The 72,089-nt window shown below is 40.8% G+C and overlaps 1 protein-coding gene across 2 annotated transcripts; it reads right to left on the bottom strand.

Annotated features, from left to right (window-relative positions):
• Positions 1-17,900: 17,900 nt before the first annotated feature.
• lingo2b (leucine rich repeat and Ig domain containing 2b) lies at positions 17,901-65,047 on the bottom strand. 2 transcript variants are annotated; one of them, XM_080513356.1, is made up of 3 exons: positions 64,766-64,780; positions 64,225-64,297; positions 17,901-22,198 (listed from the first exon to the last, which is right to left on the bottom strand). In XM_080513356.1, the coding sequence occupies exons 2-3, from the start codon at positions 64,242-64,244 to the stop codon at positions 20,287-20,289; spliced, it is 1,932 nt and encodes a 643-aa protein (XP_080369482.1). In that variant the 5' UTR covers positions 64,245-64,297; positions 64,766-64,780; the 3' UTR covers positions 17,901-20,286. The 2 variants fall into 2 exon arrangements, with proteins under 2 accessions (XP_080369482.1, XP_080369483.1); XM_080513357.1 differs by lacking the exon at positions 64,225-64,297 and having other exon boundaries at positions 64,766-65,047.
• Between the last annotated feature and the right edge of the window lie 7,042 nt (positions 65,048-72,089).

Below are 72,089 nucleotides of genomic sequence, written 5' to 3'. Positions count from 1 at the left end.
CGTGTGTGTGTGTGTGTATGTGTGTGTGTGTGTGTGTGTGTGTGTGTGTGTGTGGGGGGGGGGGGGGGGGGGGGGGGGGGGCACAGAAAAACAAAACATGGTCAATTAAACCAGGCTCCAGAAGAAAATGCTCACAACATAAAACACTTCTTTTCACAGTTCCACACACTATTTGCACGAAGCGGATGAAAATGCTCCCAGTTTGCTACTAATTATCCTTTTAGCTTGCGCTTGACCTGCAGAAATATACCTCTGACACATGACGAGGAACATATTCCCGTGATATATAAGGAGGAGCGTTCCTGCTTATTTTCCAGAATTGCACTATTCATCCCATAGCAAACATACTGGACTGTAATTTACCTATAAAGGTTCAACTTAGTCCTTACTAGTGGTAGTCAACTGATTGAGTATCAAATGAACAACCGTGAGTGAAAATCAGGCTCTAGCCACATCATTTTACACATTTTTAAACACACATATCACAATTTCAAGCTGTTCAATAATGATGACTCTCCCAATAATTTGCCAAATAACAATGAAATGATATAGTTGTACAGGCCTCTGTCAGAACCACAGGTTTTTCTTTAGCATTCACATCTTGTTTTAACAGATGTGGATAAAGAAATTTACAACTTACTTTCTTGTCTTGCGGCCAAAATACGTACCGTGCGTGCACAAATCTATGTACCCATGGGCATGTAGGGTTAAAATGAGCAATCAAGCACATGAATGGTGTAGCTATATCTTGAGGCAATATTGGGTAAATTAATTTCTGACAAGCTGAAACCTGGTCTTAAGATAATATTGCAGTATTTTCCTCCAAATTGAATGTCGGTAATATTTTGTTCGCATAAACCTGTTGCTCATAATTTTCACACACTCTTGTTGCACACAGGTGTTTTTGCCAAAACATGATTTGGAGCTGAAGTTGTGTTGGTTGCGGGATGTAGTTGATACTGGCATTATATCGCCCCGTCACTTGTAAATAATACCTTGAACTTCTTCACCAAGCGGAGATTCTTCCTTTTTTTTCTACAATGATTTCAATGTGCTCATTCAAAACCAGTCACTTCATCATCAGGTGTGAAACTAATCAGATCAGAATGGAATTATTCTATAAGTCATTTCCGTAGTGCAGATCAAAACATGTCATCACATTTTACAGAAAAAAACATAACCCCATATAAGGAAAAAGCCGTAATGGTCAATCGCAACAAAACAGACAGAGGACAACTCCAGAAATTGATCAGAAAAATTGCAGTCCCCCCTAGAAGATGGACCATAAGACAAGAACTAACATACGAATGCATATATGTGAGACTGGTTTGACAACTTACACACTTTCCGTTTTCTTAGGTGATGAAAAATGTGCCATATATGTTTCTTTGTTAGGAACTCTGCAAAGCTGAAGAGAGCGTTAACAACGTAAGATCCACAAGACAATTGCATGGTAGCATCACCTCAGTGAGAATGGTCACACAGTACTGACACTGAGATTCACTTCTGTCTGAATAGAACCTCAGTGTACTGCTTACGCAACCATAGCCTTTTTAAATCAATGTGAAATTTCTCATTAAACTGCGAAAGGCAGTAATTATGAAGCATCAATTTTATTGCATCCTGTTCTACGTCTTTTGATAACAATTAACAATATATTAAACAAATTCAAATAAATTACCCCTCATTATTGGTATGGATGTTAATTTTCTTTTTCTTGATGAAGACGCTCTCTCGTCACCTAATAGCATCCCGGTAAAGTCCTATCAATAGAACCAGTAATGTGTTCTGCACAGTAAATATCTTGTGAATTGCTAATACGGTTAATTGAGGCTTTTAAGTGCGACGACGTAAACTGGATGACTGAGCAGTGATCTCTCCTGAAAGCTCTGAGGTTACAGAGTGTGTGGCTGTGCCTCTGTGTCTGTAGTTCACTTCATTAGTGTCACTGTTTTGTTTTTTTTGCTCAGAGAGAGATGTGATTGAGAGCAGTGACATCCCAGCATCTCCTCTCATCTGACATTAGACAGACAGACGGGCTCCTGTTGCTGTCCACCGCCAGCATCCATTAGGTTCGCTTTAGCATCAGCCTTTTCCCCACTAACCTACATGGCCATGAGAAATGGGGTAAAACTGGCCTGGGAGCAGCCTCCCGGGCCTCCGTGAAACCCAGCTTTCCTCAATCTGCCATCACAGTCTGCCCTCGTTGTGAATCAATTCCAATTTTTTTTTTTTCTACACACACCAGAAGTTACAGCTGAAAATAGACTGCAACTCCTTGTTGAAGTATGGTACAAGTAGCTGATTTTCTTTATAAAATTCACAGCAGTCACAATTTCTGAAGTTTCAAAGAGCTTTTGTTTTAATTTGTTACTTTTGCCATACAGCTGTGGAGATGAAATGTTCATTATCTTACGTAAAACTTTCATAGCGTTTCGGATGCTTGTCGATAGGACAATGGTGCCCGGAGTCACTGGACTTTTTGAAAACGGCTCCAAAGGTAGAACTTTTTGACAACGCTCTGGCTCTGATCTCTGGCGTTTTCACTTGAAGCGTAACCGAGGCCTCAGACGTGTCTTCTTGGTGGTAACTAATTCATTAAACTCCCATTTAGAGGAATGGAAAGGCTTCAATACAAACCTGTATCCATAGTAAGCATGACATATTAGCACCCTTAAAGAAACACCAGCTCCTCTTTATAATCACTGTCTGCATGTTGGTAGTTTATCTCAGCTGTCTTGTTGCGCCTTCTTGTCATTGTCATTAGGTCAATAAAAATCTTTAAAGAACAGATAAAATCTTGAGCAGCGTCCCACAAACTAAACCGAACTCACACAGTGAGCTCTAAAGTCATACTCTCACATTGGAAATCTTGTGTGTTGCGCTAAGTAGTAAACAATTATATTATCATCAATTATTAAGAAAGTAACAGATGCTAATAACGGGCTAATAACACACCTGATTGGATAAATCACTTCTCTGTATTTAACCCATACGATCCATAGTCTGATCCACATTATTATCCCAAGCGCCAGTTTAATTTCAATCTTTTTTCCTTTTGTCGGAATTGCGGAACACAACATGTCCTGCGCCGTTGTGCAGAACATTCTGGAATAGTGTTCTATAACTTTTGTTGACGATTTGGCAAATTTCTTCCACAAAAATCGCCAGAAACGGTCCAATTTGCCAGTCAAAGTGGGTGGGATTATAATGTAAAACACAAAATGAATAAGACACTCATTGGGCACTCACAAAATGTGGGATTCGAATCTGTGAATTTACGATTCCAAGCCCACTTCTCTCGCATCAAGGCCACCACGTCTCAAAAAAAAGAGAAAAAGATCTCAGTCCTGATAAATAGTTTTCAACTGTTATTCTTAGCCCTGCTATACTAGACAGTTTATTTTCCCAGCATTTTATTCTCAGCAAATGTAATGTGTTTTCATAAAATAGCTTTCTATCTTCATGTTTCAGTATCTTCCTGAAAAATTACACTTTGGTTGAGTGGTAAAGCCAGATGTACTCAGTACACGCTGTCCTGGGCACAATAGCATAGATGATATAATGACATCAAATGCTGATGTGAAAAAGAAAAGTGTGTTCGGGAAAATGACACGTAATACCAATGAGTCATGGAAGTCGGATCACAGACATCTCAGCTCTGTCTCACTGAGCAAAGGATTATCATGCCCATTCCAATTACTCGTCATTTCCTAAAAAGGGCAAAAGTACGGACCGGCTACTAATAAGCCAGGTCCCTTTGTGGGGTTTCAAAGCAGTCTCCAGGTTTGAAACAAGGCAGAACAACAACAATCTGTGTTGCCATTCAAAAGGGGGAACTTCAAAGAAGCTCATTTTCTCTTGTGCCGCTGTACTGTGGCCTGCTGCCACAGGCCAATCATTATAATGAGTTTTAAAAGAAAAAAGACAGCTAAACAGATTCACACTGCAAGCTACTTCCGTCTCTGACTGATCGTGAGATGTTAAGATGATCAAAAAAGGAGCGTTAATGAGAGTTTGTGTAGTGACAGAGCAGGTAGTTTTCAATGGTTCCACAGATTATAATAAAACCAAGTGAATATCATGCCGTATGAAGAGACTCAGTATGCTTTAAAGACTGTAATATCCCCAGGTCACTGAGATTAGAGTGTATTAGCTCTATCAAATTATATCACAATATGAAATATGGCATATTCGTCGTAGGTCTGCGGAGTACTGCATAAACAAGCAATAATGTTGCTGAGTATTGCTGCTTTGCGATAACCATCCGGTTTGTGTTGAATACAAATATTTGAATAGGTGACGTATTTCATTTTGAGATTTGTTCTGAGAATAAATATTGGCATCAAATACATACAAGTGTGCAAAATACATTTAAAATAAATATATATGTCACAGTGCAAAAGCTCATAATCTAAATAAAAAATAGAAAATGTGTTAAAAATAACAGTACTCTTTCTTTGTGACTAAGCTGTGTGTTTTTCTTTCCTCATTTTTTCCATCACGTGTGTGTCTGCAGTTTCCACTAGCAGCATTTGAGAGGATTTGCTGACTTTGCTATTTTTTACTAATTCGTTTAGAGATTTTTTTTTTTTTTTTTTTTTTTTGGCAGAGTGCTCACGAGGCATGAAATCATATTTGGACTGTCAATTAAATACATTTTTGACTGAGTTGGTTGCAAGTTTTTGTTTTGCTAATTAATCCCAAATATTTAAGCTTTTTAAAATTCTAATTAATGTTATTTGGAATTTACTGAGGATGAACACAAGAAAGCATATTTTAACAAGTTTTTGAAGATATAAAATTATACCTGTTATTCGTTTTTTTTTTGTTTATTTCAAAGGTGATAATAACAAAGTTGAAAAAACCATTATAAAATAGTGTTTTATCCTGAAAGTAGCAAAGATCCTTAAATACCCACATCAGCAATCAGTCATTGTCTCAAAAGGTTTTAGAGACTGTTCCTGGATGGGAACAGAATAATCTCCAATAGAGAAATCAGATTACAGCACACAGGGCAAGGAAACAACTCGAGGCTATGATACAAGTATATATATATATATATATATTGCAGGTTTCTGCTTGTACTATACAGAAAATACTTAACTAAGCATAATTCAATAGGTCAAGGCCGAGAAGTGCATCACTGCTGAAAGAAAAGCACATAGTGGCAACGTGTGCCAGAGTTACACCACAGTCTTCAGGGGGTAATGTTTGCAGACATTAAACCAAAGCAGATTTCCTTGTGAATGCGGTGCATGTTTGTTTATACACCACCAAATGAAGCCCAGAAAAAAAGTATCATCATGTAGTTGGGCTGCTGTGAGATAGACAAAGAAATCAAATGAGGGATTGCAGCAAAGTGCTTGTGTTGTTGAGGAAAAGAATGACAAGATCGTCTCAATTCCCTTAAAAAAAATGGGCATCAGTAAATTCAACCACAGTGTTATCTTTTGAAAGTGAAGATACATTTCATCTGTACAGAAACTCATGTATCTCTGTTAATCTTAAAATATGTAAGACTACATTTCCATTTCTGTCCATTAAAATAAAGCTTATTTTCATTTAAAATTATATAGTCAAAATGTGAAGATCATATCTTTACCACCACAAGGTGGATAATTGAAGAATTTTGTTGTCAAAACAAAGTGAAAATGTGTCAAATGGGTTGAAGAAATGAGGCTCCATGGATTTTGGTAGTCCATAATTCATTTAGATGTTGTTGGAGTTGTGACCAAATGCTCATCACTTATATAATCTCTTGTATCAGAGGTTCCTTAGAAGTATAACAGCACTATATTTTCAGATGATTAATACATTGCTTGATGTATTTGTTTGTTCATGCCCCATTTCACAGAGAATGTTTCTGGGCATTGATACTGTATTCACACTGTACGAGTGCATCTCTATCGCGCCTGTTTTCATGCCTGCTGCAATGGATATGATAAACTGACTCACAGGAACCAACCAATTGCCTGTGTTTGTGTTGGGATTTCACGCCTCGCATGTGCTCATCATGCTTTATTTGTCGTGCCGCGAGCCGGGAGCCCTTTATGCACCTGCCTCTGCTCCACCATTTTGCCCACGTTTACGCCGCGAAACTGGTGTTTTCTGGTCGCCCTCGTTGGCAAATATACATGTGTGCACTAAGCTGCCAAACACTGGGTGTTAATAACACACGATGCAGAGGATGTGCACACATTCCTTGCAGCTGACATTGAAGCCGTCTTCTATGGCTGTGAGTCTCGGCAAAAGTAATAAGAGAGGCTGACAAATTAATTGTGCAGAAGACTCCATGGGACATTACCTGTCATTGCAGCCTTCCAAGCAACAACTGCTACAGTAGCTCAGCATACTGTATCTACATAAAGCCCTTTAAATTGTCATTTATTGTGTGGTTCCCTGATATCCAGAGCTATACGACAGATTTCCTGTCAGGCTCATGTTATTAGTTCTCTATGTTTTTCTTTTTTTTAACACTCCCACGAGCATCTCTCAATATCTTCCCTCTGTTAGCAGCCTGCTATTATTTTCTGTGTGCTGCTTTGTCCCTTGCAGGTTTTTTTTTTTTTTTTTTTTTAAGGGGGGGGGGTCATGACCAAAGCTTTTCCACTCCTTTTGAACTTGTTTTCTGATTCCAAAAAATCTCAGTGCCAGTGGCACTTCGTGGGACTGCTTTACTCAGAGCTGAGCAGGCGGGCACAGAGTCCCCTGCAGAATTTGGGCTTCGCTCAGCTCTCTGCTCATGAGGACGCAGCTGTGTGCTCACATGCAGAAGCTCATCTGCGAAGTATCCTCGGGATGGCATCCACTTTGGAACATTTTGGACCTCTTACTTTTATCCAGTGCCAACACACAAGACATTGACGGATTTATGTAATGAGGCGAAATGCCAGCAATACGCCAGGTGTATAGCATTCCCAAATATGCATTGGAAATTTGCCTTTTCAGTAACAGATACAAAATTCGAACACATTGTCACGGCCAAAATAAGGAGATTGCAGAGATTCCAGTCCACCTCCATATTGAGAGGAGACAGTGGAGGTGGTCCTGGCATCTGATTAGAATGCCCCTCTCTCATTAGAGGTTCACAAAGCACATCTGACAGCAATGGAGGCGCCGAGGCTGGCCGAGGATCAGCTGGAGAGATTATATCTCTGGTTTGGACAGGGAGTGACTTGACGTCTTTCCATAAGTGATGGAGGAAGTTATGGGGGGACAGAGATGTCTGTCTGGGCTTCATTGCTCTTTATATTGCTGCCTAAGACGAAGCAGGAAACAAGATGAATGGATGTATTTGTTCGGTCATCATATTGTGACCTCTTATATTTATGTCTGCATTTGGATGAAAATAGGTTGAAGAGCAGCATAGTGCCTAAACTAAGGGTGGTAAATGTGCAGCCTACAGGGCAAAACTAAAATCAGGGCTGGAGGTGACCTTCCAAAGTGTAAAATGAATAAAGAAGACATTTACGGCAATTGAAGTGTTAATGTTAACATGTCCAATGGTTTTACCAACATATGAGATCACGTGTAGAAGCTCATCTGTGAAGCATCCGCTGGATACGGATCCACAACTTAACTATAGTTGTAATGATGCTCGTAAGCCACGATATCTTGGCTGCAGGGATGAAAGCTTGCAATGTCATTGCTATTAAAATAGCATTAGTATCATAATACAATCCATGACAGGGACTTTGTGAAAAGGTGCATGCTGAAGGCTTCAAGGCTTTTGCTCATTGTTGTCAATATTTATAAGTTTACTAGTCCCAGCCCAATTAGATTATAGTGGGATACATGTAGCCACTGATCTCAACCACATTATTATATGATAAGGTTCATGTTTTTTATGTTCGATAATCCTTCGGGTCAGTTTTGCACCAAAATGGCATCCTTATGTGAGGAATCGAGTTGTTTATGTCATCTTGCATACAAATGATAAAAAAAAAACGAGATTGATTTTCCTTTTTTTTTTTAAACAAATATAATCCCCAGTGTTCATTCATTGATCCAACCCTCCAAATGTACTGTTGTATTGCATCTTTTACCTGACCTGCATGATTCATCACTTTCCTTCTCTCCTGCTATAATTCCATTGTTCACGGGAGTCAACGTTCCCCTTTGCAATTCATTCCATACCTCGAAATAGAAAAGTGGGCTCTGTAGTGTGGTTCATGTCACTCTCATGCTGGCACTTTTTGATATCAGGCCAAAAGATGTGAACAGAACACATGCTGTGAGGTACCGTTTATTTTACTACTTAACTTTCTCATCATCACTCAGGGCTGACTGCAGCACAGTGTACGTTGTATTATCACAGTGGTTCGTGACGTTGTTGAGGATCTGAGCATTAATTGTTCAGTGTTAAGACTTATCAAACCTGCACTTATCAGACTTTTCCAAATGCTTATTTTGCGCTCGCAAGAGCTCAAATGGCATCATTCACTTTCTCACTAAAGGATTCCATTGTTACAACAATCACACAGAGAGAATTGTCAACACGGCAAGTTTCTGACATCCTTGTTGTAAATTACCTTGTTCTTTAAATCATAATCTTCTTTATGTATCACGAGAAATACAATAATATACATAAAGAAAAGAGATCATTTTAGTGTTTCATTCTGAGCATGTGTTAATATTTATTCTTACGACAGTGTAGTCATAGACATAGTGGAATATTGTACTTAAAAACACACTCCGGGGTTTCACAGAATTCCTGGAATCCACCCACTCCTCTAATATTCCTCCATGTATTTCAGTGTGATTCCAATCTCCAGCTCTTGCAGCTGATTTATTTTTACATACAAGTGTTCTGGGCTTACAAAGCTGATTCATGTGTTGAGAGTTGTCTTTGGGGGGATACATCTATGCCCTGTTGCTCCTATTACCACTGCGCCTGCAGACATTGTTAAATGTTAACCCGCGGTCTCCTGCAGATTCAAATTCCTCCAGACATCCCTGCCGAACACTGCTGAGGGGCTCCCAGTCGTCTCCAAATGACAGCAGCCTTTGGAAGGAAGCCACGCAGAGACAGCCGTCTGGGTTTCCCGTGCGTCTTTCATCCCGGATCAAACAATCAAACCAACAATATGATACATGCGGCAGCCCTACCTCTTCTGCTTATTGCCGCTTTCTGCGGAGAAAAAGCTGAGCAGGCTGTAATGATTATTCACGCCGCCTCTCTCTCCACAAGCGCTTGAAGTGACAGTGCGACTCATCTCACAGCACCTGCTGAGACAGGGCTGTATATATTTAGGCGCAGGTGATCTTTGTTATCTCATTGCGCTGCAGTTTTTTTTCTTCGTTCATCATTTCGTTCGACACGCGAGAGGATTTTTTACATCATCATCGCAGCCGTCACGCTGTCCATAAATTCCCTGACATAAGGGAGGCGTACTCATCGCTCCAGCTCACGGTGATCAGACTGTTTGCAGTGTGGTGATGAGGCCAGAAGCTAGTTGTGCAGCAGGACTCCTACTGGCTGTGAGCTGAGAGCTCAACCACAGTAGCATTCGATTTAGACTTCAGGTATGTGAGGGTTTCACGTAAAAATGAAAACAAAAAAAAACCATAAAATTTCATGAGATAGCTCAGGGGTTTTTCGCTCTGTCTTTCATTCTATTGGTAATTGCATTTCCCCCCTCAGGTCTGCCGTCTTTCACTCGATCTAATTAGCTCTCCTGACCCGTCTAAGCATGGCCGCGACCTCTTCATCCAGCGAAGGCGCCGACTCCTGCCTCATCCTTTTGACTGCTGGCTGACATTCAACCAGTAATTGTTGGATAAATGCTTCTTGTGCCTATGCGTACAATTAGAGCCAACATATTTACCCATTTAGAAGATTGCCCTCAAGTGAATTTTGCTTATCGATTCCACAGGCGCAAAGGAGGTATTAATGTACCTCCGAAGATAGTATTAGGGAATGAAACATCCTAGAATAATGAATAACATGGACAATGTCTCTGATGATGCGTTGTGATGAAAACAAGGCTGTTTCACTGGAATCAGCTTTTGTGCTGTACCACTTCCCCCTTTCCCATCGCCAATTGCTGCAATGCACAGCAGGATATTGCGATATTTCAGAGGTACCAGAGATTGGTGAAGGAAAAATCTGATAAACAGGTTCAGTATTGCTATTAAATCGCCATTGGTTACATCCAAACATACTGATTCTCTGTTTCCCTGAATCAGCATTCTTCTGGTAATGAAGTTATTGAAACATTTATATATGAACAAGTGGAATCAGACATCACTTAGTGCCACTGGAAGTAAGGAAGTCCAAACCCACATTTACACCTTATTTGCAAGTTTTTGGAGTACCTGGAGAAAAACAATAGCTTATTTTACAATTTAAATGTTGTGGTAAATTTGTGTTTTAACAAAATGACATAGAAATGAAGAGAAAGCAGTCGTACTGAGAAAAACCTTGGTCCCTCTCCTCCAACATGATCCCCTCAAATGGTGACTCAAAGTCGATGATAATGCCAACATCGCATGATGCAGCCAGCAAGTAGGTCAGATTCTTTTTTATTTATTTTTTTTAAGGTTTTAATAGAGACGTAAAATAAGCAATTGGTGTAAAACTCACTGCCATTGGCCGGCCCTTCAGAATGAACCGACTTAATTGGCGGCTCTCTGACAAGCACAACGCCTTGAAAAGACGACTTTGTCTTGCGAAAGCGAATTTCTGTTGAACAATGGGCCCATTTAAAACTGACTGGGAGCCTTGTTGTAAGCAGAACTAATGTTTGAATTAATCAGCACCTAGCTTTGCTTTTCTTCTTCTGTGATGTAGTGTCTGCAGGAGGACCGGGGCAGGGAATCCACACACATAGATTAATCATTTATAGTCGTTCATCTCACTTGGTGGCAAACTGCAGGGCTTCATTAAAATAAAATCTGAATAAAAAAAAAAAAAAGAAAAATTAAAGGAACAAACACATACCAAGAAGATATGTGAATGACATGTTGTTCTTTGTCTGTGAACTATCACAAGAGAGTGAAAGCTCTGGGTTTGGTTGCAGTGCTGCGGATCGAAGCCGGATCACTTAGCTGCCCGCAGGGCCAGTTTTCACATGGGCTGCAAGAGAAGCCCAGAGGACATTTCTAATATAACTATAATTCTCTGAGACCTCAGCACAATTCACACTGTGGTCCTCTGGGCAGCCAGCTGTAATTCTTTATACACATGTAACGCTCTGCAGGGATGGCCGTCTTCATAAGTTCCCAGCCCGAGCTAATCTAACTCAGGGGAGAGAGTCTGTGAAGTGACGTCACATGCAACATCTTTTATCCCCACTGGTTTGTGTCAGCTTGGGGTCTATAGTGGGGGGGGGGGGGGGGGGGGGGGCTACTGGTGCGATGTGGTGTGCTTCTTTTCTGTTATTGCTCTCATCTTTCACTCTGCACCTCTCGCTGACACTTGCCACAAGCAGCGTTTTAATGGGGCAGTTCCACAGAGAAGAGATGAGTGGTGCTCGACTTTGGCCAGAGTGGGGTTAAATGGGGGGGGGTACTGTTGCAATAAAATGGTCTGCTCGTCAGTGAGAAGTGTTAATTACAGTCATTTTGCATGTACCTCTTTAAAACTACTCATTAGTGGAAACGCTGGAAAAATGTGAAAGGAAATCCATTGCTGAGATGGTGACGTTAGCGCATTCATGGAAAAAAGACTAAATGTGACCACTGCGGTCTCAGTAAATGGATTACGACAAGCGTGTCTTTAATTCACTGGAGATTTCCTCAAATTAATACACAAAACACGAGGTAAAAAGGCTCCCATCATATTTTTGACAATGTTTTTTTAGATCTTTAATTTGTTACACTCTTTTATGCAGAGATTTAACAGCACTGGCTGGAAAATCAACTGCCAGCAGGCTGATTACACCGATAATTATCTTGACAACTTCTATCAATTTGACAATCAGTAGCGGCCAGAAATGTAAATGAGGTGAAATTCTGCTTTCTTGGAAAATGTGGTTTTAATGTGGAACAACAAAATGTGCAGGTGACTTGAAAAACTGCAAGCCGTGAACGTTCACTCTACTATAGCAGTATCTGTTTTACGTACACATTATGTTAATGGAGTCAATAGAGTACAAATCAAACATTGTGGTTTTAGCCAAAATTTTGAAGAAGAAGAAGAAGACGAAGCAGCAGAAGAAGAAGAAGGAGAAGAATTATCGCCATCGTCATCATCTTCCGTCGTGGGCTTATAGGTCATATAGTTTTGCCGTTAGAATATCTTGATATCAAAGTGTGCAGCAACTAGGCCACTAAAGTGTCAGCAGCTATGGTAGTAAAATCCTTAGGTGCATCATCTGAACATAAAAATATGTGTTACTGCCTCAATATCTTACATTTTTGTTGGCAAGATAATATCAGAAGTAAAAAAAAAAAAACAAATACAGTGGGAACTCGCTTCCTTCTGCTGTTCTCTGTAACAGAGATAAATATATGTTTGTGCTGAAAACTTTTCCAACCCATACGTAGAGGGATGCCAAGCTCAAATTAAGAAGCCGTAAACACAATTATTAATATGGAATTCCATCTGCTTCGTAATACGTTTTCACACCATTAAATGGATAATTAATCCTCATCTGAAATGGTCCCTTTCTGTTTGGTTTTGTGTCCTTACTGTTTGTCTAGTTTATCTGGGATTTGTCTACTTTCAGTATTTTAGTAGCTCTCTATCTGGCTGGACATTTCATGATCAGGATGTGATTTTCCAGAGAGGATATGTTGGATAAACTCTGGTCTTTATATTCCTCCATCTCGTAGTATTAAAAAAAACCAAATAAAAATTCACCAATAGACTGGATCAGGGCTGGAGTGGGCCTCATTTTCAGCCCTGGAGTTTCAGACCTCAGACTGGCCCACTTTATATTACAACCTATTAAAATCATGTAATTATAATCTTACATGTGAAGTAAATAGCGCTATTCTGTAAAGGCTTTTCAGTGTATTTTTTGAAAACATTTCCATTTTATTGCAAATGTTAAGGGTTGCTTCATAATGAAAATTTTGTTCGACACAAGTACATCATTACATTATACAATATATCTTTTTGTTTTTATAATTTCAGAATCTATATTTCCAAAAAATATTAACAGATATCCAAACCTTAAAAATTTAACAAAATTATAAATATTAGATTTCTTATAACATTATCATCTACTTTTGAAAGAAACATGACCAACCCTAAAACATTAATAAACCCAGAGCAGTGCACTGGGCTCTGCCACCTTATTTATGGCAATGTCATTGTCCACAGACATGAGGATTCCTTAGTACTCATGAGCATGAATGCCTCAAGGTTCTTCTGGTCAAAGTGCTCCTGAGTCTATTTTTAATGAAATGTACTGTTGAGAAACTTCTCACATATTGGAAGTACTGCTTGATTTGTCACACACTGCTCCAACAGCTCACCTGTTCCTTCCATACTGACGGTATCAATGCCCTCATCACCACTGGCTCTGCTTCTTACACTAAATAATTTTTTTTAAATGATCTAAATTCTCAGCACAAATCTCCCCTTATTACAAAGTTCAGCTCAGTTTCATTAATGGAGTGCTGAATTTCTCATATGGAGCAGGTCTCCATCCTGCTCTTCATTATATTGAATATAATAATACGATCTATTCTGTGATCAGTCCTACCTGCTTGGTGCTGCCGGATCTGGTTTCTGAGGAGCCAAAGGACAAAGTTTCCCACTTATGTGGCGTTGCATCGTACTATTATTCAAATTGTATAATTTCATGTTAAAAGTCACTACGCCTCAGAAATCATTGACTTAATAATTAATTTCAACAATGGTGTGGAGGCAAAGTAAAACATCCTACCTGTTCCATCGTCATGTGTTGTTTCTAATTGGCAGCTGGTTTCAATGGAAAAGTTGCCAGTCTTTGCACATTATGTTTCATCTGTTTCCAGAGCTTTCCTCTTTTTAATTCTAGCCTTCTCTGCTCTGGTCATCAGGATGCGTCTGCAAAAAAGTGAAGCTTCAATCTTCGGACGGCTTTTAAAACAAACAACATTAATATTAAAACATGCTTCAGCGAGTCCATTGCTTTGTTCTCATTTATGCCCGTGCAGCACACATTATTATGCACCATAGCTAATTTCACGATGAACAATTATTCATGTCAATTTTTATGAAATAATCACTCGTTTAAAACTCAACTTATTATCGTTTTTATCATGATGGCCTCTCCGAATCCTACAAAAATACACTTTGCAGGAAAAACCGAACAGATTCATCTTCGTTTTTTCAGAAATTGTCCCCTGATACCTGACTTGACCCTTGTTATCTAAATCGAGGGAGGTATATACTGTATGTACATATGGACTTTCATGATTTGTTTGTGTTGGACCACATTGTAGATACAAGGAAACCTGATGTCTCGACAGAGAAGATTAGTTCAGCAGTGTGTCTCAGTGGCAGCAGCCTCTGTTACGGCGAGTACAACACGAGAAACCATGAAACCCACCGATCTAGAACATTACACTTTCATAGCCCCTCTCCAAGGGCCCTCTGGGGGTGCTGCGTGGCGCGAACCTACCATCTCTGCAGGCCAGCTCGATTAGCGACTGACCTTTCATTATCGCCTGTACATCATCAGTGAGCCCCGGGGCACTGCGAAGAGCCAGTGCACCAAACTCCAATATTTTTTTATTGATCGGCGTTACTGTGAAGCATGCATCAAAACAGCACGGGTGTCTGGAAGAACCAGACAGTGAAATGTAGCAGGGATAATGATTTGTGACACAGCCGAGGCAGGGGCCGCTTAAAAAGAAGGAGTATTTGATCAAGTTTGGGTTTCAAAGGAAACGTTGCATAATCAGGTGAGATTTTACCTGCAGATTTTCAATCTATGAAACCAAGAGTCCCCAACAGTCTCAAACTAATTTATTCCAAACTATTTCATAAGCTATTTCAGTACGGAGCAATTCAACATAAGCAGCAAGTACACTTGTTGAAAAGATTTAATTACAAGGCAGCAAATACCTGCTGGATGTATAAATATGGATTTAAGTTTACAGAAAGTTAAAATGCTGAATAACCTGAGTTATATCAATCAGCCCTGACATTATAACCATGTGCCGAATGTTTTGGACACCTGAACAGCTTTGAATTGTCAGGGTATCAACTCCACTGGAGCTCTTGAAGGAGTGTTGAGAAATCCACCTCCATGATGTCAGCAGCAGATCCTTCGCCATTGAAGTCTGTTGAAAAGATGAGAGATTGCCATTTCCTTTAGAGGGGTTGCATGATATGACCCAAAGGTTCCCTGCAATCTTTGCCAGGCTTCTGTGTGGCAAACGGGAATCCGGGGAAGTTAAGGTATATCTGTTCCTGCCATTGTGAGTTTTGACAAATGTTTTTATTACTACTGTGACTGTCATTACTGTTATTACCCACAATCCACAAACATAACGTGAAATTACGAAACATCGGGAAACTAAATTAAAATTATTATTATTGTAAACAGTTTTAACATTTTCTACCAAATAGCAATCCCATTGTTGCACTAAAGTTTCCTTCCACGATGTGTAAAACACAAGGAATTGACCTTGATAAAGATGTGAGTACTTCTCTGTACTGTAATGGTGTCTGGGGATGAAGTAACTCCCGGTCAGTTGCAGGGGTTTTATTTTTTTTTCTTTCTGGTGGGATTGAAAGGAGGCTTGCCAACTACAATTTTTGCGCAGCAGCTTCTGTCCTTCAGTCAAAGGGACTGTCAAGCCTGCTTATATCTTCCTCCTCAACCCAACAAAGCCAACTAATGTGTGGGTCAAGGTGTTGCGCTTTGTCATGTGTTCTATGCGCTGTGAATATGTTTGCCGTGAGTAGTGCTTCACCTGTTATTTCTCTGCTGGCTGCCCGATGGCTTGTTGTTTTCCCACTCTTTTTGAGTTTCTTTCCAACTACCTCACTGTCATGTTGATTTTCTTTGATCACGTGACACTGATCAGTTAATGGTTTGTATGAAAGGATACAGTGAGCAAGGTTTAAAGGTCAGTTTGATTTCACTGACCAAAGGGTCAAAGACGACCTGCCGCCAACACAGCTGGAACTGAAGCGTGGTGACACTCCTTTAACAAGCTCTCCACAGTCATGGTGAAGCAGCACCAGGTCTCACAGAGTCTGGTTCACTTTGATTCATGCTCTTTGATGCTGCAATTTCGAGGTGGCTGCAGATACTTTATAAGGATCCTTTATGTTGTGTGAAATTATTCATTTAGGGGCGCACGGCCCCGAGCGTGAAAACCTTTACTTGAGAGTTGCCAAACACGCCTCAAGTGCTTTAATTCAGCTACAGTGCTGGAAACCACACATTTATGGCGGTAGCTGATGGCCTCGGTCTTAACCAGAGGTAAAATGGGTGCTAATAACATGACGTCCTTTTGACAGATCACTGAGAAGCAGAACAACTCTCATTCTTTTACACTGAGCTCAGATCATTAAAGCAGTGATTCACAAGTCATTCGCTGGTGGGAAAGATGGGGAAACTAGATTCATTGTGTTGTTTACAGCACGCTCTCGGTAAAAGGAAAGCTGCGGCGGATATAATAACAGCCGATTGGAGCCACTTTGATCTTGTCTTCATAACCACACTGCAGCCGCCTGAATGTTTCCTGTGAGCTTTCAAGCGCAGAGACAGAGCGTCTTTTTTCTTATTTTTACTATTAGCATGATAGCATCAAGTCCTGTTTGAAAAGGAAGCTTTCAGTTAAAGCCACATGTCAATTTATATTTTCTTAATCTGATTGTTAATTTTTGTTTTTTACAGTACATAGTATGCCTTGGGTTGCTGTCAATATTGTAATTAGGCCACCTGGGTCACGTTAACTGTGTGCCAGGCCATATAATGTGACATGCTCTGCTGGCTTACAGGCTATTTTGCCAAAATACATGCTGCAGCTCACACTGTCCCAATTCTCATATGTGTGTGTGTGTGTGTGTGTGTGTGTGTGTGTGTGTGTGTGTGTGTGTGTGTGTGTGTGTGTGTGTGTGTGTGTGTGTGTGTGTGTGTGTGTGTGTGTGTGTGTGTGTGTATCTTCACGCGGCCCAGTTTGGATGTTTTCTGATCAGCTTGAACATCAGAAAGCTGCCTGGAGTCGCACTTTTCTAATTCCCCCTTGGACCACATGGAAGGCTGTTCTGCAATCAGATCAAAAAGTTGCAACCTCTCGCAGCTTCACTGCGAAAACGGAAAGAAAAGAAGAATCTACGCCGTCGTGACTTCACTGCTGTGTAAGCAAATTAGGTCCAAAGCAAGAGATGTGCACTGTAGGTGAACTGTGTGGGGGGGGGGGGAGAGAAAGTTAGCAGAGGGATGATGAGTGGGGACTTCTTTGTGTTAAAGCCAGTTTTTATTTTAACTTGAACATAATGAGAAACCTCATGATAGTTGGGAGGGAGGGTAATACTGCAGGAGCTCCTTGTTTGTTCCCATCTCCGAACCGCTCCTCTGGGACTGCAGAGGCGTCGCCCACTCAGGCCCACTGTAGCTCAATGCCTTTATGTATGTTGGAACGTACTTTTGGCCAATCAATGTTCTTTTTGTGAGCATTGTTGTCACCATACTGTATCTAAACATTGGTCTTTGCAGTGAAAACATTAAAAGCACAGGCATTTTGCAAAGGCGCAGAATGTTGTGACTATGAATATTTATCTACTCGTTTCAAACTAACTTGACAAGGAAAGTGATATATCAAAAAGGTCAAATCAAATCCAGTGTTCATCACAGGACCTTGTGATATTTCAGTGAGTGGGACGCCCTCAAAAGATACAACCCCACTTACAAAAAGGTTGAAGATTATATGCAGAATATTAAAATGACAGGATACAAAGATTTGAAATACTCATGGACCCATATTTTATTCACAGTTGAACACAGACAACACATCAGATGTTAAAAGTAGACCTTTTCATTTTGCCAATTTTTAATTTGATTGCAGCAATATAGTCCATAAAAGCCAGCAAAAGGCCCTGTTGTTCATCACTGTGTACCATCCACTCTTGTAACAGCTGCCTGTAAATATCTGAAGTGACGAAATCAGTTTATCTTTGCCAGATTCACCACCTGAGAAGCACCGCAGCAGTTTGTGGTTCAACGTTTATTGAAGGCTAGGTATTGTCTGAAAGGGAACATTTGGTGCACGTCATTCTGAACCTTGATATCCCTTCCACCATTGTCAGTCTAATCTACTTCTAAAATTCTCTTTTTGCTATATTTTACACTTACATCTGTAGTCTTTAGTTGCACTTATCCCGACTTTTCTGACAAGTGTTGTTGAAATTTTAACTGGTCTCACTATTGAAATCTGACCCCTTATCCATGTTCTATTGTGTATATAATGCAGATTTATGGGAACATAAGAATTTTTCGGATCCTGTTTTTGTCACACATAACATATTGGACATTGTTCCAACCTTTATGTAACCCAGGCTGTATATTTTAAAGTTAAATAAGGGAGTGAGGGATGATTTATCCAAGCAAGAGGACAAAACAAAGAGAAGTGCAATACTTTGGGTTCATTAGGAAACTGTGTTGTGACAAATGAGACTATGGCGAGCTGCCATAATCTAGGTAATAAATGGGAAGTGCTGTAATTGAAAGTAAAGTGTTTCATACAAAGTTCTGTGGGGCTGTGTGTGTGTATGTGCACAGGATCAAGTCTCAAATAGAAATCACAGGAGGTCCAGAGGGATCAGAAGCCCTCCAATACAAACACTGAGGACATAGTGATTACACCGTATTACAGCATTATGTCAAGCGCAAAAACTCCAGTTTTGGGGGTATGATTAAGATTTATTTCCTTTTGAAAATATACCCATAAATTTGTCATATGAAAACAATTATACAACCTTGAACATTTTTATCACAACAGAATCACACAAGTTAACACCCACATCCCTGCATTACAAAGAATTGCCCTTAATTGTTTTACAGTTCCCCCCCTAAACATTGAAAACATTTTCAACCCAAGAGATGAAAAATAGGCAAAAATTACACCCGCCTCCCCAAAATCCCCTAAATAATACAAGATTCCACTACAACTTTCAAACTGCCATCTATTAAATACCCAGAACCTCTTGGTTCACCCGGCGAAGAATCGGACAAAATAGCTCAAAGTGGTGCAATCAAAGAGAAATGCAATAGGAAAGAGGGGTAGAATTCAACTCATAAATCTCTGAAGCTCAACTTTGTCTCGTCCCAAAGAGGGCACCGGCCAGTAAATCTTTGCCATTGTGTCTGGCCACCGACTCTTTTATATCATATCAGGGGATTTGTCTGGCAGGAAAAGCTGCCGGTGATTTATTATGTTATAAAATGGGTTTAACATGCCGTATCTATCGCTGGAAGCTTTTCCACAACAATAACACCCTTGACCACTGCTGTTCCTCTGGAAAAAGCCACTTATTTCTGCTGGGAAGTGAATTCTATGGCGAGGACAAAGCGCCAGCTTCACACTCTCACTACATTATCTCCAGTTTAGAAAAATCCCTCATCTAACATTGAAGTCATTCCAAGGGTGAACACTGACCTATTTAATTTTTTTTTGATATATTGTGATTTTTGCATACAAACATAGATTATCCTCTGTTTTATTTTTCACTCAACAGCAACTTTAATCTTGTTGCAAATGACCAAACAATTACAAAGGCCTTGGGGAAAAAAAAAATGCTTTGGACCCCATCATTCACTTTAATTTTTCTGTCCAACAGGAAAGGCAATGCGTGCACATGCACAAAGGAACGCACAAATGCAACATGCGCACATCGACGCACGCACTCTCGCACACACCTTTCACGCTGCAGCTAGGATGGGTGTTAGACAATTTCGTCCTGACACGTTGCAGTGATGATAGCCCCCCCACTGCCACACAGACGTCACCAGTCTCTCCCAGTGGCTCCGTCACCTTGATGTCACGGTGAGTCGACAACATCATTACTCATCACATCACCACGACTCACATGCCTAGTGCAACACTATATCACTCCCATATTGATATGTTGGTTATAGTATTATATTAAGTGTACTGTATGAGAACATTATGTCATATAAACACGGTTTCATATATCAATTTTATATTCACATGTCCACTTTATCACTAGATCACTGTCATATCGACACCCACTATAATAGTACATCACTTTTCGTTTGTCACAAATCCACTGTGTCATAGAAAAAAGGACTTTTTTTTTTTTTTTTTCACTTGATATGTGTGCACTGTGTTTGTCGGCGCTGACGTCGCCTTCCTCATTCTGCATGGTGTTCAAATCATTTTCATATTGACCCGCCGTGGGCCGCTTGATTCTGCTACCTCCGCTGAAGCCCCATTGGATTTGCGGGGGACGTACTCGATGTCAAAGTTGCTCTTATGGCGTCCTTTACCTCGGCTCCAGGCAAACAGAAGCAGGAAACAGAACACAACTACACCGAGGAAAGACAAGCAGCCCATGGCTGTGGATATAATGATGGTCTTCATGTCAATGGGGACTGTCATGTTGTACAGTACCGTCCCATTGCCCCATGTGCTGTTGGAGTCTGTCAGGTAGTTTGAGCTCCTGTTGCTATAGTGAGATCTGTCCCCAATGCCCAGGCTCTTCACAGCTAAAGAGGCTGACAGGCTTGCATTGCCAGCAGGGTTACTGGCAATGCACAAATATACCCCGCTGTCATGCAGCTCTGCTGCCTTGATCTCCAGGGTACCATCTGGCTGAACCTCCACCCTACCACTGCTCTTGGCTGTGACATAGCGTCTGTGAGGTGTAATCCAGACCACAGAAGGCCGGGGCGCTCCCTCTGCCATGCAGCTGAGACGGGCAGGCTGACCCTCATCAGCCATCAGCAGCTGTGTCGTGTTGGGTCCGATCCGTGGCTTAGTGCAGGTCATATACCTGGAGACCAGAGGTTCTCTGAGGTCACGGAGAGGTTTCCCCAGGAGGTTCTCGGGTGCGCTGCACTCAGGCTGTATGTCCAGAATCTGCAGGGCGGGGGGCTTGTGGCTATTGAGCAGCCAAAGCAATCTGCAGTCACACACTAATGGGTTTCCACCCAGACAAAGCCTCTGCAGGCTGTCTGGGGAAGCAAACACTCCCCTCTCCAGGGAGTCCAGGCGGTTCTGTGACACATCGAGTAATTGCAAAGACTTGAGGCCAAGAAAAGCAAAAGGTTCTATAGAAAGTAGCTGAGCTCCTTGGAGGCGGAGCTCCAGTAGGTATGGGAGTTGACCCAGCTCGCCCTGGTGGATGTGCTGAATGCGGCAGTAGGACAGGTTGAGGTGGGTGAGGTAGGGCAAGTTTCGCAGTGCTGAGCCGGGGAAGGCAGACAGGTTGGTGTTGGTTATGAACAATGTAGTGAGATTGAGCCCGTGCAGTGAGAGGGGAGGCAAAGTGTCCAACCAGGGCCAGAAATCAATCTCTACATGGCGTAGACGCGATAACCTCTTAAAGGAGAAAGGCTTCAGCAAACTAATGCTTAGGTGGCGCATGCGCAGTTCTACCAAATTATGCAGATGTGCCAAAGCATCAGTGGGAATCACCGTCAGATTGGAACGTTCCAGGGTCAGACTTTGAAGTCCAAGTAATCCAGTAAAGGCCCGCTGAGAGATAAAAACCAGTTCATTATCCCCCACTTCCAGCGATGCCAGCCGTCGCAGGTCTTGGAAGGCATGATCCAGAAGAACAACCAAGCGGTTGTGACTGAGATCCAGGCGGGTGAGATTGGTGAGGCCTGACAGCACACCAGCTGGAACCAGCTGGAGCAGGTTGCTACGGAAGTTGAGGGAGCGCAGGGCGAGCTGGGAACGGAATGATCCGGGCTCCACCACGCTGATGAGGTTGTCACTGAGATCCAGGTCCTCGAGCTGCTGGAATGAAGAAAAGTTGTCTGGCGTGATGATTCGCAACTTGTTCTTGCTCAGGTCCAGGGCACGTGTCTCAATCGGAATGCCTTCAGGGATGCTGGGTAGGCGCTTGCGGTGGCAGCTAACTGACTTGGTTTGGGCGGAGCACTCGCATCGGGCGGGGCAGCTCAGAGCCGAGCTTGCCAGGAGAAGCAACAGGGCCCCGCCCAGTAAGAGGTGGCAGTGATGCTGGGCTGGGTGTCGCATGTCTCTTTTACCCACGTTGCCCTCTGTCATGGCACAGCTTCTTGTCCATACAGAGCACCATAACGAGCAAGTCCTGCAAGACACAAAACAAGGAATCAGTCAAAGCATTCTTAATCTGTAAGTACCTGTCATCTTCCTCGATTGTATTAACCCCCCTTCCCCAATTTTCAGCCTTTTACGCTGAACATCTACAACTGTCAAGCAGCCGCTTTAATGAAGTCTTTTTTCTTGGCAAGGTGAGTATAATAGAATTAAACTCACAGCAGGAGCAAAACTAAACTAAAATAAAATAATAATATTTATTTATGATAATAATAAAATATCAGCTGCATGATAAAAAAAGGCGGGGGGGGGGGGTTGCGCTCATCACTGTGTTATCACAAAAGGTTGCAGGCTAACTGAAGATATTTTACGAGGATGGAAGACATCTCGGGCCAGTGGCGAGAAATGACCCTCGTTAGAGTGCAGTGAGGCTAAAAGCCTGCATGGATTTGTTGTTACAGTGAGTCTAGGACAATCATGTGCATGTGTGTGTGTGTGAGAGGGGGTGGCAAAGTTGCAACTGTTCAACGAAAATAAAAAACTAAATCGGAGATATGATGGCAGCTTGTCCCCGCTTCTATAAATAAACCCACAGAGTTTGCAGCAGTGTTAGCCAGCACGTCCAACCCCTTCGAGGATAAATGGAAACAAATATATAAGGCTCCTTAATCAGTAATCAACATAGTGAGTCATTCCACTGGCTCGCTGCTTCGTTTTACATTGATCACACAAGATATTAGCATTAGGAGCACCATGTTATGGTTTCTATTCACTTCTTTTTATTGCACATGACTTTTCCTTCATGGTTTGTATATTGCTTGCACTTATTTTCCCAAAGCGGCACAGCTGTGGTTGAATCAATCCGACGTTAGACTACACTCCATGTTGCAAATCTCCACAGCATAGCAGCACATTCTGATCACAACACAAAAACATATGTGAATGAGATTAAAGTTGCTCCTTGTTTGTACAAATTTAAAGTGATATAAAATACGTGTCTACGGCATACATTACACTTCATCTACCCAGCACACTGTGACTTCCAGCCACTGCATGGGTTCGTGGCTGGGCTTGTGGATGGAAAGAGAGACAACAACAGAGTAATGAGGAAATGCAAGACACATGCACGGTTCAACGGCAAAACATTATGATCTCTGAGAGCCGAGTCGTGGAGAGTCTCAGAAAAAGGCGCAGACCTTTTCAGTGGGGAGAAACCCCCCCCCCCCAAAAAAAAAACAACCTTGCAGCAGCCACAGGTTGTTGAATTGACAGATGGCTTTGGAGATGGAGAGACTGACCATAATTGCCTCATTACCAGGAGTATCTTGCATTCTGCTCATGGCGATCTTTGCCAATTAGGTGTGCAAAATGTAAGACACATCTGTGAGCAATGGAAATTTGAACATGATCTCATAAAGGCAAAAGGAGAAATGTGAGAAAAATGAAAGGTACCTTACAAAGAAAAAAAAAGCTTTTTTCCAGATGCTGGCAAAACCCACAAAGCAAAAATCTTGCCAAGGTAAGCAGATGATGAGCACACAGACAGGCACATACCTTACTTTGATAGTGAAGTGAGTGACATTCAGAAAATAGCCGAGATGAGGCAGTGGGGAGGCGGCTCACTCTGTTTCCTCTTCCACCCCCCACTCCACCCGGCTCGGCAGCCGCACCACTCGCATCTCCGTCTCTCCCCATCCTTCCCCTTTCACTCCTCTCCACCCCGGTTTTATCTCTCTGTCCTCCTCTCCTGTTCGCACATCTCCCAGCCTGACTCCCTTCTCGTCATCCCTCCCTCTCTCCGTCAGTCCTCTCCTGGCCTGGCAGAAGCCCCGGTCCGTTCATCAGTCCCTGCAGGCTGAGTTTTTATCGATCGCAGCGCAGACACATCAGATGCCAGGAATGTAGCCTTTAACAAAGAGCAGGCCGTTGCCACAGCAACTACAAACCCTTACTCCCATCCACTCTGTGTTGTGTGCCAATCAAATTAATGAAAAAAAAAAGGGGGGGACGGAACAGAGTAAGGAGGGTCACATTTTTTTTCATATTCATTTAGCCTTCGTGTCGAGGCGATGTCCAAATTGAAAGCATTTGTGGGGGGGGGAAAATTGAGTTTCACAGGTAGAGCGGAGCCCAGTTTAAGCTGTTTCTGAGCTGTCATCCTGACCGCCGTGCTATTTGTCCACCTGTCTCATTGCCCATCCATCTGCTGCTCTGGTAACTATCCGTGTCTCTCCACCTTATTATCCGTCCACAAGCCTGCCTCTGTCTTTGTGTATTTATCAGTCTGCCTTCACCCGTCAGCCTCTCTTCCTCCCCTCGTCTCTCCGTTTAATAATTACAGTCCAGTTGTCTGTTGCTGCTGCGGTGGTGTGTGTGTGTGTGTGTGTGTGTGTGTGTGTGTGTGTGTGTGTGTGTGTGTGTGTGTGTGTGTGTGTGTGTGTGTGTGTGTGTGTGTGTGTGTGTGTATGTTGGGGGGGATCTGGGCTCGAGTTGTGTGCCAGCCTTTACCACGGCAATGCTCAGAGAGTTGCTGTTGCACACAAAAACACCACCGCCTCGTAACTTATTTAAGCTCAGAGCAGAACAAGCCCATGGTAAACTACCTTCTTTAATTTTAACAAAAAAAAAAAGAAAATGTTGGATCACCCTTATCTGTTCCTTCTCCAGTTTTAGAAATGAGCTAGAAGAGAATTCAGCATATTTAGGAGGTCTAAAAGACTCTCTGAAGGAAAGCCCCTGTTACATTTACTGTCACATCATGAGTCCAAATCTACATTTCATCATACAAGCACTGATGAAAGGATGAGGATTCCCCAAGGACTGTAAATCATCTCCCTGGATTAAAATACGATTTCAGCACTTGTTCGGGTGCATAACCTTGAAAAATGATGTGGCTTTGATTCTCCGGAGGATCATTCGCCCATTTGATGTTCCAATCCATATCTGACACAGTGAGTCCACTGTCCTCCAAATGCTTTCACTCTTTGCATATTCACATATTTCCCCCGAAGACATATTTCTAGCTTTGCAGAAACGGCTGAATGGATAATTGATCAGGGCCGATGGTATGGTCGGGAATGCAATAGTACTCTAGGCTCTCTGAGCAATTGTGGACAGCACAAAAGAAAATCTCATACAATTATTAAAATACACCTGAATAAAAAAATATGCCTAAATCAGAACAAATAAGGTGTGCGGGAAAATAATTTAATTTATGAACTCAAAGTACCAAAACGGTCTTGCAAGTAAAACTGTTAAATGAGAAACCTGATGTCTAGTTAGGCTGAGTATATAAAAAAAACTTTTTTAAGTATAATTTTGTGGATCAAAACAGTGATCTGCTTTTTTATTTCCCAATTTCCCTCAAATGTCTACCACAGGAGTGTCAAACTCATTTGACTACATACAGCCCAGTTTGATCTAGAGTGGGACTGACCAATGAATTGACAACGTAACAACATTTGACTGTAATGTTTTGGCCTCAAAATGTTTTTCTTCAATTAAATGTAAATGTTACATTATTGAAAAGATCACATTAAATTCAATATATCTTAACCCTAACCAGTTAAAACAAATGTTTTTCACCATGTGCAGTGGTCTGCAGCTATTATCTTCCATTTTATGCATTTTCAGCTATTTTTGTACCTTATTTTAGAGGTTTTTGACCTTCTTTTTCGGCCTTTCCCCCCCAGATATCGTAGTCATTTTAGCTGTTTTTTCAACTTAATTTTTCATTTCTTATGGTTTCAGCAATTTTTCCCAATTTTAGCTATTTTAGTTGTACCTTAAAAAAAAAAAAACAAAAAAAAAAAAAGCCCTTTTTAGCCAGGAGTTAAAAGTCCTGCTAAAAATGACTTTGTGTGTGTAGATCAAATGAAAATGAGATGAAAATATTTATAATTTTGTGAAAGCGTCAGGGAGCCAACACAGATCAGGGCCAAAGAGCCACATGTGGCTCCAGAGCTACAAGTTGTAGACCCATGACATAACGCAGACTCCAGTCCAGTCTCTAAAAAGCGACAATTTTCATCATCACTGTGTTGCTTTGATACAAATTCTACTGCCAATGAGTCCTCACTACTACATCAGCAGCTCAGATCCCCCCAAAATAACTGAGACCTCAGTTACTTAATTTCAATCAACCTTTACATCTTGTAATATCACCCTGACTGGGTCTTCTACTGGTTTTGCTTGTATGTTTAGCAAACCTGGTCTTACAACATAAATCATCCAACTCTACAATGTTAGAATATTAATATGAGAGAATCAATAATTGTGTCTTGCCCCTTTGGCCACTCAGTAAGAAGAAGAAGACAGTAAGAATAGCCAGCTGTGCTTCAAGTATAGTCTTTCTCACTCAGTCGTAAACATTGAAAGCATTGATTAAGTTGATACATTTCTTCCCATAAGGAACAGTTACAGTAGTTAGTAGATTATGAACATTTTTGGCAAAGCCATTACCACCGACAGAGATTTACTGAGTTATTGTGTTGCTTGTCGTTTTGTTTTTAAATGTAGAAATGAGGTTTGCTTCATAGTCTTCTGTGTCTGTCATATAAAAAGCACCAAACTCTGTCACATAGCTGTAGTGTATGACATGTATGAAGTAGTGTCAAAAAAAGGTTAAGTGCATGCAAATCAAAACAGAGAAAACAAGAAATGTTTTTTGTTTTTTAATTGTGCAGCGCCCGGTTAGAATCTTCCAGATACTTATGCACTTGTTTTGATGAAACGTTCCTTGTCTCCCAGCAAAATACCGTTCAGATTGGAATTGACAGGTGGTGGAAGGAACGGAAGCCAAAAAGTCAAGACATTTCAAACAGTGCTATGGGGTTCCTGAAATGTGGTTGGATTGTAAAAGCAACACTCATCAGTCAAATGCAAACTGATTTCACAGTTACTGAACACAAAATAACACCTTCAACAGGGGTTTTGCACTCATGACACTGATGACCTTTTAAAGCTGCACCAGTATTTTTCATAGTAACAATTGAGAACAATGAATGAGGGACACTCGCTGTCAAGAGATCACAGATAATTATCACCCCACTCTGCACTTCCTCTCGATATTAATCGTGTTCATGTCGTGTGGGAGGAAAGATAATGAGAGACATTCTCATCTGCAAGACTTGCAGTCATTCGTATGATCAAAAAAAAAAAAAAACGAGATTGCGGTCAGTATTTTTGTTCTAATTCATAAATGCTACTTCAAAAAAATGTGAAAATATAAAATGATGGTATTTAACAGACTTGTACAAGGCGACCACGTCACCTTCAGTTACGTTTTTGCCTTTTACAAAACTGATTCTTAATCTGAAATAACAAAGCATGAGGAGCTATTACCACCTTTATGATCATTATTTAGCTTCTACGCTTCTAAACGTTCACCCTGCTGGCTGGTTTTTCCAAAAAAAAAAGGTAATTTTCCTGCAGGCCAACGTGGCTCACATTGAATTGCTGGAAATCCCGATAAGAATTTTGCCAATACATTCTCTACTCATTACACAACAGCAACAAAACTCTAAAGGAGAGCTGCTCATCATCTGTGTCTCCAGAGAAAACTAGCAGGTGTTGGATAAATGGAGCTGAATTTGATGTTGCAACATCATGAACTGATGAATAAACCAATCAAACTTGACAGGACGATACCGTCAAATGACATGTTGTTGACAACCAGACACCAGTGTATATTAATCTGAAGATTAGTAGTAATACTATGTTCCTTCCATCCATTTTTACCCAATCCAGAGTCACAGGACGTTATCCCAGCAATGAAACCAGAATAATAGAGATAATCCAAACAAACACAGGAAGAACATGCAAACTCCTGAATTATGAGGCGAGAGTGCTTCCAAATACGCCACCAGTCTACAATGCTATGCAATCTAGGTTGTAATCATATTGTAGATGATTAAAATACTTAGAAAATGCTGTTAGACGACTATTGGCGTCTGATTACGTGACTGACCCACAAAAAAGTGAATAATAGCAATTATTCAATAATGGAATTACAATTATTGGATAAAAAAAGCTTGACAAAATTCAGCAAACAGGAAAATCAAGGGCTTGATTTCAGTGAGATTGTCAAAGAAGATGCCATGCCTGGTAACCTTCAAAAAGTACTTCTTCCTTTATCACCAGATATTTCCTAATCCCAGCGCACGGACCTCCAGGGTGGGAAAGATGGCGGTGATAATTAACATCATCTATCATTATTATTTGGTGACTTAAAACATATTAACATGCCTGCAGTGCTTTGGAGTTACCAACCATTCATACAATTCCCTACTTTGAGGGGTTTTTTTTTGTTGTTGTTTTTTTTTTTTACCCAGCAGTGACGGGATGACCCAGGCTGACCTTGGTGCGCCGCCTCCTCACTCTTCTCAAGCTGCACCGTATTTTTAGAAAGACTCTGAGCCAAACCGTGTCGCCGGCAAGAAGGAAAACATACAAGATCCCGCCGAGTTCTGGGTAAATGGTAATGGTGGAGGGGGGTCATTGAGAAGGGCAGCCTACAGGGTTGAGCGTTTTGGGATTTGGTTCTGAATTGGATTAGAGTCACAGTGAAACTGTAGAAAATCTGACAGCCGAAAAAGGAGCTGTAGGGTGATGCATGAGTCACTGTGAGAAAGAGAGAGAGAGAGAAGAGAGAGAGAGAGAGAGAGAGAGAGAGAGAGAGAGAGAGAGAGAGAGAGAGAGAGAGAGAGAGAGAGAGAGAGAGAGAGAGAGAGAGATAAGAAAGGAAGATAAAGTCAAAACACACAAAGAAATGAGCAAAGACACAGTTGCGAGATTAGATAAAGCCCCTGTTGTCCTGACTTGCCGGTGATTTTTCAAATGCGAGTTTAACCGAGCTGACGCCCAGTACACGTGTTGATTTAAATCTTTCCGTCAAGACGTGCACCATTAAGTCCCTAAGTTTCATTACCACACCGCCTTCTAAATCTGTGGGCTTCTGACATTCACAGCAAAAAGGTTTTCAGTCTGAGAAAGGCTTTATTGGCCGGCACCAGTACATGCTCCCACTCTAAATTACAGTATTGAAAGCCACACAATTATTTATGAACTAATAATGAGCTTTATTGACAGAAAGCATCTCGTTTTCTTGCCGTCAGGTGTGCGATAAATCAATACGTTGTTTTTTTTATTTTTGTGAGTCACACGAGCGCAACTTGGCGCTATGGTGGTTAGTAATCAACCCGATGCATGTGGTTGGTTACGTGGAAGGCTGGGTAATTCTTGTGGTTGCAGCGCATCAGAAAGTACAGTTAACTCCTCTCTGCTCATCCCACGGACTCACAGTTATGAGGCTTTGAATTCATTTGCGAGACTGCAATTATTTTGGAGGCATCTTCTTGAAAAAGTACTTTTATTTTTATCCTCTTCGCACAACCTCTGCGGAGGACTTTAATATGCATTTTACAGTTGTCTTCTCATTTCTTTGAAGTTCTTTATTTGTCATATTGGATCATACCTCTCTTTCCGTCCTATTGCTTTCTCTTTGAATATGAAACGCAGGCTCGACTCTTCTGCTTTGGCCCATTTCCCGATATAACGGTGGCATGAATAATGGAATTATTTCACATGAGGAAATTCACATGTGGGCGATTATTGTCACAGTGCGAGCTCGTACCGTACTCCTTCATGACAAGTGACCGGAAAGGACACGTCGCTGGGCTCGTCCTCCCTTTTTCCCCCGCAATGTCAGTGTTGGTGCGCAAACATCCGCGCGTGCAAATTCTGTTTACAGCATTTCGATGCTCACTCAGACAGCAGCCGTTGAATTAAGAAAACATGAGGAATACATATTCAAGTAATGAAACAAACAAAAAAAAACCCTGTAATTGGGTCTTACTTTTGCGTGCATACACCATGAAGTTTGAGTCTGTTGAGGCTGGTGGTCTCAGAGCTTGCGTTAATTCACTGTGTATTCACAAAAAATGCTAATACGCCAAATGCATTTTCTGTTGTGGGAAATGTGGCGCTCGGCACACCTACTGACCACCCTGCAGAGTGCAAAATGTCGGCGGAGTTTTCAGGATGGTGTTGCTCTTCGGAAGTTGCACCATGTTCTCCTCGGCTAATTAGAGCCTGTGCATTCAAACTTAAACTGCCAATTAACCAGCGCCTTTCTGCACCACTGCTCGTGTTTCCTGCGATGCGGTGGCTTGCGGAGCCATCAGCCGCGTAGCCTGTCTTCCAGCATGTGGCTTGCAGTGCGTGAGCTGTGCCGCAGGCTCACGAGGGACGCTGCTTTACCCCCTCGCAGATTTTGGAGGAGTCCGGTTAATGCCCAGTCTGTGTCTGCTCATACCGATAGACAGAGGGAGGGACCGTGTGCCATTCCAATTCTACACCACAGCCTTCAGAAGGGAAGTGGAGAGAGGCGACGCTGACGTGAGCGGTAACACAGCCTCCGGGGCCGCGGTGAACATCCGAGGTGAACATAATGTTCCTCCACCTACTGGATGCCACGCAAACATCCAGTATGTCACACCGAAAAAATTTAACTATCACATTCAGGTAGAGCTGAGCAATTTGGCCGAAAAAAGATTTTTTGAATCTCTAAGAAAAATTCGAGTTTCGATTACATTTTCGATTTTTGTACTCAATGCACTTAAAAATTAATGCAGACATCAGATATATTGTGCAACTCTGATTGTCAGTATTTACAGACCAAATGCCACAATATTGAGTAGGGAAGGCTCCCGTAGTCCAAGGAGCAATGCAGTTGACTTTATTTGTTTGTTATTTTTCAACTTTAGTTTTTTGGATATTTTCGAACATCATGCATGAATATACAAACATTTGAGGTAAAAGGATATTTACAATTTTTAAATAAAATACCGTAATTATAAGACAGGCGCAATGCACAGGCCACGCTATATTATTCAGTCTAATATTCACAGTCACATATTTTTGTGGCTGTCTCATTTTTCCTAGTGTTCCTCTCCTTTTCCCTTTTGTTGTCGTAGCGTAAAAGTCAAAATCTCCATCCTGTGATTCTGGTTTATGACGCTTTTAAGTAGTTTCATGGTGGTTGGATCCCCCTGCAGCCAGCATTTGGTTATTGCTTTTTCTTTTTTTTAACTCCATTTCTCAGAAGGTATGAGTCTCCTTTACTCAAACCTTTTGGAAGATTTCCAGGGTTTCTGATATTAGTTCCTCTCCCTCCTTCCAGAATTCTTTTAAATTTGGGCAAGACAAAAATATATGAAATATATGAGAGACCGTTCCACACTCCCTCCAGCAGGACACATCTGAACCACTCCATTTTGATTTCTGGTTTGAGGATAATAAAAAAAAAACCAACTAATAAGATTCTTCCGACTAAAATCCCGCCACAGTAATGCAGTTGTCTTTATAAAGGCACAGTTGTCCACTAAGCGCAAGGATAGTGATGAGTATGTCATGTTGAGGGGATTTACTGAGTTTGTCCTGCCGTCTCCACGTTACATTTCAGACAGTGCCTTATCGGGTCTGTACAACAAAATATATGACAACGTGCACAGTTTTACTACCGATATCTGGAGCTCCGAGGTTTGCCCCTTGCCACTGCTGAGCCTGTACATGTAAACACATGTAATGAAATGTAAATCCATTTAATAAAACCATCTTTAAAAGTTTGTTGTGATAGTGGGACAGATCATTGCTTATTTTAGGAGAGTCTTTAAAATTGTGGTACAAGCATTCAAATTGGGCACACATATTCATCACTCTCCCCTCATGATGACAGATTTTATAATTGGAAGCCATTTTATTTTTAAAGATGTAATCGTTAAAAGTGAGTACAGAGTCACTGGAGCTGGAGACGATCCCAGCTCTGATTGAGCAAAGAGCAGATTTATCACCAGTTTATCACCCATATTTACACTTTAAAGATGTAACCCAAGAGTGTGCAAACCCTTTGAGTCCATAATTAGTGGTTCCTTTTAGCTACAACTAAAGTGATGTTAAAATAACATTTTTGTCCAACTTTTAAAGCTTCTCTTCCCGTGTACTTTGAGTTGACAAATGTGACATTTACATAAAAGAATGGTTCAGCAGTTTGTCAAATAAGATATTTTTCACATCCCAGCATGTCTCCAAATATCGAAAGGTCAAGCGAAAAGCACTAAATGGCTAAAACAGCTCAAAGTTTCAGGGAGTTTCAAAGTTGATGGGTCTTGATCGCAAAATGCTCTGACTACCTTTTGTCTTCCGTCTCATCTTTGGAGCAATAAGGGTTTCTCATGCATTGGCCAATTAGCGAAAAGCAACAAGAAGTAGAATATTATGGGCACATTACAGGTAGGAAAGATATTTATGAGTTGTTCCTGAGGGAAAAAGTGTTACACTTTTATAGGTAATGATTTAGTTTTTCCAGGTCAAATTTCAAAGTTTTGACTGTGGACAGAAGAAATGATCAAATGCAATAATATATTTTTGATGATATCGTGCTGGTTCTGCTCAAGATCAATCTTTGGACTTGTTCACTTTATGTACATCTCTGATGATTTGCCAGTCCAGACATGACAGAGGAAATGTAAAGAAAAATAACAACACCCAAACAACACAAATGTATTTGTATATCTCAGTTTCAATGCTGACAAATTCACCCGGTCATTAAAGTCCAAAGCAACATGTCTCCTTTCGTCTCCCACTATAGCTAGTAGTGAGACAATTGATCAATTTAACGCTTGTACTTCTTCAGATTATTCATTGGTTGATTATTCAAACACTACAACATTTAAAACAGTAAAGCTTCTGTCAGCATGTAGTTCAAAAGCCGAAAGAAATGCCACAGAATTATCTAAAAAGGCTTCAGGTTGTTCATAATTTGAGCTGTTTCAGTAAAATTTATTGGATTAAAGTTTATTAGATATGACCCTTTATATCATACTTATTCTAACACACACTTTGGATGCCGGGCTCATGTTTGAATAAATGGCTTTAATGTAAAAGTGGTGACCACAATCTTCCATGATCAGACCTACTGACATTTCTGTGTGCCTTTCTGAATTAAAGTGTGGGGTAAATGTCAGCAGTGTAAGATAAAAGCTGCAGTCAAGCAAAGCAGAAAACAGTGAGAAGGTAGGGTTTCTTCTTTTTTTTTTTGGCTTGCACACAGAAAGACTTAACTACTCTATGTCCTACATTTTCCATGTGTCTTTCTCCCACTTTCTGCTGAATATGATCACCAAAATGTTTAGTGTCATCTTTAACAGCTGTGAGCAAAATATTCCACTGTAATGTTGCCTACATGATGGCTTCTGGTCTTTTTTTTTTTATTTAGGGATAAAAAAAAAAAAAAAATGAAATCCTTGTGGGGACCTGCACTCATTGATCCTGCGCCAAACATGTTGGATGGGCTTCATACAGATATGAGAAGATCTGGTTTTATTTTAGTGTGTGAACCAAGTTTCTTCTTCTGCTTATTGGACATCCAAGTTGAAAATCCACCGTGGATTAATGACAAGCCTCCAAAGATAACTGGCTAAAGATAATCTTTGAAGGTCTTCCTTTTGAATGCTTTATACATGAAATGGTCAACCATTCAGGGAAACGTACAGACTCTATACACCTTTGTTTTTCCAGCTTCATTCTTTACGTCTCTCAAGGTTTTCATTTCATGTTATGAAACTATGTTGTTTCTTCAACCAGCGCTGCAACATAGACATTCCAAAGGTCTGCCGGAAACTTGACTCGGAACAGAAGTTTGTTAACTTGTTGTTAACAGAGGTTTCTTAGCTTGCTATACGACATAACATCCATGACACCCGTGTTCGTAGCCATTTAATTACTCATTATTTGCCATTTAACTACCCAAAGAATTGTTTAGAAAAAGCTCTAACTTCAGTAATTGTACTTTTCCAACATGTAGACTGTGTTAAGTAATGAATCTGCAATTAAATTTGCTTTGCATACATTTTTACTTTTTAATGACAATGAACAATTCCCAGAAAAGCCATATTTTATAAATAAGTGATTATGTTTTCTGTTTAACATGCGACTCCTTTGGAAATAGTTTGTGCTATGTTCTGCAAGCTGAATCCCCTAAAAGGTTCATTAATGTCAACTGCCATTAATTGATGAACCGGTTAAGTAGTTATTCCATTAGCCGCTTTCTTAAAATCATGTATTTTTCAAACAAACACGCAGAATCTGTTTAGAAAAATATCTAAAAATGCGTGTAAAATGTTAATCAATATGCACACCACATTGTGCATTTAGTCTTTCTACCACTTTGTATTCCACCTGGGTGCTGTTGTCACAGGAGGAAAGTCACACAGTAATCACACTGTGCGAAATGATTGCTTGAAAAGATGCCGTTGCATCATTTCAATGGCTGCTTAGGTTTCCCACAAAAAGGAATAATCGGATTTTCCACGGTGTGTCGACCAGCGTTATGTTCCCCCACCTAAGTGTTTGGTGGAAGCGGAGATTTCTCTCACCCTCTCCCACTCACTTTCTTGTTGTGGCATATAAATCCGAGTGTTACTTGAAGGACACTCACCATATTAGGTTTCTGTCTAATTTTAGTCTCGGGAGGGAGAACTCATTCATTTTTCATGGTATATGTATACCACCACTGATTCATAGGGCCCTTCCTTTACTGGCCAAAATGAGATTTGTCTTGGCGTATTACACGAGTTTGCTCCTGCCCACGCTCTGATAATCCTATCTCCTGGACACAAGTTCTTGCGTTAACATGTTTAAAAACTGTTTTATAGTTGAATTGTGACTTTCAGCAGTGTGCAGGGGGGCTATATGAGGCCCGGCTGTGGCAGGGGTCTGGATTAGGATTATCTTTTGTCAAGTTTGGGTGAAATACTAACAACCATACGAAAAACAGCAAAACATGGCATGCAGCAGTATAATGCATTGGGCGAAAGCCTGAAATCTCAGATGGTACCACGAAAAAGAGGTGTCATTAATTAAAAAGGTCAAACCTTACATCTTTGCCTTTATATCTACATTTTTTTTTTTTAAAGAGGAGAGACTCTCTTCTTGTCAACATATTTATGTTTGCCACAGAACTCGAGGGAGGCATTTGTACTGTCCTACTCGGGTCCTGTTGCAATTATATGGTGCCCGTATCGATCCGCAGTATTGATTTAGGTCCGTCCTTGATTTTAAGATTCAACAGATGCTTCTCAGGAATTCAGAGGAAATGAAAACAATGAAAGGTGCCTCTCATTCAAAAACAACAGGGAACCTCATCAATAAGGCATTTCTATTTGCTTTACGAAGTGAGACATAAACAACTAACAACATCTTGTCTTTACTGTTTTACCATGAGCTGACCGTGTGATGTAAGAGCAGCCCGATCCAGCGACCTTTCCACTCAACTCACTGACAACGGAATAATGACATAAAGCTCATGCTTTTCAACCGTATTCAATTCAGGCCTTGTGTTCTAAACTTTGATGAGAAAATATGAAGAGTATGAAGGTTGGAAAAACATTACGCAGAGACAACACAACTTATAGTTATTCATATAGTTCTACTAAACGTACATTCTTGACATTTCAGTTGTTTCGTGGCTACAACTTCAGATAAATTTAACAGTTTTAGCGTTTGTGGCCAGTATCTAGCAGTTTTTAGCCTACTATACCTCATTCAGCTTGTTTTGTCATTTTAGCCATTTTAACCGTTTAACCTGTCTTTGCTCCATTTTTAACCATTTTGGCAATCTATTTGGTTTTTCTGAACCAATTTGGCTTGTTTTTTAACCAATCCCCCCACCAATAGGCCAGGTATGCAAATTATTGAAAATAATTAACTAAATAAAAATTACTATCTGGTGTCCAAATCAACTTTAAAAACAAATGACATTTTTGTTTATTTATTCCAACTAAAGGAACAAATAATACATGGTGTTAATTTCAAATGAAACAGGAGCTAATCTTAGGTAGTATTATTTTTTTGGGGGATAAAAAAAAAAAAAAAGCAAAATTAATGAATTTCTCTTAATGTTCATGATGTCCTCAATGCTGTTCATTCCTACCTGGATGCACAACAATGCTTTTCAAAGGTTTTTTTTTGTTTTGCCTGAAGATCTCTGCTCCTCATTCACCGCCAGATGCAACCTTTTCATTCAGTCGGACCACATGAGTCAGCGGTGTGAATGAGAGGCTCCTCGCCAATAACACTGGCATCAGAGTGATAATAACTGTATGATTACCTTCAGGATTTTGTAAAGAAGTCCCTCGCTGATTTGTAGATTCAAAAGAGGACACCTTACCTCGGAGCATATCACATCTGAGCAAACCCGATTTCTATTATTTCCCGTTGAAAATAAATGAGTTCTATAGATAGGAAATATTATCTGTATGTAATATTGAGCACCACAAACCAAAGATATTCCTGGCAAGAGCGTAATTAAAAGTAGCTTTACAAAAAAAACAACCTCTCGTTTCCAATTAGCTGCCAAAGGATTTGTGATTATAATATGCTCTCATTTTCGTTTTCTGTGTCTCAGAAGTTTTTCCTCCACTCATCCTCAGGAAAGCCTCCTCCACTTACAAACTGTGCCAGCATGAGACCCGATATTTTCTCTGTATTCAGCTCCGCACATCTAGGAAGTAATTTCGCCTGTTGGCAATTATTAATAACAAAAAAAATCTGATGAAAGCCCTGAATGCTTGCTGTATCTCCGGAGCAGCCAGTTTATCAGACAGATGTTTGAACTCGGGCAGACGTTTTTGTGCCAAGCCCGCAACATGTTCTCACCGGTCTCATTTCAGTTTGTATTTAGACGGCGAGGGAGAGAAATAAGCCACTTGCTCTCAAGGCTTTCTTCAGCAAGGTTAAGTGAAAAAAGAAAAACAAAAAAACAAACAAACAAAATATTCTGTAAATATAGAATGAAAAATGGGTTTCGACATCTCAAGCTGAGTTCAAATCTTCATCCAAATTGTGCCGATTACACATTCATGATTTGTGAACGTTACTCACCCTTGATGTTGTATCTGAACCCTGAATCGGTTTTTCCCAGTTCAAAAAAGTCTCACATATGTAAATGTTGCTTTGAAAAACTGAACCAAATATATGTTATTGAACCTGCATGCAGAAAGGGATCTTCTATTTGCCTGAGGAACGCTGTGTATTTTTTCCTACGCTGTCTATCAGCGCATAATACATAAGGCTCCAAATCAAAAAAAGACGTTTCACACAAAATACACAGAGCAGCAGTAAATATTGGCCGTGTTGATATCAGTGTGTACTGGAATCGTGATCTTGCTCCTGGACCTAACCCCGGATCGTTTTCCTCGACAGCCGTTTAGTTGGCGTCATCTCTCCTTACATCAGACCCTCGGCAAGGGATTAGGCAGTCCTCACCGGCACTGAATAACGCGGGAGGATTAGCACTTTCGCCTGTCACCAAATCAGTCCGCCGGATTAGCAATCTCCACTCGGGCTCCAAACAGATGCAAGTCAGTGTGACAGGCCAAGGTGACATTGCAGTGGAAAGGGGTGGGGGGGGGGGGGGAGAGGCATTTTTGTCAACACTCTTCTGACAGGAGTCTGGCACCGCACTGTGCATGGACAATGCCAGTGTGACGGACATTTAGAGGGAGCCGTTAATCGGCGGCGAGAGACGGCCTCGGTGGTCAGGTGGGCTCGCCGAGGCAGCCAGCTGGAGATCAAAGGCCTCTTGTTCTCATTCTACACAGCATTCGGTGGGCCAGGACAACTTCTCTTCTATCGCACGGCAGCCGCTCATTGTGTTCAAACGCCGGAAGTTCAAACAGAAATGTGATGTGAGTGGCTTTGAACATGTTTATTGGTGGGATTCTTTCAAAAACGGCTGCCTTTGCTGGGATTTTCACAGACATCTGCGGAGTTTCAAGATGGTTTCCCACATTTTGGGGTGAAGTTTCTTCGTGGAGTTCAGGAGAGAAAGTTCCATCAATCACTGAATAACATGAGCGATGATGATTAGAAAATGAGCTAAATTGCCCAAAATTCGACAATAGAAGAAGTCTGTCTGCTGCTACATTCAGATGGGCGGCTTAGACTTTGGTGGAAACAACAGGACAGCATGGACCCATCCTGGTGGTGTGATGGTGTGGGGGAGTTTTTCTTGGCACACTTTGGGCTCCTTTGTACAAACTGAGTTGTTGTTGCTGACCATGTTCTCTCCTTTATAGCCACAATCTGCATTGTTTTGATGATATCTGATGGTGTCACTAAAGCTCTTATCATCTCAAACCAATTTCATGTCAACATGGAGCAAAGTTTGTAAGGATTTGTTTGAATCTGTAATGTTAGATATTTTCTCTCAGTATCCTGGATGTTCCAAAACTGTGGCTGGCTAAAGAACAACAAAACTGAGATAGTTAAGCATCAACACAATTATTTATTTAACAAAGACATTCTCATCACATCACAGCTTGGACAGGACACCGGTGTGCTCTTCCCAACTTTTCCCAACAGAGTTTTGAATACAGGAGGCGGATTTCCTCTATCCCGGTCCTTCCTCTGACCCGTCTCCTGTGAACCTTGACCACTTCGGCCAATCACAGTGGACTCCTTGTCCTCGACCCATCCTTTCTAAGACGGACTCCAGTTTCCCAGGATGCACTGGGTCCTTGTTTACATATCAACACGTGAATTGTCTCTGAGTAGCACCGAAGCAAAATGGTGGAAAATGGACAGCAAAGTTATTATCTCTAACAGTGAACCTAAAATATCAGACGACATGGAAGAATAAAGTGAAAATACTCCAACAATGACATTGTGATTAAATTCAGATCTCAAGATGAAAATGTAGTTAGTATGTTAGTTTCATTGTCTTCTTTTGAAAATATCTCCTGTACTGTTCTTTAAAGAGCTGTTTTTTGGTTTGTTGGACACCTGGTTGCAGCTTAGCAGTTTCACAATGCTTGTCATTGCAGAAGATAAAACAAATCAGTTTGGGTTTTTTTTTTTACCTCGTGTGACTTGAAATGTCAAGCCGAAGGCCAACCTTTAGAGTTTACATTATATCTTCTACTTTGCGTCGCAGCACTTTTTGTTGTGCTTTGGGATTGTGAACAACTCCCAGTGAGGCTTCAGGCCAATCCAAGTCAAACAAAGGTTCAATCCCTGAGTCAACATCATGTGTTGTAACTCCCGACTTTCCAATTCACGGTTTCCACAACTGAATACTTCCACCATCCACTTTTGTCCAAGTCAGCGAAGATAACGTATCAAAACACACTTTAATGTGACTGCTCACCATTATTTTCATTAGACTGCAAAACAACATCTGAAATCATTATTCTCCAAACCTTTTGGACTCCTTTTCAACAATTAACTTTACATTTATGTAACAGAGTCTGAGTCATTGATTTTCTCCCTAATGTCACAGGTTTAGTTGTTACCTTTTATGTTACCCATGTCCAAAGAGTAAAATAAGAACAGGTAGTCTTAATCACAGTTTGTGGTCCTGCAGGAGAATGCACTAATTTCAGCACGTTATTACACAGGAAATTAATAAGCTTTATTTTTTTCTCCCTTCTACTACAGTGTGTGACCTACTTTAAGCATTACAGGGAATAAAAATGCCTTCATCACAGGAAAATACTAAACTCGTCAAGATTGTTATATTCAAAGCAAGAAAAAGGCTCTTCAAAAAGCATCCAGCAACTGGATATCAAGTTCAATACAAAATATCTTGGCACAGAATTACACTTGAATGTGTATCACTGCACTATTTCACTGTTATAGTTTTCGCAGGAGATTATGGAGGTAAACCGATGCAGTTGTATGTGTTTTACGAGTGTCTGTTTCTCCCACCGGAATGTAACGTTATGAAGATGTGTAAGCCAAATTGTTGTGTTTGTTTTATTTTTCATCTGTGCGAGTGCCTGCATGTGTGTTAATCAAAATAAATAAACGGTGGTAAGTAAGCAGGCTTTGAAAATGTCTCATTATATTTCTTCTCAGTTACTTCAATCACTGTGGACACAAAGGCGATTTGACCATTGACTCAAATTAGAGACTATTACATGCTTTATTTGAGAAATCACTGCTACTGACACCTTTCCATTCTATTTTAACTTGCAAGACAAGGTGACCATTAAGGCTACAAACCCTTTTCCACAAAGACAAGGCCATGAAACAATTTGTATTGACTTAGTGTTGAGAGCAGAAGCCCAACCCCAACTATGATAGTCTCAGTAATGGACTTTACCTAATCCAATGTTTGGTCTGCGAATATTGCATAAGCAGTGCAGTGGAGCCAATGGTGCAACAAAGCCAAGAAAAGCTGATCAGAAAAACAGCAACTGCTCATTTTCTTCCCACAGTTTTCCTCCATAAGCAAAAAGAAACACTAAAAGTAGTTTTCCTCCAATCACAGGCATTTAACACTATTAAAACAGACACAGATTTCACCTGAGAATCAGTTCCACTGCAATTAATGCAGGCCAGCAAAGCCAGTTAAGCATTACTTAATTTCCCAATTGTATTTCGACTTTAAGTGAATTTGTTCCTGCAATAAAAGGAAAAGACTGCGGTTTGCTCTTTGTAGATTTCTCGTGACAATAGTGACAGAAGCTAGAGGCTCAGACTGAGACCGAGGCTCCTCTCTGGTGAGTTGTTTACACCGGAATGTGTCTCTAACGCTTAATGGAAGAGCATCAAATTACTGTGTGTGTATTTACCGGATGCAGGGCATTACATGTTTTCCACACCTGCCACATAATTGTCCTCGAACACAGCCAGAGAGTGGCAAATGTGAACCCTTTTGGGAGCTAAGTGGGGGGTTTGGACTGGTTTAATGTTCGCTGAAAGCACTGAAATCCCAGGCTAACTCACACTTGCATGCATGCATAAATATTCCAAGACGCTCCGCACAGTCTGATATCCTCTTGTGACTAAGTGAGAGGGACAATTTTCTTCTGCTTTGCAATGACGAGACTGTATATCAGCTCCGAGGAAGGCTGCTTTGGAGAGAGAGCTACTGTTATATGTTTAAACAGTGTTTCTCCTTGTGTAGCCAGCTAAATGCCTGCTATCCTAAAAAGCCAATCGTCAGGGGAAGTTAGTTAAAAAAAAAGACCATCCATTTGAGAAAGTGGCACAGCAAAATTATTTCGCTCAGCTCGAATTTTCTTTCTTTTTTCTTTTCTTTTTTTTCCCCACACAGAGGAGAAGAAAGCGTTTGGGTCCCTGTGCGCTCAGCTGCTGAGCCGTCTCGCCATTATGGATCTTACAAATTGTCCCATTCAGAAAAAAAAAACCTAGCATATGCCAGAAAATCAATACAAAAGGAGCTGTGGACAAAGGGGCCCCGGTAGCAAAGCTCGTGTCTTAACACAGGACTGGTGGCATGCATCCATTAGCGCCTTATCTATTTTCCATCAATGAAACACAGAGGAGCAGAGTAAATAGTGGCAGCTGCTCCAACAACCGCAGACTCTTCTCCAGTGGTATTTCAATTCTGGACCTCAGCACATTTGTAATCCTGTTTAATTTAGACCCCAGAGCTGGTGAGCTCAGGCGAAAAAAAGAAAAAGAAGATGTGGTATTTTGTCTTTTTGCTGACAAATTATGGACCCATTTCTGACTTGGGTTTTTGGTCATTTAATTTATTGAAGATATTTTAAAATCATGAATCATCATGAATCATAATTTTTATTATTAATCTCATTGGAATGTAGTCTCATCATTAGCATTAATTACTGTAGTAATAATAATAATAAAAAAATGCTTGAAGAAGTACTGGAAATATCAGATGTGGGGCAAGGCAAATGCTATCAGTTGCACAAATGATTTTAAATCTTGACCCAAGCAGAAGGTATTGTCATTTGCTCGCTCCTCCTGGTCAGAAAACGGTGTATCATCTGTGATTTCTTTTAATAGTCTGTATGTTCTGTACCACCAGACTCAGAGTTGATATGATTTTATCCTGAATTTTTGCAAATCATCACCAATGTGTAATTTGGACGTCTGGCGTGGGCTTTTTTCCGAGACCTGGTCAAAGTGGAAGTTCCTACAAGGTTGAGCAGCTAACTTTGGCTTTTCTGTCCAGAAGAAGCACAAGCATGTTTTAATATGTTTAGTGCTAGAATTTAGTTTTGCAAAGCAAAAATAATGACATGCCTACCATTTTAACCAACTCTGTGTGGCAGGAGCCAGATTGAACTGTCATGGATCGATTGAATCTAACCAGCCTACCACAGGGTCCATCACTTTCACATGTATTACCTCCAACACAATGCTTTTGAATTCTGAGAAGAAACCAAAATATTCAGAGAAAAAAATCCCATGTATGTAACCAGGACAACATGCAAACTCTTACGCCCAAGTCCACCCTTGAATTTAGGACATTCTTGCCACGATGTTAAGAGTACTATCCACTACACCACTGTGCAATCCCAAAACTGGTTCTGTGCCTGCATTTGTGGGCTTTACCCATTAACTGCAAGTCTATCCCCACTTTTATCTCATAGTCATGCACTGTATGATTGTGGAATTGGAGTAATTCCCTCTTAAGTTAGGCAAATTGAGATTTCTTTCCGTGCGATGTTTGACTTGCGCTCAACAGGGGGGAGCAAAGAGTGATTACATTTTGTCCGGAGTTCTCATACAGTTAAAGCCTAGCTTTAAGCCGAGGTGCATGTTTTTCTTCAGTCTTCCTCACTGTTTCTGTGAGATTGAGTTAGAGCCCGATGTCGAGACAGCTGGACTTGTGTCGATCCTGTAAAGGATTACACGTTTTTTTTAAAACACTCTGACCATGGCACTCTGAATCAGTTCAGAGGTCATTATTCTGTTTTCACACAATTTATACAGTCAACGTGGAGAGTGCAGTGTTGTAGCGGCTTGCACTGTCGACTCACAGCAAGAAGATTCATGGTTTGAACTTTAATTGGTCTTTCTGTGTGGAATTTGCACATTCGCTTTCTTTTTGGAACCAGCATTTAGTTCGGTTTCGATTAATCGATGAATCAGTAAAAAACCACAAAAAAAAATCAAATTGTAGGACCAGTTGATATTGAACAAACCAAACATTAAATATGTTATGATTATTTAAAAGCACATAACTGAACCAATACAAATATGTATACAATAAAGCTACATATATACCCATGTATATAATATAATTTACTTCAGGGACCACATACAGTCCAATTTCATCCTCAGTGGACCAGACTCGTAAAATATTGCTATAATAACCTTTAAGTATATACTTCAAAGTTTTTCTTTGTTGTGGTCACAGTGTATGTAATGAAATTACTTACACGAGCCGCTGGAGCACGCTCAGATGACGTCTCCCCCCCATCAGAGCGCGCTCCGGCGCCTAGCCGTTTAGCTCAAGTGCTGTGCTGCAACTTTGATGTTACCGAGAGAGCGAACACGAGCCGGGTGACGCACAAGTCGTGCGACACAACGAATCGATAATGAAATCTGTTGCCAACACTTAATAATCGAATTTAATTGATATTATCGATTCGTTATTGCAGCCCTGTCAGCTCTGTGATGGACTGGTGAACTGTCCAGGGTTCCCACCTGCTGATACCTCAGAGCCAGCAAGCCAGCCACACACACACACACACACACACACACACACACACACACACACACACACACACACACACACACACACACACACACACACACACACACACACACACACACACACACACACACACACACACACACACACACACACACACACACACACGCTGGTGACCTGCCTAAACTGTATCCACCCTTGTCTTTCTTAGAGAAATCGGCGCAATAGAAGTGTGCATTGATTTTGCTGCGTTAAAAGCACCAACAAGGGGAAGATTTGTGAAATTGTCTTGTAAGCACGACAAAGCTCCACCGTGGAGCTCGTGTCGGCGCACCATCATTGAGTGCACTTAGCACATGTGTACACCGGGCACACTCCCCTTCACCGACTGCCATCCATTAACACCATTAAGTGGCCGGAAACATTAACACCACTTAGTTGTTCATAGAAATGGTCAAAGTTACTTTTTAGAGAGCGATCAGCACTAAACAGTTAAGCTTGTGCAGGTCATGGGGCACACACAGAGGGTTTGATCAGTGCTTACAATGCAGATTTATAATGCGTCTGTACTCGATGGCGATGTTTGATTACTTTGTCAGGATATGTAACAGCCATGTTTCGGAGCCACGACCATAAATCAATGACATGAAACAAGCCTCAATAGACCATAATGCAATGCAGCAGTAAACTCATTTTAGAAGAGGACATGATGTTAAATATTCGACGTAAGGACATTTGGCTCCTTGCGATTTTCAATTATAGGTACAACTGAGCGCCTTTATGACTCTGATATGTCTCAGGGGGGAATCAAATGGCATTCTGGGAGATGAAATATAAAACAGAAGACGCACTCAAGGAAAAACGGGTCTAACCGACATGAAAATTACAACACTGTGTTACAAAAGAATTCCCTGAAATATACTTAACGACAGATTAATGAGATAATGTACAATACAGAAAATGCCTCACAGCCCTCTGGTGGGAGCTCTGAGTTGGGCAAATGCGAGCAAAGCAGCAGGATTCAAAGTTGTCCAGCAGTCATTTTGCCTCTAATGAATCCCGCGGTGAATTACTGAGCAGCTCCACATCTCCACGGGAAGGAGGGAAGGTACAATTACCTGCAAAATCCAAAATAACTTTTGATTTGGGAGGCTGATTGAACATGGTGTCTGTGAAATTAGAAGTCTGAAGAAAGACGGCTATGCAGAAATATTTTTTTAAACAATATTGGTCTGAAATCTTCTCAAGATTTTGACATTTTATATAGCTATATCCATTGACAATGACTTTTCTTTAAAGGTGTCCTTACAATGTTCACAATGTTCTTTTCTTCCTGTGCCTGAAACAGGATACTCTTCATTGGTACAGAGAGGAACTGCTTTCTTTAATTTACATCCCAAGATAAAATCTGTTCTGTTTGTTTGGTTGGATTACTTCTTTAAAAAAAAAAAATCTAATAAAATGTACAGTGCAAGTTGTAATAACATGTTGTTATGATCCCCTGTGAAAAGGGAGCAGATGTCTCCAACAAACAAGATGTCTATGGAGACTATGGTCAAAACCCAACAGGCAATAATCATGGACAGCTAAAAGGCTGGTTTGCTGTGGTTTCCTTCCATAATGCACTCATTTAAGGTTAACTGGTGACACCAAATTGCCTGTAGATGCGAGTACTGTGTCTGTGCATTTGCACTGTGATGGACTGACAGCCTGTCCAGGATGTACAATCCTTCACCCACAGTCAGCTGGCATCAGCATCAACAACACTTGACCCTGAGTCGGATAAAGCGAAGGAAGATTGATGGGAATCGCTACATAAAATCCAAACAGAACGGATCTGGATCACCAGCCTGTTGGAGCTATTCTGCCATTTGCCATATTTATGTAAACCATTGATAGAGGTTGGGAAAACAAGCCTAAAGATTCAATCTTTTACCAGGAAGATCAAAATGGGCAACATTTTCAAGTGAACATGGAAATTATTGGATGCGTTTTGGGCGTCTGTTTGCACGGCAACGGCGTTCAGAGCCACTGAAACTGCAACTTTTTGAATATGGCTCCCAATGTTGAAATTTTTCAACCATGCTCTGGCTCCATGTAAACAGGGGAAAACACAACTTTTTGAAAGCACTTTGACTGTGTGTAAATGGGGAAAAACACAACGTCGCCGTGTGAAAGTGGAACTTTTCTGAAACTCCAACTGTTGAAGGCATCCGGCAAAAGACGTGTGCCAAATCAAATATATGACCTCGGCAACAAGAGGCCGTAATGCACAACATCTTATGACACCAAAAGTCAATAATGGTGCAGAATTTACGTTGACATTGACTTCATTCAATGTGGCTCATATTAGTTACATTAATTTATCATCAACGCAAGCTTAACTACCGAGAAACTCAGATTATCTAACTGGTGATGAGTATCCATTTTTCTTATAGGACTTTAAGTAGTAATAACCTCGATATCTGTTTTTTTTCTACATGTACACTATTAATAAAATAAGGACAATGAGAAGGTAAAGGCGGTAATCCTAGTACTTGATACGCACATGTGTATAAAGAAAGCATCTATATTTTCGTAATCTTTGTAAATGTTACCATATCTTTTCATTACTTCGTTACTGTTGGTTTCAATTCAGATTGTGCACCTAAGATGAAAAAAATGGACAGCTTGTAATGCCAAAATTAAAATGCTTAAAAATAGACCCGGGACACGTGAGTATGGTGTAATGAGTGAGTTTTCCTTTCTGATACTCTTCCTCACCTTGGATTTCCATAAAATTCACACCTTAAACTTAGCACCTGCGCTTCTCAAAGCTGGCTTTTTCCGGTGATTGCTTTATTTCCTTCCTCTCCTGCAGCCTTCTGTTTGCACCCGGTCTGAGTGACACTGTCTTTTTTTAGTTTAGAGTTTTCCAAACCATGAGCTGTCTTTTTTTTTTTCTTTCTTCTCTGCGATGCCTGCCCTCTAACAGTGTGTGAAATGAGGGACAGTCTTCCACCGCAGTGGATTCCTTTCCTGATACTTCTATGCTAATTAATCCCTGAAGCAGCTGACAAACACGACGAGGAGGATCGCTTGCACATTTTCGCGCGATTAGGAAAATTGCAACAGAGTCGGAATGTTCTCTCGTCAAATTGTCACCGTCCCAACAGCCGCTCCGTGCTCGCTCGCTGTAACACTGAGACGGCCCCCGGAGTATTTGTTCGCCAGAGACGTGCCTTTCACCAAAACACTCCTTCCACGATTACACACTGCAGCGCTGTGATTTCTTCCAGCGTCTTCTCCAGCTGGATTGCACCAATCTTACAGCAATTACAGCAAGTGCACGTGTTTTTGGCAAACAAACACCAATTACATCAATTTTGCAGGAGTTGTCGTATCGCCGCAAGATATTTGTACATAAAGTCAGCCAGGGTTTCAGTTCAGATATCAGTGAGAGGATCCAATACATTTCTGTCAGTGTGTGTGTGTGTGTGTGTGTGTGTGTGTGTGTGTGCGTGCCTCCATGTCAGATTTGCCCTTAATAGGAATGTGTTTGTATTAGTGCTGGTAAACTCTGCCATATACAGTCCGGTTTTCTCTCAGTGGGGCTCGGCCAGTTAAATGATAGCACACAAATACAAACAACTGCTTCAATGCAAGAAAATACGAACACCCCCCGCAAATGCACATTTCCCACAAAGTCTGATGTAACCTGAAATATCTCAATAAAACTAGAATACTTGTCAATTCTCAGAACAAAAGAAGCAGCGTTGAGCATGCATGCTTTCACAAATTATACCCAAATGGTGTAGTTTTAAGGCTGATGCTATTCCTCTAGCTTTCCCTGCTCTTTCACTGATATGTTGACTACAAGCATCTGCAGAGTTATAATGCATACCCTAGTCACATTAAAACAATGACATGTTGGATGAATAAGACCAATCAGCTTTTACAGTTTTTGATGAATTGAAGTTAATGTTTTCTTTGTTATATTGCAAGATAGCAATCTGATCGATACGATTAGGAGTTTCATCCAATTAAAATATCAGTGTTACATTGTTTCTATTAGTCAATGCTAATTGACAAATAATCTCTTCATTTTGCAGAAGAAAACCGTGGGCCCGGGTGTATGAAAGGATTATTGATACTGAAGTTCCTTGAAGAATCAGCCTGAAAACAGCCTGTTCTTCAAAACATGAAGGAGCTGTTGCCAGCGCTTCAAAACCACTGAAAATATATTCTTCAATTTATTTGAAATTAAAAGTATTCCCCAACTTCAGTGCTGGGTTGGTTTAAAGATGCAGTTTGTGAAATGTAGGTTATGTCATGTTGTGACCCAGTTTGGCTTCAGTTCTTTCAAATGTCTGCCAGAGTTGTGGTATTTGGACTTATTCAAACTAGATGCAGACATCAACGGAATGACATCTTCACTGTTTCCTGTTCAGTCTATTTTGTCAGGTTTTAACTGACAACCATTACATATGTTGCTTTTCTACAGGCTTCACACTGTAGAAACATACAATTTCATATCTATTTTTGATGAAATGTCGCGTGAAGCTGTTTGAATGCAGTTGGTGGAAAAACGCACCTATCTTGTGTTGAACAGCTGCGTCTATAAAATGAGCCACTCGGATCGCTGTAACTTAGTAAAACGCACCGTACAAATCCAATTTTGCATGTGGGGGGAAAAACAACAAGACCAGTGGGATTCTGCTGTGGCTGTGTTTAGTGGCTGTGGGATCATTGATATGGCTGCTACTTAAAGAAACAAACAGAGAGAAAAAAAAGCTTGTTCTTCACCACTGAGGTTTCTGTCCGAGTTCAAAGCCTGAAAAGAATATATCTGCATTTAAAAATGAAAAATAAAAGGGTTTCCCCCAGTCTTTATCTTATGTTTTTGACTTAAATGTTCATTCAACCACTTGATTTGTTATAAATATTGCTTAGTAAAGATTATTAATGGAGTTATTTTTACAACAAAATTCTTTCCTTGTGAAACAGTATCAAATGCCTGATAACTCATGCGGCACTCCGGGGCATTTCTTAAGCCAGCATCCAATTAAAAGCAGGAACTGCCCTGCAGGTGTTGCCTCAGCACCGACAGCAGCATCGGCGATGGATTACGGCTCAAACTGGCTGCTGTGTGTTTAACACACATCCAGGGTCAGCGGCTATTGGAAACGTCACGCGGATATCGTTTCATTTGGTGTAGTCAGTGTTTGGTTACGGTTAGGCTGGGGTGTGTACAGCAGAGGCAGAAGGAAATTTGACTGCTTCCTCCTTTGCCATCTTCCCATCTGCCTATGTAAGACAGTAAATAAGTCCTCCGCTCAGTCGGATAAAGTCAAAATTATTGATGAAAAGTCACCCGTGGCTGTCGCCGGCATCTCTGATGTATTCAGGCACACAAACCCGCTTCACGTTTTTCTGCAGCGAAAGTTCCACAGTGTCACTCTCGCCCCGCACATCAAAGACTTTCTAATATTATAGGTCACACGCTAACAGAGAGTCACGCTGGGGAGAAGAAATGTCTCGGGCGGCTTTTTCTCGATGGAGAGAGAACAATGTACCTCTGTAATTATATAATACACTGCCTGTTAAATTAACACTTGGGGTCACTCGCTGATTTCTAGGGAGTACGCTGGCAGATACACACGGTAAGTTATTGTGGCGACGCTCCGCATGAAGCCTAAACGCGCACAAAAAGTAGAAAACTCGGGCAAATGAGAGAGTGAAACCTCGAACCTACACATTAGCTCTGTTTCCGGCCATGCGGCACCACCGCTGTCATGTTAACAAAACCATGGGTCCGCGGCTTTGGCGGTGGACCAGTTGAACAACCCCCCCCCCCCATCCCCCGCGGCAAGGAGTGTGCTCTCAGATGGGAGAATGGCGTCCGTGCTGCAGGACGGCTGAGAGGCCCGCGGGCTCCACAGCTGCAGCGCGCAACGGGGGCCACAACACAACAGCGCGCCTTTTAATATGTTGTTCTTTGAAGTGCTTGATAATGACGAGGGGCTGAGTGCATCGCCGCCGCAGCGCCGAGGGCCCATCGTATTGACGGGGGTCGTTACTACAGTGCAGAAGGTGTTCCCTGGGAACGCCGCTCTGCTCCCTGCAACCCTCAAACAAACAGTCTCTTTGTAGCTGCTCGCTCCGCTTTTATTTGTGCCATTAGCGAGCGCGCCGGCTAAGCCGTCCCGTCACAGAGGTGACTGAAGCCATATTGACCATCTCGGGCTGGAACAATATTTGTGGTGAAATGTGCAGCAGCAGGCGGCCGCGTTCCCTCTGTCACACCTGACAGGCAATCAGCAGCAGTTTTTATTACTGTGAGGGAATCCATTTGATTTGTATCTGCTTACAAACTGTGGTGCAGCTAATTACACCTGGGTTAAGGATAGCAGGTCTAATAAGTAGGATATCTTTTAAAACTAAAGCTGTAATTTTCAACAGTGAGCTGTTTTCAGAATTTAGACTTTAACAATCTCAATCAATCATGCAGTGAAAGCAGAGAATAGGTGGAGAAAATAACTTTTGTGCATTCGGCTGTTGTGGGACGTTTTAATATTTTCACACTGTAACTGAAGTGTTGGACAAATTTACCAGTTCAGCATAATTTATACTATATATACATATATAATATATAATAAAGACTAGATGCTGAAATGACTCATTACACTATCTTGTGGTTCAACATGGTAAAGTGGCACCAAACTGTCCTGGAACCAGATAATTATTGGTTGTTCGTTGTCCATATTTACTTTTAATTGATATTAATAATAACAATATTGTACATTTCTACCTTTAAATTTTAAACATAGAGCTCCTGACAATCTGATTTCCTCGCCAACAATGTATTTGGATTATTCTGTGGAATAGTAAACTTTATTCTGTTTAATTCAAGCAGCTGGATGATATCCAGTTGTCTCTCTCTCTCGAAAAATCATCAATATATTCACAATGAAAAAACATGTCAGGCAAAAATTGTTTTAAGAAAAAAAATGCCAAAAAGATGATGCCGACTGATCATAATTATTCATCTAAAATTGAGAAAAATGTCAGAGGAACACAACATCTGCATTAGTTGCACTTTCAGTCGGTATCATGTTTCATTTTTCTTCATTACTGCTTCAGACACGTCTGACATTGTACAAAACAGCACCAGAGAAAGCAAGAGCATTTTTCATATTCATTTTCATGTTGTGCTAAGAAACAACGAGACACGGGACGCATGGCCGTCTCATACTCGATCGGCCTTTTACGTTTATGCAGGCAATTTGGGTCCTGCGGGCCTCTCACTTCCCTTTTTGCCGTATCAGGTTGACTTTATTTCTCGCTGCACTATTCTGACATTCCAATGTGCCTCCCTGTTGACTTTTGCCATCATTTCCGCTCCGTTATCCAATTTACGGAGATCTTATGACCTTTCCGTGCTCGTTTCTGCCTGCTTTTGTTTTAGTTCGAAACTCCCCCCTGGGCTCCATTGCCAATCACCCGCATGGCATGTGAAACATTTCGCCCCCATGCCTTTCTATCATTTACACTGGACGTGTGACTAAAGTAAATTTGCAGCAGTGGAGATGTTGAGAGGCAGCGGGAGAGAGTGCCGGTGAGCTAATGATAGAATCGGCGCCAGATGCAGGCGGAGCTCCTGCAGACGAAGGATTTAAGGACCTCACCGCTGGAATTCATACGAAAATGGAAAGAGGTGAGAGGCTGAGGGCGGGAGGGCCGGCAGGTACCCTGACACACTCATCTCAAATCTGCCTCTTGGCTTATGTCACTTTTAATTCCTCACATCTCCAGTCAAGCTCCTTCCAGAACCCGTCTGCTGCCAAACTCGTCGGAAGAGTATAATCATTTCTCTTTTTGGCATCGCAAAATCTTGGAGGTTTTTGTGCGTAATACTGGCACATCTGAAGCTCTTAGTCTCTCAACGAAGGTCTTTTCAGACACTCTGATGGAAGTTTGAGCACAAGCTGTCAACCATTCTCCTGCTCCAGTTACAATTTCTTTGTTCGATTGTCAGAATAGACATAAAACCTGCACTATATTTCTAGAAAAACATACTCAGTGTCTTTTTTTATATTTTGTTATGGTCACCAGTACACTTTATGAGGTGAGCAAAACAGAAAGCTGAAAAAAATATATACTTTTACCTCCACCAAAAGAAGTAAGCAATCCTTTTCTAGCAGTTTGGTGAAGTTCTATAAAACCTTGTCGAAGCATGTAGCAGAGAAAATCCTTTTATTTACATTGCAAAACGTGAATGTCTTGCAAAACTAAATGAAATTACAAGTCAATATATGTCTGTAAATCACAAAGCAGAGGTTTCTGGCTCATTGCAAGTCTACATATCATAAGGCATTATGATTAAAGAACTCCTAAAGATGTCAAACACTGATATCCAACAGAGAGGAATTTTGCCCAACCACACTTCCACTTACTGGATGTTTTGCTATCGATTGTGAGTTATTTCTCCCAGAGAAGAAGCCTGTGAGACATAAATGTCTGTTTATGTTCAGCTCAGAAGCAACGATTGCTAAATTAGAAAGATTCTATCATTGCAGCAATGTTTTCATTACATTGTTTGACATCGTTGTGATAGCCTTGGATATGCATTCATACAAAGTTTGTAAAACCCATGGAAGCTCATTTACACATCGGAGATGACTGAACTGTAGAGATTGCTAATTCTGTTAGAGTTTGCACTTTCACACTTCTGCTCCCCTCATCCTAAGATGAAGAGTATGAGTTTTTTTTTTCCCCTTTCCAGTTTTTATATGTGTAAAAGAAAAGTGAAACGCTGGATTTCAATGATTATCTTTTAAAGGTGTTATTAATCCTGCCAAAATGTGGTTGATTTGAAACTCAGGAAACCATTGGAGACATTCTATCATCATTCCACGTCAAGGCTGAAGCCTGTGACTATGCTCATGCTTGTTACAAATAATTATCACTTCTTGAAAACATGCTGAAAAGTAATTCTGATTTGTTCACGCAGGCGCTGACATGATACAGCTGTTACAAGATGTGTTTTTAGCCTAAATGTTCTTTTAGCCTATAGCATTAAATGTCAAAAACGACTTAATAAAATGCATGATAAATGCTCAATTTGAATGAGCAGAAGAAATTCCTCTGTTGACCTACATAAATGCACCTTTTATGTCAGTGCTGATGGAGGTCTGTTCATTTTTGTTGTGGAAACCTGCAGAACAGGTTCAAGCACAATTACTTCAGTTTTCTGATTACTTTACAAGAGCCACTAACAGCAAACTACCTTTTCAGAAGTTTTTAGTTGTTGCCATGTTTAAATTTTCCAACTTTGTTGCATTTCTTTTTGTCTAAAAAGCACAGGCTGTAGTCGAATGACTCACTCTACCATCATGTGGTAGATAGTGGCATTACAATATTGTACTCAGGTGAGCTGGTGGACGTTTGAATTTAAGCTTGTTGTATTTCCTTTTATAGACTGGATATATGCAAGTGATCATCAACAGCAAAAAAAACACATAATCACGGTCTGTTAGATAGAGACAAGATGCCTTGCTCTGAAGAAATCCTTATTTTTCAACAGTGTAACTCTGACATGTTTTAATATTAAGATTTTTATCCACCCAGGAGAAACCACATGCTTAGACTCCTCATTAGCTCAGGTTCGTTGTTCGCTATAAGCTCAGGAAATTAAATTCATGTGTGTGTGTGTGTGTGGGGGGGGGGGGGGGGTCCTAACACGTACTGCTGCATTAATGAATGCACCGCTTCACAATAGAGCACGCTGTGCATTGGCTGTCCATTTAAATAATCCAGAAATAGTCTTCTGAGGAAATTCTCATGTCAGTCATTCCCTGGGCGTGTGATAAAGCCAGAAGAAGGGAAGCCCGCACTAACCTGAGAACTCCATTGTGCTGAAAGCCTTTTTCCCATTTTCCCCACCGGCGTCTCTTAGAGGAGAGTCTCCTCCAGAGACCTGCCTGTTTCTGTTTTCTCATCTATCAATTGGAAGGACGTGTGCTATTATTTGCTTGAGACATAACTGAGGGCTGAGCATCTTTATATATAGCAGGAAGAGTGACAGACACTTCTAAACATTTTGACTTTTAGCACCTAAAAGATGGTTTTATTCAGTCGTCACGGGGAGAAGGAAGAGATTCCGCAGGCGACATGGACTTACATTAAGGCCACAACGTGGTACATTACTGCAGGGCTTGAGATTGGTCAGTACAGTGTTTGAATGTCACCACATGTGGTGATTCATTGGGAAATAATTGATGATTTAATGTGTGGTTAATCAGTTCATCATGCATCACTACGTATGCTATTAATCAGGCTAACTGTAACTCACCGTGAGAGATTGATATGACACACATATTATAGGCTATGATATAGTGGGAATCGCAATGACTTATTCTTGTTTATGGAGAATTTAACCAATTAACAAATTAGCTGATTTTAATCAAATGCTAAGCTACAACGAATAATACCTTTTAATGGCAGAGAGCATCAACCCGACCACAGAATCGCAAAATAAAACACTGAATCACGCCCTGGAGGAAGAGTGTTGAAGTGCTGAAGGCCGCCATTGATGTTATTGTCCAATGATTTACTACGCAGGTGGTGCACATGCTCAGTGGCAGTGTTTCAGAAAAGTTGAGTTTTCTCGCATTTCTACAGGGGCGGAGGCAGAGCATTTTCAAAAAGTAGCATTTTCCCGCCTTTCCACATTTTCTAAAAGTTCCACTTCAGGAGCCGTTTTCAAAAAAGTTTTCAGTGGCCCCAAGCACCATTTCCATATAAATGGACACCCAAAAAACACAACAAAAGTTTTTCTTTTTCACTTGAAGACATATAATAGCCTAATACAAGCTTGCTGTTGTCACCAAGTACTGTTTAATCAGCTACATTGAGCTGTAAGTATAAAAATATATATGATGTGTGTGTGCATCAAATGTCTCTATCACAAAATATTCAATAAGTCACTGGGACCTCAATGCACCTTATATGAGGACTCTTTATTGTATTTATGATATTTATTATGTGGTTTGTGTGCACTTTTTCTATGCTATGGTTTTTAAGTTCGTATGTCTGTGCATACATGACTATTCAGAGTTGGCTGATTATTATGAAATTAAGTGCTACCAAAATAAAACTTGTTTTATTTTAAGTTTGTAGCAACTTGATTGAAGCCAAGCCATTATTAAGAATAAATAATGTACAATAATAAATTGTAGAAACACCAAATAAGTAACACTTTCTATTCTTTCTTATAACCTCCCATTAGTGTCACACTAAGCTCATGCTGTATTTAATGTGAAAAATCTACATTGATGGAATTCTTCATAGTGAACACATGCTTGTAATTTGCAAAAATTACTTTGAACAACATCAACTGATAATATTACTAATTCACCAGTGGCTGTACTTATATAACTGCTAGCAGACAGCTCCATCAGCCCCACAGGAAACCATTCATGTCATGTTAAAACTGCCCTCGTCCATTCATTGTGACTAAATTCAGATGGTGGGAATGTGTGAGAAGAGTGCAAACTTACAGGAAATTATATTTGTAAATCATGATTTGCATTGTGTGTGTGTGTGTGCACGCACAGCAGGTTGACACCAGTGCAGTTTATTGATTTTGTGATAGATGGCTGCGATATTCCAGGCCTTCATTAGGAATCAGTCTCATGCTGTCGTCCGCAGTAACATGATATGATCCACTTTAACTGATTGCATATTAATTTAAAAAAACAAAACAAAAATTGATCGACCCTGTTTGTGTGGAGGAGGGAAATAACCAAGATGGATGTGGATTACATAAGTATGAACACAGCGTTATTTTCATGCTCTGAACGAGTATGCACGACACTGATGATGATTATGATGATGCCGCTGCTTACGATTATTGCTCTGGTTATGGCGAGGATTATTTGAAAAGCTTCAGCTGATTGTGATTCCCACATTTCCGGTCATGTCCCTCCCCATTCCCATTCACACGTTATTCCTTGATCTCTAACACCGCCAGGAAATATTAATGCTGGCAGGCTTCAGATGCTTCCTTGTGATGAAAAACCCATGTGGGTCACACCCTAGTGTGTGTTTATGAGCGAGAGAGAGAGAGAGAGAGAGAGAGAGAGCGAGAGAGAGAAAAAGAAAAAGAGAAAGTGAGAGTGCCTGTGAGAAGAAGGCTGCACAACACACACCTGAGCGAGAAATAGGCGCTTTGAGTGCTGCGGCATAATTCTGCTCTTGTGAATTTCCCACGCACCACTGTTACATTTTAATCATGCACTGGAGACGGGGGAACCTTGAGTTTGTTGAAACGGACGCCTACAGAAGCCAGCATCTGCAATGCTAATCACACTCCAGCAAAGGGCCCCACAGACTAGCCTCGTCTTCCCTGTCAAACTTAAAATTCGTCTCCCCATAACAACCGCGCGTCCCGGGTCTCGCTGCATGGCTAATGTGTTGTTTGGGCTTCGTACGTCTGGCTGTCCTGCTACTTTGGACAAATCTGTATTCTGAAAAGCGGCGTGCAGATTAAAGTATTGGGCATGCTACATGCTCCAACAGACTGAAATCAGTTTTACTCCACGCTCTGTGCCACAAGTTTGAATCTATCGCCCGTATTCGGGTGCTTTAACACCTGTTGGTGTGGAGAAGCGTTGTGCAGGAAGTGTGTAAATTTGATGCGCTGCCACCGTTGGGAGATGTTCTATGTTGTTTGGCTCTTTCAATTAGATTTCCAATGACGTGCAGCTGCAATTTCACAAAATGTTGACAGGTCTTTTCACTTGTAACGTGTGGAAACAGTAGCTTTCCCCGCTACACTTCCAACACAACAAAGTAGAGCTGTGAAAACCCCAAAACTTCCATTGCACTATGGCCGTAGTGAAAATTCTGCCATTTCTGTGTAAAATGATATCGTTTTCAAAAAGAAGTCATGCAAACACAAAGGTTTTCGGGAAGGAAAACTCAAAAAATGAGCCGTTTTTCACTTGAAATCCTGTCGTGTAAACCGGATTAATAAAACATTTCTATTCAATATTCTTTTCCAAAGACAGAATTCCATTTCTTTGTGTTTGTACGGATATGAATCATCGTCTTCTGGCGGATTGGACGTCACCCACTCATTCTAACACAGTTTTCGTTTGGACATAAAGCCTAAATGAGCCTTTAGCGGTTCGCTAGTTACTCACAAGTCATTTACATAATTAGTGCTGTCAATCGATTGAAAAATTTTTACTAACTAATTGCAATATTTTCTGTAATTAATTGCAATTAATGGCATTGTTTTACTACTGAAGAGCGAAGCTTGTAATGGATATTTATTCAGGGAAAACTACAGAATTAATGTAGACTCAACACACAGAGACAATATTTTAATTCAAAGACTATTTTTAGAACGTACTTTTAGCTTTGCATGAAACCGTTTCTCTCTAAGATCAGCAAAATAATAAAAACTAATTAATTCATTAATACACATCTAACATCAGTCTGGGTTTGGTTCGAGTGCAGGTCCACCACTTTTGACAATTTGAATATTTCTAGAAAAAAATTTCTAGAAAAAACTTATTACATGAACTAAGTGACAATAATAGACTGTAATATCCAGAGAGAGACACGAGATGGAGGGAGAGAGAGAGAGAGAGAGAGAAAGAGAGAGAGCGTGCGAGAGCAAGAGAGAGAGCATACACACTTGAGCACACACTCCTACATGCACACATACCCACACACACACAGTGTAGAGGAAAGCCAGGGAAAGAGAGAAAGAAGAGAAATTTATATTTTACCTGCAAGTATGTCTTCCAGTTTTAGCAGTTTGTCAGATGGCAACCTGCTGTTTTGCTGCAGAATTACTTTGGTGGTCGTTAAATTCGGCTTTTCAAAGTAAAGCTAATGACTTTCACTTTCTCAATCATCCGTCAGGAAACTTTTTAATAGTGAAACTTGCTGCTCTGTTGTGACGGTGGTGCACCCAGAGACGCTGCACATCCGGTAGGGGAGTAAAAAACAAAACAACAACAAAAAATTAAACGGACGTAAGCAAAAGTGCTTTAATTATGTACATTTTTTTTTTAAACAAATTAAATGTTTCAAATCAATTAATTAAATTAACGCATTCTTTTTGACAGCCCTATACAGAACTGTTCAAGTTCAGGTCTCTCAATGTGCTTAAAGAATATATGATGAAGCATTTGTATATTATAAACTGGTCCTCAGCAAATACAATGACTTAATCTCACCACTTACCCACATTATAACTGGCGTTAACCCTTTAAAACTCTTTTTTATGGGGTGTCTGTGTGGAATTCACCCTTGTATTCTCATACTCGAAGTCTTGGGTTGAGTTAAGGGTTTCACCAAATCATGCTTAAGGGATTTTGGTCATTCATTTGGTTGTTGTTGTTGTAGTGACTGTAGTTGATGTGTTTGAAGAATGGTAGTGAAATGGTAGAGGTGATTCTCCCATTGAGTTAGATGCATCACTATATTTTCAGATATTTAGTATATTGACTTTTTTTTTTTGGCAGCGCTTTCCTTTCGACCCCCCTATTCCGTATGGGGATATGATGAAGGAACGGATTGCACTCACACGTGATATTGATGTCTAGTGTCCAGAATGTGTTGTTGTGCAGCTCGTGTCACGTAGCGCTTTGTTTGCATGCAACGATGAAAAGCGTCAAAACAACGGGCAACAGAGAGGAAAAAGATGAGAGTCAGCTGTGAGGCTTTGTTATCGCAACGTGCAATCTGTTGTGCATGTTTGAGAGCTGGAGACAAAAGCAGTGAGGAATGCTGATTTATGCAGCTGTTTCCTGTTTGAGCTGCAGCCGGTGGAATCACTGTCCACAGCAACATCTGCAGGAACACAGTGGGGACGGGGAGGGGTGGGAACAGATACCCACTCGTCATCAAGCTGATGTCGGAAATGATTTAAACTGAGCACCAGGCTTGTTCTAACCTTCAGATATTCTCAGTTTGTGGTTCACATAATTCAAAATTTGTTAAATTTTCTCTTTGGAAACTTTGGATAGATTTTAATACTGCCACCCAGTGGCCAAGGGGGAAACTTAAATTTTTCTTTGATGAAAACAGCAAATTTTTTTTTATTTTTGGGGGGGATTTGTACAAAACTGCTTCTGTTGTTGTTTAATAAAAAGTCAGATCTTACTTCTTTCTTTAAGTATCTATAGACTTAGACATTAAAATACACTTCTTCAAATTGATTCTATAGCTCAACTGGTGCAATGTTAAAAATTGTATTGGCAATAATAAAGTAAAACTAAACATTGTGGAAAAAAAATATTTTAGATTTTCAACAGATTTTAACAAACGTGGCAATTGCTTCAATAACAAGTCTAGAAAAGATTTTGAAATCATGTTTACTTACCAGATAAGGGACACAAATAAGACCAGGTTGATATATGGAGAAAGCACATGTCAGGTGAGTGAAATGGTCTGATCCAAGCTGTAACTCTTGTTACATGTCCTGTGTGGGATTGCTGGTAGAAACACAGCCACGAATGTATTTCTGGTTCAGAAACACTTTCACAGTTTGCAGAAAAGCAGAATGCCAACGTTTCTCTGGAGACCGAGTTTATTCCCGACCACCTCAGGAGGAGTCTCCGGCGCGGTTTTATATAATCAATCTCTGTCCGACAGCAATCCTGCAACCTAAAACAGGTTTGAGTGTCAGTTGTAAAGTGATTCTCTCAAACTTGAGCATTTCGACCACCTTTTGGTTTCCACTGGTTGCACCCACGTATTTCTCTGCTGTAAAACCTCTCAGCTACATACAAAAATCTTCCGCCCATACTGCATCTTTTAATCAAGAATCTGGGTCATCTTCATTTTTTTCAAGCATTTAATCAGTTTTGGGGAAAAAAAGTTTTGATAACACCACTGGTGGCCCCTGTAGGTATCGCAAGTTTCTATCAAATAATTAGCAACACTGGTAATACACCCACAATTTTGGCAATTGTGTTATTAAATTGTAAATCAGTCTTAATTTATTTGACTTATAGTGCCACATTTTTGCCTTGAAGTTGGCTTTCCATGGGGAGGTGTGGCTTAAACTACACCTTGCCGTGAGTGTGAAGCTGACTTCAACACTGGAAAGTCAATTATGAGGCTAAAGGTTAAACAAAAAATTTGGCATGGACATTGTTTAAATAAGTGCTGCATAAATGTGGACAAGATATTGTTGGAAGACATTCAAGTTAGCCCATGTTGGTATGGAATTATTCTGCTGTTTGAATAAGTGTTTCAGGCAAATTAATCTTTGTCTCGTTTTTAAGTCAGGTTTGAGATTCGAGAGTTGTGTGCTCCCCAGGGGATTTCATGATTTCTGACTTTTATGACTTTGGGAATGGCTGCTCTACAGTATATTTAGCTTTAAAGACCATGAGTTACAACACCATCTTCTATTCTGTCCAATCAGAAGAGGAGAGTCTTTCTTGCTAATGGCGTCAAAAAGCAAAAAAACAAAACAAAACCAAAAAAAAATCAACATTTCAAGGTTTGATGCAAGTTGCTTTATTATTCTTGCTTTGAGAATTTTCTGTAGGTGATGGAGTGAAATCAGAATGGAATAGATTCTCGGCTGATAACTACAACTCACACAGAAACCAGCAAGCCTAAAAAGGCCGGAAATTAATTAGGAAAATTGTGTTTTTTCATGTTTTATGTCTGATAATGCCCCATTTGGGGGGGGTAGGAAAAAAAACATGAAAAAATCTTTCAAAGTATTAAGATTGAAACTGGCATGCAATTGGATTATTTTTTGTTATTACATGGAAACAGATGGCAACTTGTAGTCTGGCACACTTGTGTGTTGCTGGAATGCTCCAACATGTGTTATATAGGAGGTGGCTGCTGAACAGCATTTTGTTCTTCATTTATACTGTCGAAAGATTCCACTCACACAAGATAATTATGAAGCAATTACAGTTGCTCTGTGTAAATTTGCCAAGAGCTGCATTAATAATGGGACCATCAGCAGCCAGCTGTTGTCGTATTGTTGCCGTAATGAGTGATTGTAGCTGCATGAGATGAACGCAGATATTCCAAGAATAGCCTCTACGGCTATATGGCGTATTGATCTCCAGATGAACTGCCAAGATGTGCTTCCATTAAGGATCGGTATGTTTGATCAGAGGTTTCCTTTAAAATGCCGTCCTACTAAGCCGGTCGTCTGCAGGAGGCCTGTAACCTGTTTTACAAATCAGCTGGATCGCATTAAGCCCGAATGCGCTGTCGTGATTATTACTTCCGAGCTTCATGAATGTGTGCAACTCTGATTGTCAACTGAAGTATCTGCTGCCGTTTCGACAAAAATAGGAATTCAGAAAAAAATAAAAAGCATAATCACTTCAATTCTTTTGTCTTGCATAAATAATCTAAAGTTCAACTAAATGATGCTGAAGTGGTTTGCAAATAAGTGGGATATGAAAAACAATAATAAAGCACAACAACACAGCAAGCATTTAATTCAATACTCGAAGAGGAAAAAAAATTGTTAATACTTAATTTTCTTTCATGTTGCTACAGGAGTGGTTCTGACTTGGGCACTCGAGTGAGTGCATCAACCAGTGATTGGCTTTACTGTAATTTTCTGGAAAATTAACAACGAGACAAAGAAGAAAATGCTTTTCTCAGAAGTTAATTCAAATGATGCTCTCAAAGCTCAGACGCTCTTTCTTTTGAAATCACCTTCATGAAATTTTTTTCATGCTTAGCCAAGAAAACAGACATTAGTCAGGGACAAAAATTCAGAATACCAAAGGAAGTAGGAAGGAAGTCGGGTGGTCCTTCACTGATTACAAGCAATCAAAACTTGCATGGTAGTGAAAACATAACAGCTGACTTTCTCGTTGCAGCAGCAAACTGTGAGAGAAAATGCTGTATCAACAAGGAGAGAGACACCGTGGATAAGGAAACGATATTTAAAGATGAACATATTCACTTTGAAAATGTCTAAACCTGCTCAACACGTAAGAAAAACCCTGAATCTTTGTTTGATACAATTAGAATTCTACGTCACTATGTTTTATTAACTGCAATGTATAACTGAAATTATAATGTGACTTGAGCGTGATGATGTTGTGGATTTGAATATAATGAAATTATCTCTAGTAGGACCTATCATCTATCCCCCATAAATCATAATTTACTACAACCAATTTCAGCAAAGTGCTCTTCAAATTTAAATTATTTTTCTTTTTCTAATGCTCTGCTTTGCTAATTTTACTTCTTTGCTGTTAACAGCAATTCCCCATCTATCTTCAACTGTAGCTCTAAGACAGTATTTGCCTTAAACAAGCTATAATCTTTTGGGATCATGAATTGTTGGTAATTTTACACCTGCTTAATTGTTGTACCAGCCGCTGCAGTTCTGGATGTGGGGGGGGGGGGGAAATCACAAAAGAAAACAGTTTTTTCTAATAGAAATTGACTGGAAATTAAGTTGATTTTGACGATTTACACATTACATTGAGGGTAGTTGTTGGCTCGAGGTTAGAGAAGTGGATCTGGAGTTTGCAGGTTCAAATCCCCACCACTGTGGGTCCCTGAGAAAGAGACTTTTGGCCACAGCTCCACATCCTCGAAATAGAACAGGACGATGTGTTAAATGGAATTTCCCCATGGGGATTAATAAAGTATGATTAGTTTAGTGTAGTTCACACCCCATAACCATGATACATGTGACAAACACAGAAAACCACAATCAGTCTCCTTTAATTTAAACCCTGGGATCATTTTACATGTTTAAGTCACTGTGATATCGTATTCAACTGTAATTTGTCTAGTTTAAGCAGGTTTTTTTTTTTTATGTGTTTTTAATGCTTTTTCTTCAAGTCTTTTTCTTTGGGACTGCCCTGCTGCGGCATAAATAACGTTGCCTCGCCTCACATTAAAGTGCTGCACACAGCCCCTCGCTCTGAGCCCCTGCCAATACGTCACACTTGTTGCTTTCAGCATTCGCTTCACAGCAGCACATTCTTACACAATCATTTTACCAACTGGTTCCAAGCCTAATTTCTTCCATTTGGTTACATTTCTAATCCAACACGGCTATTACAGGCAAGTAGAAGTGAAGCCGAGCCTGAAAACTCGGCTCATAAAATCCAAACACTGGCATGGCTTGTTTTTTCAAAATTATTGGTGCCATCTGAAAGAGAAAAAAAACAAAACTAAAGTGCCAAGAAGCTACCAGCTGGTTGGTGAGCTCCTCCATGGGGTGGGATGTTAACTCATTAGTTGCCTCACCATGATAGATATAGCTGCAGGAAAGGAGGGGGGGGGGGGCTCGAAGTACGAGGCTGCAGGAGTCGACAAGATGGTCACAGTTAGTGAAGGTTGATGATGAGAAAAAAAAGAAAGAAAAAAAAAGAGCATGGAATTGATGGTGGAAAACGCACTGATGTGTCCTCACAGGAGTTCAAACACTTTGGTGGACTTGATAATCAGCACGACCCCCCCCCCCCCCCCCCCCCGCCCCACCCTCCACAAATCCATGAGCCACACATCCCACTGAAAGGCTGGGAGAGGAAAGCCATGGCAAGGTGGGAGAAAACAAACAACAGAGGCTGGGAGTGGAAGTGAGGCAGGGAGGGGTTGAGGCGATCCCACCTTTCTCTCGCTTCCCTTCCATTATCCCCCCCCCACCCCCCACCCCCCCCCCCCCCCAACCCCCTCCTACACTCTCACCACCGCCACTCTCACCCCTAACGAGGGATAGTCTCTCATCTTCCTCCCCATCACCACCCCACCATCCTCCACCTCGCCGTCTCCAGGGACCAAACACACCCCTGACTGGTTGCCATGGAAACGCCTCACACACTCACTCTCATCCCCTGTATCTCTCTCCCTTTCTCTCTGTCTCTTTTTCTGTCTTTCTCTCTTGCAGCGGTAACGCCTGTATCCTCTCTCCTCTCCTCCATTAGCATCCCTCTCGGTTAGAGGCAGCAGGGGCGGCACTTGTCGAGAACCCGCGATGTATGACAGAATCTTCCCCGCACCTGAATTCATCCTTCTCTCTGTCTCTCTCTTTCACACCAACACACACACACACACACACACACACGCACATACACACACAAAACTTCCACATTCCCACTTTTTATTTTTAGAATCGTTGTGCACACACTCTGTCGTGCTCTCACTCACTTTGTGATTGCATTTCACGGCACTCCTTCTCTCCCCTCCTTTCTGAACTTTGCTCTCCATCACAAAGACACAAAAGACAGAGATTGAATTTGCACACAATTACCGCCACAGTCAATTAATGCCCCACCGACCTCAGATGAGAGACGGGTATGGAGGCTCCCTCAGCAGGAGCACAACTCATTTATAATTCAGTCCTGTTTGTCATTCTTAAGGCTGGGATCGGAGTGCCTAAAGTGGGGCTTTTTTGTGAGCACTCATCCGCATGAAAGGATATATATCGACGCTTATGTCTCACCCCTGTAAGGCTTTTAGACATCCTCTGAAAAAGGGGGAGTGCTGGGGTGCAAAAAGAGAGCGGAAAATAAAGGAGTGGGTTCCTCTGCTGCAAGGCGACTTTGACTCACTGCAACTTCATGCAGTGCATGTGTCATCCCCACTCCCTGCTGTGCAGCTCGGGGAGGGTTTCATCTGTCCACCCTGTGAAGCAGAGCTGGTGTCAAGCATCATGTCAAGCAGTGACAGGATACAATCTTTATAAATTAAAAATAAATAAATAAATTAAATACAGGTGTCACCTGGACTTATTTTATAAAAGATGAAGACAAACACAGTATGTTTTAATTCCAATTTTTTCACAGATCAGGTGAGGACCTTCATCAGGTTTCGCTATGTATTGGGAATCAATAGCCCCCCCCCCCCCCCCCCAAAAAAAAAACAAAAAAAAACTGATCCTCTCACCTCCTGCAGGTCGGGACTACGCCTACAGTCTGCTGATGAAACCAAGTGTCAATATCTTTTTTTTTTCTTTCCATGCAAGTCAACAGATGAGTGACATGGTGAAGAGTCTGTCATCCAGTCATCCATACATTCATTCATATTGGCAGCTGACTGACACCACAGCAGGGAGAAGGAGGAGAGGATGTAAAGCAGTTTCTGTGAGCTTACCTTTCACCTGCTCCTCCACATGCCAAAATCCAGCTCTACATCACTGAGTGGGAGTCCGAGGCGCGCACTCTGCCTGACGCACACGCCGGGAATGAAATCCTCCCTCTGAGTTGGACTCCTTCCACTCTGTCTTCCATGGGAAAACTACCCTCAGGTGGAAAAAAAAAAAAAAAAAAGCAAGGTAGAGAGAGAAGAAGACGCACCCCCCCTTTCCAATTTCTTCTGTCTGAGGTTGTTTTATGTGGGCCGGTGTCCGGTCAGAAGGCGGTTCATCCCTCCTGACAGCTGCTCCGGGTTTAACGAGGCACCGTGCGTAATGACTGCTGTGTGTGTGTGAGAGAGAGAGCGAGAGAGAGAGAGAGAGAGAGAGAGTCAATTCAGCAGCTACATACACACGCAAGACAGGATGGCTTCTTCCTTCACAGTAAAATGTTCAAATAATAGCTGTCTTATAGATGGGAGAATATATCAGGGGTGGACACATAGCCTATTTCTTCTTCTATTTTTAGGTCACTGTGAAATGAGCGAAAGACTTAATTCATATTTACTAGAGTGTTTGGTGGAATTGGGTCATTTTTCTTATCAATGAAGTCATTAATTAAAATTATTCAATGGCAATTAAAAAATATATTAAGCCAGTGCTGTAGTGAACAGTCTTGTATCCTGTCTTTATACATCATGAACTAAGATGGCAGATTAACAAAAGGAGTAGAAATAAAAAACATTTTACACTTACATTACCAAAAGTATGGTATACTGGTATAAAACAAAACAGACTCCCAAATCCATCTACATCAAAACTGTATACATTTGGATGCAAAATCATTTTATTGATGTCAGTGTTAACAGCTGAACTGTCTGTATAACAAAACTCAGAAACAGAACTAAATGTAGACCGGTACATGGTCTTGTGTAGAATTTTACTGAAAAGTTCAGATAAATCAAAGTGTCTGGCACCTGCAACTTTGCAAATGAAATATGACCCACTCTGGCTGATCAAACTGCCCTTTTTTAAATTTAATTTAAGACAAACACAGAAATCCACACCCTCACTGTTAAAACTATTAGCTTTTTAGCCTTGAATACCTGGAGAAAAAACACGCTCAGAGATAATGTGCACATTTAATTCAACTAAAAATGCCAGATTGCCTGAAAAATTACTTATAGATGACTTAGTAAACATTGCAACAAAACACCAGAGAGATATCTTCATTCTGCAGATCATTCTGTCTGAGAGCATTTTCATGCAAACACGTTCACCCATGCACAGGACAGACACACAGCAACAAGAGAAAGAAGCTTTACAGCACAGACTAAGAGATATTCTTCTGGAATCACAGCAAAATGTCACATTAGCATCAATTCAAAGGGCTTCATAGTCCACCCAGCACTAATCAATTCACCAATCAATTCCTGTTGAAACAAATGAATTGTTACATCAGAGCAGGACAATGCCGCCACTCCCAGATAAGATTATCTGGGTTTTAAGAAGAGGTCGATATCTGGCTCATGTGTCACCCTGGTCCGATCTTTCATGGCTCAAGATGGATTTGATATTTGATTTCACACTTTCAATCAAAGACTAACACCCCCGTCACTTGCGCGTTCGCACCTGCATTAACATGCGTTCTGAGCGATCTTATTAAAATAGGACAGACTGGAGTACTTTATTATGCTCGTGCAACTGGGAAAGATGCATACATTTCTGTTAACAAAGAAATAATGTTTGCAATATGTGTATTGCACGAAGAAAATAATCAATGAATGAATATTTGGATGCATGAGAACATTCGGTCCTTAAAATTGATGCATAAAAAGAAGAACTTGACAAGCAAATGGATCTTAATGGATTCAAGAAAAGACCGTGCGTCGGAGCATCTTCAAAACTAATGCTCATGTGCAATGTTGCTGTCGATCGTGGTTTAGATCAATAAAAATTGGTCTGAGGAAGGAAAAATTATGAATTGGCGACACACCTTACAAGTTCTGGGACTGAGGCAAACATCTCTGTGCTGGATGCCACAGCACATGTTATGAAGCCCAACCAAGTCTTTGTCACAGGACCTGCACATTAGGGAGGTTGTCATATTATAGAATAGAATAGAATAGAATAGAATAGAATAGAATAGAATAGAATAGAATAGAATAGAATTAAATAGGAATATAGACGTTTTTTATTGTCACTCTAGCAATGTTAAAACACAGTGTTAAAGTTCCTCCCTTCTCTTTTCTGCAAAGTGATAGCAAACTACAGATGATCTGTCCTGCACTTGTGGGGATTCACTGATTGCATCCCGTGGAGATGCATATTCAGCCATCTCCTCTGCACCTCGTGTATCTCTTCCTCTCTCACTGTGGCTTCAACTAAGGCTTAGGCACATTAAAGCTTAATCACATACCAATAATATCAATCAAATATGAAAAATAACCCTGCTTTTTTTTTTTGTTACCAGAAATTCATAATCATATGAAAAACAATACGCTCCAAGACAATCCTTTCCATAGCCCACCAGAACTCACCAACACATGCTGATCTTACCCAGCATGTTTTCTAAGAAGAAGCTAGAAAGCCTGCATTCAGAGGAGGATGAAGTGGTTTGAATGGAACATTAGATTTGTCTCCAGAGATCACGGTCTGAGGGCGAGGAGATGATTAAAGTCAATGTTAATATTCAAGTAAGTCATGTGATGGCAGAAGTCGAAGCTCCTGCCACACAAAGCCTTAATGAGCTCCCCGCTTGCCTTCTAGCGATTCACACCGAATCAAGTGTGTGATTTTAAGCAGCCAGTGGCTTTTCACAACAGAGGCGTGACAGCGGTGCAACACATCACTCCTTGTCGAGCAAGTCTGTTTGAGGCTCCTCTGTTACTACCACCTGAGACGTACAGTAGCAGCAGAAAGTATGGCAGTAACGCTGCATTTTTATTTTTTATTTCTTTTGTTAAAGATCAAACAATAATCTTTCTTACTTGAAATAATCACAAATTTGGTGCTCAAACTCAGCCAAATATGTTGGGTTTGGACTCCTATCTGTATTGCCCTGTTCTTCGAATTATTATCCGTTCTTTTTCCTCCTAAATTGGTCCTGCAGTAGCCAAGTTGCTGGGGTTTAGTAACAGATGGTCCACCACAATCCGCATAAAATGTAACTTAATAGTTTTGTAAATATAGCAATGTGTAGTTTCTACTCTGCGAGCCTTCAGGCGGCGAAAAGCATTAAGATAACTGGGTGGCCACAGTGGGTGTCTCACTCACCTATATGAGCGAGCCAGCTTTCACTATTCCGCTCTTTTATAGAATCCACACCCACGCATCTGATCCCATCACTTTTACACATGAAATTGTCTATTATGATAAGTTTTATTGTCTGTCACTGAAAAGTTGACGGGTCTTGCTTTCTCACTGACTTAAATAAAAACAATGACATTTATAAAAATGAATTCTTACACTGTACTGGAGCAAGAAGGTAATGTTTTATGTCCCAAAAGTCCATTTCTGCCGGGGCCCATGATGCTATGGAGCTTCCCACTTTCTGCCAATTCATGAGAAATGCACTTTTCCCACCACGATGAGGTAGGATCTCTTACATACATCAACTATGCAGCCACCAGTCCTGGCTCCAGGGTTTGGTCCTGGTAACACACATCTGGCAGTTCATTCCACATGTTCCCTACTGGAGTTTTTTTTTTTTTTTTTTATAATGTGTTTGTTCAGGACCTATCCACCTTGGATGACCTTATGAGGAGCACTTTTTTTTTTCCTCCCAATGGCATGCAGTAGATTTCACCATCACTACAACACAGAAGACTTTTTGCCACAACAAGGCCACAATTCAAGAAGGGAGATTAAATTTATCACAGGCAAGGAGTGCAAGCCCTTTGCAGGTACGGTGGTGGTGGCGGTGGGGGGGGTTCCTGGCCTGGAAGCATTCAAATATAATGAGGTCTTATTGTGGTATGATGGGAGGATGGATCGTAAGATTGGCTGCAGATTCAGAGAGCCGACCGTGGAAATGCAGTTTGCTGTATCAGATTTTTGCGGTGACAAAGGAACTCAGCTATAAAGCAAAACTCTATTTACCAGTAAGTCTCCATCCCACCTATGAACTTTGAGACTGAAAGAATAAGATTGCGGATACGAGTGGCTACATTAAATTTTTCTCCATAGGGTGAGAGAGTGAGGAGCAAGACTAAAGCATGGATGGATGGATGGATGGATAAATGTAATAAATAATATGAATATAATAAAACAATATAATAAATAATAAATCTGTAGCAAATATTTCTAAAAACGGTTGCATATTTTATGAAGGATTTTGTCAGAATGGTAGATCCAAAAGCTGAATTAGAAGACACATCAGGTTTTGTCACTTTAATCTGGGCTGGCAAAAGAGGCAAAAGGTGATACACACAGAACCAGGTCAATTTGCAAAGGTACCAAAAGACCAGTATAAATATTTGTCTTAAATGCAACACAAATGATCAAATCCTAAAAATTAAACACAGGACATGACAACAACCAACTGGCTTGAAGGCTATGAGCACATGAACACCAAGGAGGTGACAAACACAACACTACATAAATAATATGCATAATTGGGCATCAAAACTGGTAATCAGCTTGACACACATGAAAGGATGATGGAAGTCATCCAACACATGACTGGCATGGAACATGAAGGGACGCAGCTCGAACATGAGCATTAGCCACAGCATTAAACATGCATAAGCATTAACTAAAACTTTAACCATGACTCATGTTTGGAAGACACAAGGCACCATGAGAGGATACACCGTACTCTCTGAACACAAGATACAATACACACGAAACACCCGAGGATTTAATTTTGAAAGTATTCATAGGAAGCAGTGTTTGCAATTGTTCTCAGTCTTCCGAGTTGAACTGTGTGCTTTTACCTGCTGCCAGCAGCTCATAGTGTAGCAAGAATGAGAAAAGAACTATTCTGTTTCTACCTTCATATCTCCCGCTTTTTTCCTCCCCCCTTTTACTTCATTCACACACACACACACACACACACACACACACACACACACACACACACACACACACACACACACACACACACACACACACACACACACACACACACACACACACACACACACAGATCTCTGCTCTCCTTATCTCTTCCTCATTTCAATCTTCTGTAACGTAGTCTTCCCCTCAGTCACAGGGGACCTGTCAACTCTCATGTGGCATAATGAAGACATGAGAAATGTATGAGGGCTTCTCACACTCCTACCCTTATGAGGACATAATGTTCTCACCAAGACAGAGAAATGAGTACAAGGTTCCAGTTGACATATTTATTCGTGGTTATTTTGGGTTCAGATTGAGACGAGGAAGTAAAGCTCTTACCAAGGAGTTGTTAAAAATGAGGAAGTGAGCGATATTTTGGGTTGTAGAAGAGAAATGGTAAAAGAAATACCTGATGCGCTCAAGAGAAGGCAGATGGATTGAAGAGGAAGATTGCTCACGTGCCAAATCGATCAAAAACTAGGAAAATAACGACGGATTAAGTTTGTCACCATTCTTCATCAATTTCTCCAGTTTTTTTCCACCTTTTTCTGTTTATTTTTAATATTTCAGTTCTGGTGCAAATCTCCCATGTGGCATATGTGTTACACAACTCACTACACGTCACTCAGAAGATGTTCAACAAGTTGATTATTTTTTCATTTTATTGGCTCTCGAAGTCATACAGTGGGATTACAATTCACAATTTTCTTTCTTTCTTTCTTTCGTTCTTTCTTCTTTAATGCTCTAAACAAACAGGAATGAAACTAAAAGCTGGTGAAGTACAATTACCCCTCACTACCTTATCATTGTGGTACTGATTTTTAAAGTCTCTAAATGCCTCAATTAGTGGAAACCCACAAGTCGACAGCGCTGCCAATTAGAAGATACAGAAGTTTTGCTGTTCACCAAAGGAACTGGAATATCCTCCTTTGCTTAAGTTTGTGTCCAAGTGAAGCTGAATCCACACTGCTCCATCACAATGATCAATGACTGTGTGAAATGAAAAATCAACCCCTGAAAAAATAGCTCACGCCCTAAAGGGCAACTTAAACTGAGCCCGTACTATGTGGTAAAAATCTGAATTAGAAAAAAAAAAAAATGCTACACTGTTGTGTGTTCATATGAAAAGGTGCACAAAGTGAGGTTCAATGTTTCAGTAGCTCGATTGTGGGGAAAAAAGCTCAGACTTTAATCTCTTGAATTGAGGCCATGTTAACTTGTTAACCCGTAAGACAGTGGAATGGATGAAAAGGTAGAGAGGCTGGTGTCAAATGACATGCCCTCTGTGCTGCACAAACAAAGAGAATAACATGTCATCTGACGCCACCAGGTTGTTGCAGCTCGCATAAGACGTTTTCAGTAAAACAAAAGAGAAACAGATAAACTACTTTGAACTTTTGGCCTTTATTAGTCAGTCTTTTACAAGTGCTTAAATGACACACCAGGATGTTTGGAGCTTAGGCTAATCAAATAAAAAGGGAGTGAGGTGGAGGCACAGATGGCTACAGGTTGCATTGACGCTGAATGTAAATCATGACAAAGACAAGATGGTAACACAAGATTCCCCACAACTCCAAATTCAAACCAATACCAATTACTCTTCGTGCAAGTATAAGAAGAAACAGAACATCTGCTGATGTTGAAAGAAGATCACCAGGGGGATGATAAAACAGAGCACCAATTATTGAAAATCAAAATTGAAGACATGGAGGTAAACACATGTTGGACAGCAGAGGTTGCTGAGTGGAGAGGAGAGCAATGCCAGTATGAACGGACTAATGAACTGTCACACGTTCAACCCTATAAAGCACTTAAAATAAGAAAGGTACACCTTCAGCAGCCTGAATGAGATTCTGCACTCTCCTAAAGGATTTGTGTGGCCTCATACTAGTAGTGTGTGAGTAGCTAACGTGAAAGTAATAGATTGCCCAAATGCATTATTTTAATTGAGGAGCGTTTTTGGATGATTGTTCTTTCAAACTATGTATTTTCTTTCTAAGGAGAAACAACTGTCATGTCAAAGGCAATGTGGTGTCTTGCGAAAATCTTGCGCCAGTCAATTTAGCCATTCAATACTAGTTTGCACCACAAGTTGGTGTATTGAGTCACTCAAAGAATTAGCTGTTGACACAATAATGGCTGGAGCTCTTGGTTATCACACCTCTGGTATTGTCGTGAACATCGATTACAGATGACCAGACGAGTTTCAAAGCATCAGTCTGGGGATGCAGGTTGGAGTCCCGACGTCATCAAGAGCACATTTTTACACCTAATCTGGATCAG

Source organism: Blennius ocellaris, assembly GCF_963422515.1.
Source record: "Blennius ocellaris genome assembly, chromosome: 17".
Lineage (NCBI taxonomy): Eukaryota > Metazoa > Chordata > Actinopteri > Blenniiformes > Blenniidae > Blennius > Blennius ocellaris.
The sequence above is the reverse complement of the archived record's forward strand: the minus strand, read 5'-3'. Positions and strand labels throughout refer to the sequence as shown.

Coding starts and splice junctions, on each gene's coding strand:
- lingo2b (XM_080513356.1), bottom strand. CDS start 64,244: ATGCACTGCATGAAGTTGCA. Junction 22,199..64,224: donor ATGCACTGCATGAAGTTGCA/GTGAGTCAAAGT, acceptor TGTGTCTTGCAG/GACTTGCTCGTTATGGTGCT.